The sequence below is a fragment of the Ranitomeya variabilis genome, chromosome 4 (genome assembly GCF_051348905.1).
Source record: "Ranitomeya variabilis isolate aRanVar5 chromosome 4, aRanVar5.hap1, whole genome shotgun sequence".
NCBI classification, from domain to species: domain Eukaryota; kingdom Metazoa; phylum Chordata; class Amphibia; order Anura; family Dendrobatidae; genus Ranitomeya; species Ranitomeya variabilis.
This window is the reverse complement of record NC_135235.1, coordinates 387,378,298-387,450,386: the sequence shown is the minus strand read 5'-3', so window position 1 is coordinate 387,450,386 and position 72,089 is coordinate 387,378,298. Positions and strand designations below refer to the sequence as shown.

The 72,089-nt window shown below is 47.2% G+C and overlaps 1 protein-coding gene and 1 long non-coding RNA gene across 5 annotated transcripts; one reads left to right on the top strand and one right to left on the bottom strand.

The window, feature by feature from the left end:
- Nucleotides 1–21,315: 21,315 nt before the first annotated feature.
- On the bottom strand, nt 21,316–46,875 carry LOC143764849 (uncharacterized). Of its 4 annotated transcripts, none has more exons than XM_077250877.1 (6): nt 46,641–46,875; nt 43,791–43,929; nt 41,475–41,576; nt 41,201–41,383; nt 31,628–31,730; nt 21,316–22,566 (listed from the first exon to the last, which is right to left on the bottom strand). In XM_077250877.1, the coding sequence occupies exons 3-6, from the start codon at nt 41,550–41,552 to the stop codon at nt 21,554–21,556; spliced, it is 1,377 nt and encodes a 458-aa protein (XP_077106992.1). In that variant the 5' UTR covers nt 41,553–41,576; nt 43,791–43,929; nt 46,641–46,875; the 3' UTR covers nt 21,316–21,553. The 4 variants fall into 4 exon arrangements, with proteins under 4 accessions (XP_077106992.1, XP_077106991.1, XP_077106989.1 ...); XM_077250876.1 differs by having other exon boundaries at nt 46,547–46,861; XM_077250874.1 differs by having other exon boundaries at nt 46,519–46,656.
- A 15-nt stretch (nt 46,876–46,890) lies between these two features.
- Nucleotides 46,891–55,282, top strand: LOC143764853 (uncharacterized). Its single transcript, XR_013213284.1, has 2 exons — nt 46,891–47,021; nt 54,065–55,282. It is a non-coding gene; the product is annotated as an uncharacterized LOC143764853 (long non-coding RNA).
- Nucleotides 55,283–72,089: the final 16,807 nt, after the last annotated feature.

The window sequence follows — 72,089 nt, the reverse complement described above, 5'->3', positions numbered from 1 at the left end:
TATGTGGTAATAACTCTGGAACGCTTCTACATATCCCAGTGATTTTGACAATGTTTTTTCGTGACACATTATACTTTATGATAATGGTAAATTTCGGTCGATATGCTTTGTGTTTATAAGGCCGGGATCACACATACGTGAGATACGGCAGAGTCTCGCAGGTGAAAACCCAGCTCTGGCGCCGGCACTCCGGAGCGGAGTGTGCAGCCGCACAGCAATACATGGAGCTGCACGCTCCGCTCCAGAGTGCCGGCGTCAGAGCTGGGTTTTCACCTGCGAGACTCCGCCGTATCTCGCGTATGTGTGATCCCGGCCTAAAAAATATCAGAAATTTGAGAAAAATGTGAAAAAAAAATTGGCAATTTTCAAACTTTGAATGATTAATCCAGATCCCTTTAATCCAGATAGTCACAACACACAAAAACATTAATAAACATTTCCCACATGTCTGCTTTACATCAGCATCATTTATAAAATGTTCTTTTATTTTGTTAGCATTTTAGGAGGTTTAAAAATGTAGCAGTCATTTTAATAGCCAGTAAAGGCTATATATACAGCTGTGGGCTGAGATTCCCCCAGTCACTGGCTTTCCCTCTCTGGCACATCGGGCTTGGTATTATCTATAGATCTATTATCTATTTGTGTGTGTAAACCTTATTCTTCAATGGAGTATGTAAAGGAAAAGGTTGAACGAGAAATGACATCACAATTCTTTTTTTGGTAAAAAAAACAGCATGCATCTTATAATCTGAATCTTTAAAAAAAAAAAAAAATTATACAGTACAGACCAAAAGTTTGGACACACCTCATTTAAAGATTTTTCTGTATTTTCATGACTCTGAAAATTGTACATTCACACATTCACACTGAATGCATCAAAACTATGAATTAACACATGTGGAATTATATACTTAACAAAAAAGTGTGAAACATATGAAAATATGTCTTATATTCTAGGTTCTTCAAAGTAGCCACCTTTTGCTTTGATGACTGCTTTGTACACTCTTGGCATTCTCTTGACGAGCTTCAAGAGGTAGTCACTGGAAATGATCTTCCAACAATCTTAAAGGAGTTCCCAGAGATTCTTAGCACTTGTTGTCCCTTTTGCCTTCACTCTGCGGTCCAGCTCACCCCAAACCATCTTGTTGGGTTCAGGTCTGGTGACTGTGGAGGTCAGGTCATCTGGCGTAGCACCCCATCACTCTCCTTGGTCAAATAGCCCTTACACAGTCTGGAGGTGTGTTTGGGGTCATTGTCCTGTTGAAAAATAAATGATGGTCCATCTAAACGCAAACCGGATGGAATAGCATGCCGCTGCAAGATGCTGTGGTAGGCATGCTGGTTCAGTATGCCTTCAATTTTGAATAAATCCCCAAGAGTGTCACCAGCAAAGCACCTCCACACCATCACACCTCCTCCTCCATGCTTCACGGTGGGAACCAGGCATGTAGAGTCCATCCGTTCACCTTTTCTTCATCACACAAAGACACGGTGGTTGGAACCAAAGATCTCAAATTTGGACTCAGATGAAAGCACAGATTTCCACTGGTCTAATGTCCATTCCTTGTGTTCTTTAGCCCAAACAAGTCTCTTCTGCGTCACTCCATCCTCAACTCAAAAAGGTCCCACAAGTTCATCTGTGATGATACCAGCCCATACCAGTACCCCCACCTCCACCTTGCTGGCGTCTGAGTCGGAGTGGAGCTCTCTGCCCTTTACTGATCCAGCCTCTGGCCCATCAAGTGTCACTCTCATTTCATCAGTTCATAAAACCTTTGAAAAGTCAGTCTTAAGATATTTCTTGGCCCAGTCTTGACATTTTATCTTACAGTTATATGAAAAAGTTTGGGCACCCCTATTAATCTTAAGCTTAATGTTTTATAAAAATAGGTTTTTTTCGCAACAGCTATTTCAGTTTCATATGTCTAATAACTGTTGGACACAGTAATGTTTCTGCCTTGAAATGAGGTTTATTGTACTAACAGAAAATGTGCAATCTGCATTCAAACAAAATTTGACAGGTGCATAAGTATGGGCACCTCACCAGAAAAGTGACATTTCTATTTAGTAGATCCTCCTTTTGCAAAAATAACAGCCTCTAGTCACTTCCTGTAGCTTTTAATGAGTTCCTGGATGAAGGTATTTTTGACCATTCCTCTTTACAAAACAATTCCAGTTCAGTTAAGTTTGATGGTCGCCGAGCATGGACAGCCCTCTTCAAATGATCCCACAGATGTTCAATGATATTCAGGTCTGGGGACTGGGATGGCCATTCCAGAACCGTGTAATTGTTCCTCTGCATGAATGCCTGAGTAGATTTGGAGCGGTGTTTTGGATCATTGTCTTGCTGAAAGATCCATCACCTGCGTAAGTTCAACTTTGTCACTGATTCATGAACATTATTGTCAAGAATCTGCTGATACTGAGAGGAATCCATGCGTCCCTCAACTTTAACAAGATTCCCGGTGCCGGCATTGGCCACACAGCCCCAAAGCATGATGGAACCTCCACCAAATTTTACTGTGGGTAGCAAGTGTTTTTCTTGGAATGCTGTGTTTTTTGGCCGCCATGCATAACGCCTTTTTGTATGACCAAACAACTCAATCTTGGTTTCATCAGTCCACAGGACCTTCTTCCAAAAAGAAATTGGCTTCTCCAAATGTGCTTTTGCATACCTCAGCCGACTCTGTTTGTGGCGTGCTTGCAGAAACGGCTTCTTTCGCATCACTCTCCCATACAGCTTCTCCTTGTGCAAAGTGCGTTGTATAGTTGACCGATGCACAGTGACACCATCTGCAGCAAGTTGATGCTGCAGGTCTCTGGAGGTGGTCTGAGGATTGTCCTTGACTGATCTCACCATTCTTCTTCTCTGCCTTTCTGATGTTTTTCTTGGCCTGCCACTTCTGGCCTTAACAAGAACTATACCTGTGTTCTTCCATTTCCTTACTATGTTCCTCACAGTGGAAATTGACAGGTTAAATCTCTGAGACAGCTTTTTGTATCCTTCCCCTGAACAACTATGTTGAATAATCTTTGTTTTCAGATCATTTGACAGTTGTTTTGAGGAGCCCATGATGCCACTCTTCAGAGGAGATTCAAACAGGAGAACAACTTGCAAGTGGCCACTTTAAGTAGCTTTTCTCATGATTGCATACACCTGGCTATATGAAGTTCAAAGCTCAATGAGGTTACAAAACCAAAAAAAGTGCTTTAGTAAGTCAGTAAAAAGTAGGTAGGAGTATTTAAAACAAGAAAATGTTAAGGGTGCCCATACTTACGCACCTGTCAAAATTTTGTTTGAATGCAGATTGCACATTTTCTGTTAGTACAATAAACCTCATTTCAAGGCAGAAACATTACTGTGTCCAACAGTTATTAGATATATGAAACTGAAATAGCTGTTGCAAAAAAAACAATTTTTATAAAACATTAAGCTTAAGATTAATAGGGGTGCCCAAACTTTTTCATATAACTGTATGTTTCTTGTTCAAAGGTGGTCATTTTTCAGCCTTCCTTACTTTGGCCATGTCCCTGAGTATTGCACACCTTGTGCTTTTTGTTACTCCAGTAACGGAGCTCTGAAAGGCAAAACTGTGGCAAATGGCATCTTCACGCTTGAATTTCCTCAATTCATGGGCAGTTATTTTGCGCCTTTTTTTGGCCAACACGCTTCTTGCGACCCTGTTGGCTATTTGCCATGAAACGCCTGATTGTTCGGTGATCACGCTTCAAAAGTTTGGCAATTTCAAGACTGCTGCAGCCCTCTGCAAGACATCTCACAATTTTGGACTATTCAGAGCCCATCAAATCTCTCTTCTGACCCATTTTGCCAAAGGAAAGGAAGTTGCCTAATAATTAAGCACACCTTATATAGGGTTTTGATGTCATTAGGGTACTGTCACACAGTACCATTTTGATCGCTACGACGGTACGATTCGCGACGTTCTAGCGATATCGTTACGATATCGCAGTGTCTGACACGCAGCAGCGATCAGGGATCCTGCTGAGAATCATACGTCGTAGCAGATCGTTTGGAACTTTCTTTCGTCGCTTGATCACCCGCTGACATCGCTGGATCGTTGTGTGTGACACCGATCCAGCGATGTGTTCGCTTGTAACCAGGGTAAACATCGGGTTACTAAGCGCAGGGCCGCGCTTAGTAACCCGATGTTTACCGTGGTTACCAGCGTAAAAGTAAAAAAAACAAACAGTACATACTCACATTCCGGTGTCTGTCCTCTGGCGTCTCAGCTTCTCTGCAGTGTGAGCGCCGGCCAGCCGGAAAGCGAGCACAGCGGTGACGTCTGACGTCACCACTGTGCTTTCCGGCTATGGCGCTTACACAGTGCAGAGAAGCAGAACGCCGGGGGACAGACACCGGAATGTAAGTATGTACTGTTTGGTTTTTTTTTTACGTTTACGCTGGTAACCAGGGTAAACATCGGGTTACTAAGCGCGGCCCTGCGCTTAGTAACCCGATGTTTACCCTGGTTACCCGGGGACTTCGGCATCGCTCCAGCGCCGTGATTGCAAAGTGTGACCGCAGTCTACGACGCTGGAGCGATAATCATACGATCGCTGCGACGTCACGGATCGTGCCGTCGTAGCGATTAAAATGGTACTGTGTGACGGTACCCTTAGACAACACCCCTCCTCATTACAGAGATGCACATCACCTGATTTACATAATTGGTAGTTGGCTCTCAAGCCTGAACAGCTTGGGGTAGGACAACATTTATAAAAAGTATCATGTGATCAAAATACAACTTGCCTAATAATTCTGCACAGTGTAACACCAGCTGGAAAATTATTTTAACCCCTTAATCCCATATGACGTACTATCCCGTCGAGGTGGGGTGGGCCTTAATTCCCACAGACGGGATAGTACGTCATATGCGATCGGCCACGCTCACGGAGGAGCTCGGCCGATCGCGGCCGGGTGTCAGATGACTATTGCAGCTGACATCCGGCACTATGTGCCAGGAGCGGTCACGGACCGCCCCCGGCACATTAACCCCCGGCACACTGCGATCAAACATGATCGCAGTGTTCCGGCGGTATAGGGAAGGATCGCGCTGGGAGGGGGCTCCCTGCGGGCTTCCCTGAGAACCTCGGAGCAACGCGATGTCATCGCGTTGCTCCGAGCGTCTCTTACCTCCTCTCCCTGCAGTCCTCGGATCCAAAATGGCCACGGGGCTGCATCCGGGTCCTGCAGGGAGGTGGCTTACCAAGCGCATGCTCAGAGCAGCTGGTAAGCCAGGAGCGCTGTAAGTCAGATCGCCGATCTGACAGAGTGCTGTGCAAACTGTCAGATCAGCGATCTGTGATGTTACCCCCTGGGACAAAGTAAAAAAATAAAATAAAATTCCTAAATAAAGAAAAAAAAAATATTATTCCCATAAATACATTTCTTTATCTACATAAAAAAAACAAAAAAACAATAAAAGTACACATATTTAGTATCGCCGCGTCTGTAACGACCCAACCTATAAAACTGTCCCACTAGTTAACCCCTTCAGTGAACACCGTAAAAAAATGTAAAAAAAAAACAAGGCAGAAAACAACGCTTTATTATCATACCGCCGAACAAAAAGACATATAAATAACCATGGTACCGCTGAAAACGTCATCTTGTCCCGCAAAAAACGAGCCGCCATACAGCATCATCAGCAAAAAAATAAAAAAGTTAGTTTTCAGAATAAAGCTATGCCAAAAAATTTATTTTTTCTATAAAATAGTTTTTATCGTATAAAAGCGCCAAAACATAAAAAAATATATAAATGAGGTATCGCTGTAATCGTACTGACCCGAAGAATAAAACTGTTTTCTCCATTTTACCAAACACGGAACGGTATAAATGCCCCCCCCCCCCCCCCTTCCCAAAAGAAATTCATGAATAGCTGGTTTTTGGTCATTCTGCCTCACAAAAATCAGAATAAAAAGCGATCAAAAAATGTCACGTGCCCGAAAATGTTACCAATAAAAACATCAACTTGTCCCGCAAAAACAAGACCTCACATGACTCTGTGGACCAAAATATGGAAAAATTAAAGGTCTCAAAATGGGAGACGCAAAAACTTTTTTGCTATAAAAAAGTGTCTTTTAGGCTACGTTCACATTAGCGTTCGGCGCCGCAGCGTCGCCGCATGCGTCATGCGCCCCTATATTTAACATGGGGGCGCATGGACATGCGTTGTGCTGCGTTTTGCGACGCATGCGTTTTTTTGGCCGCAAGCGTTGGGCGCAGAGAACGCAGCAAGTTGCATTTTTTTTGCGTCCAACTTTCGGCAAAAAATGACGCCTGCGTCGCAAAACGCAGCGTTTTAGCGTGCGTTTTGTTGCGTTTTTGTTTGCGTTGTGCGTTGCGTCGCCGACGCTGCGGCGCACAATGCAAATGTGAACGTAGCCTTCGTGTGTGACAGCTGCCAATCATAAAAATCCGCTATAAAAAAAACACTATAAAAGTAAATCAAACCCCCCTTCATCACCCCATTAGTTATGGAAAAATTATTAAATTAAAAAAAATGTATTTATTTCCATTTTCCCATTAGGATTAGGGCTAGGGTTGGGGTTAGGGTTGGGGCTAAAGTTAGGGTTGGGGCTAAAGTTAGGGTTAGGGTTTGGATTACATTTACGGTTGGGATTAGAGTTAGGGGTGTGTCAGGGTTAAGGGTGTCGTTAGGGTAACCGTTGGGATTAGGGTTAGGAGTGTGTTTGGATGTTTGGATTAGGGTTTCAGTTAGAATTGGGGAGTTTCCACTGTATAGGCACATCAGGGGCTCTCCAAACGCGACATGGCGTCCGGATCTCAATTCCAGCCAATTCTGCGTTGAAAAAAGTAAAACAGTGCTCCTTCCCTTCCGAGCTCTCCCGTGCGCCCAAACAGGGGTTTACCCCAACATATGGGGTATCAGCGTACTTGGGACAAATTGGACAACAACTTTTGGGGTCCAAGTTCTCTTGTTATCCTTGGGAAAATAAAAATTTGGGGTCTAAAAATCATTTTTGTGGGAAAAAAATATTTTTTATTTTCACGGTTCTGCGTTATAAACTGTAGTGAAACACTTGGGGGTTCAAAGTTCTCAACACATCAAGATAAGTTCCTTGAGGGGACTAGTTTCCAATATGGGGTCACTTGTGGGGGATTTCTACTGTTTAGGTGCATCAGGGGCTCTGCAAATGCAGCGCGATGCCTGCAGACCAATCCATCTAAGTCTGTATTCCAAATGGCGCTCCTTCCCTTCCAAGCTCTGCCATGCACCCAAACGGTGGTTCCCCCCACATATGGGGTATCAGCTGTTGTGAATTCTGCTTACCGGTGGTGGTAGGTGGTAATGCAGTTGTCCCTGAGTTGCAGTCCTGGTCAGGTGTTTCTGCTGATTGCAGTTCTGACTGGGGTATTTAGGTGTGCAGGATTCATTAGTCCTTGCCAGTTGTCAATTGTTGTTGGGAGGTGTTGGACCTCTGCCTGGCTCCTCCTGCCTTTCTGCCAAATCAGCAAAGATAAGTGTCTGGGTTTTTTTCTGTGGCACACATGCTGTGTGCTTCATGATTCAGTGCTACTCGTTTGTGTTTTCTTGTCCAGCTTAGATTGTGTCAGTATTTTCTCAGTCTTGTTGGATTCTCTGGGGTTGCAGATATTCATTCCACGTCTTTAGTTAGATTGTGGAATTTTTTGTATTATCTGCTGTGGATATTTTTTGAAGGGTTTTAATACTGACCGCCTAGTATTCTGTCCTATCCTTTCCCATTTAGCTAGAGTGGCCTCTTTTGCTAAATCTTGTTTTCTGCCTGCGTGTGTCTTTTCTTCTCCTACTCACAGTCAATATTCGTGGGGGCTGCCTATCCTTTGGGGTTCTGCTCTGAGGCAAGGTAGTATTCCTATTTCCATCTATAGGGGTATTTAGTCCTCCGGCTGTGTCGAGGTGTCTAGGGTTTGTTAGGCACACCCCACGGCTACTTGTAGTTGCGGTGTTAGTTCAGGATCTGCGGTCAGTATAGTTTCCACTTACTCCAGAGAAAGTTTCATGCGGCTCCAAGGTCACCGGATCATAACAATCAGAGTACTCAGGACAAATTGAACAACTTTTCGGGTCCAATTTATCCTGTTACCCTTGTGAAAATACAAAACTGGGGGCTAAAAAATCTATTTTGTGAAAAAAAAAATTTTTTATTTTCACGGCTCTGCGTTATAAACTGTAGTGAAACACTTGGGGGTTCAAAGCTCTCAAAAGACATCTAGATACGTTTCTTAGGGGGTCTACTTTCCAAAATGGTGTCACTTGTGGGGGGGTTTTAATGTTTAGGCACATCAGGGGCTTTCCAAATGCGACATGGTGTCCCATCTCAATTTCAGTCAATTTTGCATTGAAAAGTCAAACGGCGCTTCTTCCCTTCCGAGCTCTGCCATGCGTCCAAACAGAGGTTTACACCCACATATCGGGTATCAGCGTACTCAGGACAAATTGGACCCCAAAAGTTGTTGTGCAATTTCTGTAAAATTTCTGTTTTTGTAAAAATCGGCCTGGTCATTAACGTGCAAACCACCCTCGGGGCTTAAGGGGTTAAAATCCGAAATGTTGGCCTACTGAAATGTATGTTCAGTTAATGCACTCAATACTTTGTAGGGGCTCCTTTTGCATCAATTACTGCATCAATGCAGCGTGGCATGGAGGAGATCAGTCAGTGGCACTGCTGAGGTGTTAAGGAAGCCCAGGTTGCTTTGATAGCAGCCTTCAGGTCATCTGCATTGTTGGGTCTGGTGTCTCATATTCCTCTTGACAATACCCCATAGATTCTCTATGGGTTTAAAGGTCTGGCGAGTTTGCTGGCCAATCAAGCACAGTGACTGTTTTTAAACCCGGTATTGGTACTTTTGGCAGTGTGGACTGGTACTAAGTCCTGCTGGAGAATAAAATTTCCATCTCCAAAAAGCTTGTCGGCAGAGGGAAGCATGAAGTGCTCTAAAATTTACTGGTAGACTGCTGTGCTGACTTCGGTCTTGATAAAACACAGCAGATAACATGGATCCCAAACCATCACTGATTGTGGAAACTTCACACTTGGATTGTGTGCCTCTCCACTCTTCCTCCAGACTCTGGGACCTTAATTTCCAAATGAAATGCAAAACGGACTCATCTGAAAACAACACCTTGGACCACTGAGCAACAGTCCAGTTCTTTTTCTCCTTGGCCAAGGCAAGATACTTCTGGCGTTGTCTATTGGCTTGACACAAGGAATGTGACACTTGTAGCCCATGTCCTGGATAAGTCTGTGTGTGGTGGCTCTTGAAACAATGACTCCCGGAGCAGTCCACTCCTTGTGATTCTCCTCCAAATTTTGAATGGCCTTTTAGCAATTCTTTCAAGGCTGTGGTTATCCCAGTTGCTTGTGCACCTTCTAACCAGTTTTTCCTTCCACTCAACTTTCCATTAATATGCTTGGCTACAGCACTCTGTGAGCATCCAGCTTCTTTAGCAATGACCTTTTGTGGCTTACCCTCCTTGTGGAATGTGTCAATGACTGCTGTGGAGAAACAGGGTCAGTGGGTGCTCTCGTCCGCTGGCCTGGCTGTCTTTAGCAGCAAAACTCATGGACCAGTGCTCGTATCACTGAACGCCCGCCCTATCTCCTGGTGGGCAATACACTACACAGACAACAAAGGGTTAAGTAAAAACAGTGTGGCAATACTTTATTGAACCACAACACACAATAGCAAACAGAACAATCTCAGCAATTACCCAACATAGTGCACATGACAGGGTCTTACTCTTCCATTGTCTCGGCGGGATAATGGTAGATGTTATATCAGAGCGCCCAGGGTCACTATTCCACCTGTGATATACACACAAAGAAGAGATATCGACGAGCGTAGGAAGATGACAGAACAGTCCATAGAGTCCGTACAAGGTCAAAAGCCAGTTGACATGATGTCAGAGCCAAACGAAGAGGAAAGCTGCAACACTTCCGTTTTGTGACGAAGAAACCTTAGTCCTTTATTTCCAATATAAATTCATGGACAAGATAAACAGGGCAGGGACAGTGCAAGTAAAAAGGACACTTGCACTGTCCCTGCCCTGTTTACCTTGTCCATGAATTTATATTGGAAATAAAGGACTAAGGTTTCTTCGTCACAAAACGGAAGTGTTGCTGCTTTCCTCTTCGTTTGGCTTTATCTACATGTTTCTTTCTGGCAAGCACCCCTCCAAGTGACTTTACTCCCATAATTTGCCAATGATTCAGAGTGTATCCCTCTATACCAGTAACTTTTTTTCTTCTATTTGGACTGCTATGATGTTAGAGCTCCCAGGGTCGCTATTCCACCTGTGATACACACACACACACACACACACACACACACACACACACACACACACACACACACACACACACACACAGAGAAGAGGTAACGACAAGCGTAGGGAGATGACCAAGAACTGTCCAGAGTCCATACAAGGTCCAAAGCCAGTTGACACGAGAGTCACCACTTGGCTTATCTGACCATCTCCATGGAACCAGGTGACCAGCGGGTCCCAAGCCTGGCTTTCTCCAAACATATCCATGGTTCAGAGGTGGTCACTGGATCAGATCTGGGTCCTTCCAACCGGAGCCGAAAACCCCTAGGTTGTTTCCTATAGAATCATAGATCAGTGTCCCTCGTGATAGTGCCATGATGAATTGGCTGCTGTCCTTTCTCTTGTCTGTTGGGTGGTTTGCAGAATGTCCGACTGGTAGCTCATGTTACTTCAGTCTCCCAGGATGTGATCTCTGAATCTTTTTATACCCAAAGCATGTAAGCTATTTTTAGAATTACCCAGGGTCCTTCAGTCCAACATCAAGATAAGGTAAACAATGGTGATGGGATCAAGGTAGCACTTTTAGCATATCAGCACACATCAATAAACAAAGCTTAACACACCCTATGTACAGTCACTATTACTGACTTAGGCCATGTTCACATGCTGCGGGTTCCTCTGCGGGTTAATCCCGCAGCGGAATTGAAAATCTGCAGGGCAAAACCGCTGTGGTTATCCCTGCAGATTTATCGCGGTTTGTTCCGCGGTTTCTGCTGCGGGATTACTGCTGTACTATTGATGCTGCATATGCAGCAATATGCAGCATCAATAGTAATGTAAAAAATAATAAAAATTGGCTATACTCACCCTCTGACGTCGCGATCTCCCCGGCGCTGCAAGCGGCTGTGCCGACAAGGACCTTCGTGACGTCACGGTCATGTGACCGCGGCGTCATCACGGTCATGTGACCGCGACGTCACCACAGGTCCTGTTCGGCACAGCAACTGAGACCGGACGGCCGCGGGCAGCGCTGAGAGGTGAGTATAGCTTCATTTTTTATTTTAATTCTTTTTTTTACACCCAAATATGGTTCCCAGGGCCTGGAGGAGAGTCTCCTCTCCTCCACCCCGGGTACCACCCGCACATTATCCGCTTACTTCCCGCAACGTGGGCACAGCCCCATGCGGGAAGTAAGCGGTTCAATGCATTCCTATGGGTGCAGAATCGCTGCGATTCTGCACAAAGAAGTGACATGCTGCGGGTTGTAAACCGCTGCGTTTCTGCGCGGTTTTTCCCGCAGCATGTGCACTGCGGTTTGCGGTTTCCATAGGGTTTACATGTTAATGTAAACGCTATGGAAACTGCTGCGGACCCGCAGCATCAAAATCGCGGCGGTTCCGCGGTAAAAACCGCAGCGTGTGAACATGGCCTTAAGGTACCTTCACACTAAACGACTTTGCAACGAGAACGACGATCCGTGACGTTGCAGCGTCCTGGATAGCGATATCGTTGTTTGACACGCAGCAGCGATCTGGATCCCACTGTGATATCGCTGGTCGTTGCTGAAGGTCCAGAACTTTATTTGGTCGTCAGATCGGCGTGTATTGTCGTGTTTGACAGCAAAAGCAACGATGCCAGCAATGTTTTACAATGGTAACCAGGGTAAATATCGGGTTACTAAGCGCAGGGCCGCGCTTAGTAACCCGATATTTACCCTGGTTACCATTGTAAAAGTTAAAAAAAAAACACTACATACTCACCCTCTGATGTCTGTCACGTCCCCCGGCGTCCGCGCTGCTGCTCAGAGCTTCCTGCACTGAATGTGTCAGTGCCGGCCGTAAAGCAAAGCACAGCGGTGACGTCACCGCTGTGCTTTAGGGCCGGCGCTTACACAGTGCAGGGAAGCTGAAGGCGAGGGACGCGACAGACACGGCAATGTAAGTATGTAGTGCTTGGGTTTTTTTACATTTACACTGGTAACCAGGGTAAACATCGGGTTACTAAGCGCGGCCCTGCGCTTAGTAACCTGATTTTTACCCTGGTTACCCGGGGACTTCGGCATCGTTGGTCGCTGGAGAGCTGTCTGTGTGACAGCTCTCCAGCGACCACACAGCGACGCTGCAGCGATCGGCATCGTTGTCTATCGCTGCAGCGTCGCTTAATGTGACGGTACCTTTACACAGTATGTTAGATAGTATATCAGTTGGCAAGTCTGTCTTCTTGACCCACCAGACAAACACTTAAATTCACAAGCCAATATACAGATAAAAAGCCAGTTCTTTTGGTTTTGCAAAAATATGGTTGTCTGGGAAAGTAAGATACAGTCTGGTTTCTTCACAACTGCCTTCTGGAAATCTGTCAAATCAGCAGTCTTCCCCTTGATTGGAGAGCCAACGAAAACACAACTAAGGGAACTTTTTAAATGCTTAGGAAGCCTTTGCAGGCGAGTTTTGTTAATTATTCTAATTTACTGAGATAATGACTTTTGGGTTTTCGTTGGCTGTAAGCCATAATCGTCAACATTAACAGAAATAAACACTTGAAATAGATCAATCTGTTTGTAATGACTTTATACGAGTTTCACTTTTTGTATTGAAGAACTGAAATAAATATTTGATGATATTCTAATTTAAAGAGAAGCTCCTGTATATATGGAGACAGCAAACTATTCTAGGAAAATCTGGAAAGAAAATAGCGCTCTGTCCCTCCCGAGTCTCGTGGTATGGCCAAGCAGTACTGTACAGGTTATAGATAGGGTATTTCTACATTCAGTATAAATTGTGGGACACATTTTCTTGCTATTTTTACCCATTTCCTAGTGTGAAAATGTAAAATCTGGGGCGAAAACAATATTTTGGTGGTAAAATGTGATTATTTTTTTTCTTCACAGCTCAATGGTATAAAATTATGTGACCCTCCTGTGGCGTCAATATGATCTCCGCACACATATGAATATATGAATTCAGAGGTGTAGTTTGTAAAATGGGGGGGGGGGGTTTATGCTGTTCTGGCACCTCAGGGGCTCTGCCAACGTGATTTGGCACCCTGAAATCAGTGCACCAAAATCTTAACTCCAATATGGACCTTCTTCCCTTCAGAGTTTTGCACTGTGCTTCAAAAGTAGTTTTTGACCACACATAAGGGGATTGACATACTCAGGAGAAATTGTGTATCAAATATTGGGGTCCATTTTCTCCTATTACCTTGTGAAAATAAAAACAATTGAGAATTATTTTCACAGCTCTACGTTCTCTGAGGGGGTCTGGGTTCCAAAATCTTTTCACTTGTTGGGGGTTTCCATTGCTTAGACACATAGGGGCTCTCCAAACGCGACTTATGGTCCGCTAATTACTCTTGCAAACGTTGTATTCATGCAAATGGCGCTCCTTCCGAGCCCTGTCGTGCACCCAAAAAGTAGTTTCTCCTCACATATGGGGTATTGATGAACTCAGGAGAAATTGCACACCAAACTGTTTGATGCAATTTCCTGTTACCTTTGTAAAAATGGTTTTGTAAATGTTGTGTTGTTGAAAAAATGAGAAATCACTGGTGAAATTTTAACACAACTACCTAATAAAACAAAATTATGTTTCAAAAATTGTGCTGATGTAAAGTAGACATGTGGGAAATGTTATTAACTATTTTGTGTGACAAAGCAGCACGTTAAGAGCATAAAAATAAATTGAAAATTGCAAAATAGTTGCCAGATTTCTTTTTTATCCCCCCACAAATAAACACATGTCACATTGAATAACGTTTCCCAGTATTATGAAGTACAATGTCACAAAATTTGGCCTGGTCAGGAAAGTGAAAACAGGCTTGAGGCCTGAATGGAGAATCGTCTTTACCCCACAAAGCAAGATTTTGCATGGAGTTTCAGACCAAGACCAAGGAAGATTGACAATCATCTTGTGTTACTTCCGTTTTACTAACAATTGTGCTAACAGTTGTGGCCTTCTCACCAAGCTGCTTGCCTATTGTCCAGGATGCTGTGCCCTCAGGGATACCCACCACTGTGGAATTCATTAGAGATTTTTCAAGCAGAGGCACTTTATAAGCACAGACACTTTATTCTTTACATTGCAACAACTTCAGTGTCTTCATGTTGGTGCCCCCTAATAGCAAGTCCGCTGACAATTTCTCCTAATGAAGAGAAAAAAAAAAAAAACACGTCGGAAGGGAACATTTTTTTGGGATAATAGTTCCACTTGGTTACTGCCCTTGTCCTTGTTAGGGCAGGAGCAACTGCAGAAGGCACGAAAGGGCAGAGTGAGGGATGCTTTTACCCATTTGGACGTGACCCGGAGAACAGTCTGCACTTCAGTTGGGTGAGATCCATAATGTTTCTTCCTTTTTTATTCACCTTATTGGACTGTGACACTTTACCTATTTAGCCCTAGCATCACTAGTCAGATACGTTAGCTAGCATTCTTACTAAAGGATGGGAATGCTTTTTTGTGCTTTCTTGCATCTTGACAGTAGGTGTTAGGTTTGGATTTGGGCTCTTGTTGCACTGCTGAATTTTTAAGTTATGATTTAATTAAAAGTTAATTTTTTAACAGTATCTTATACAAAGGAGAAATACCAACACAACATGACCGGACCACATAGCATAGCTCCCAACCGTCCCTCATTCTGCGGGATTGCCCCGGATTTGATGCTTTGTCCTGCTGTCCAGCGCAGGACGTGCTGATCCCGCATACAACACAGGAGAAGCTGCCGTCACGCCCCCTTGCGTTAGGCCACGCCCCTTCCCCATGTTCCTGAGTCTTACTCTTAGGGCTTCCTGCCTGTGGCATGAAGGAGGCGCTGCCAGCGCTGGGCACGGGGTCATGATCTGCAGGAGGAGGAAGACGAGGAGCTCTGCTGGATGTTGTGCAGGACGAGCAGGCACACCGACCCTCCTGCCCCTGTGTGCGGTGCCAGGTAGGTGCCAGCAGGATAATGAGCTGGAGTGGGCGTGCTCAGTAGCCATGTGCTGCAGCAGGCTGCTTGTTGCTCTGCTTGTAAGGAAACTAGTTCTCACCGTGCAGAGAAATGTGTCCAGATTTACTGATCTGCACCTAATGAGGCTTTGTGCTGTCGCTGCCCCTCCATCACTGCCAGGGAAGCAACACATGCCCTGGTGAGGGCACCCGCAGGTGAGCGCCATGCAGCACTGGCACAGGGCTCACACAGCCCCTTCTCTGGTGAGAAGCATGTGCCCTGGTGATGTGCTGCCTGTTATGTGTGGGGTCAGGAGGTGTTTACAGTGTGAATGTAGCAGAGCCGTGTGTGTATGAAGTGTATGGAGCGGAGCCGTGTGTGTACGAGGTGTACGGAGCGGAGCCGTGTACGAGGTGTACGGAGCGGAGCTGAATGTGTGCGGAGCTGAGTGGGTACGAGTTGTACGGAGTGGAGCCGTGTCTGTACGAGATGTACGGAGCGGAGCTGAATGCGTACGGAGCGAAGCTGAGTGTGTACGAGTTGTACGGAGCGGAGCCATGTGTGTACGAGGTGTACGGAGCGGAGCCGTGTGTGTACGAGGTGTATGGAGCGGAGCCATGTGTGTACGAGGTGTACGGAGCGGAGCTGAATGTGTACAGAGCGGAGCCGTGTGTGTACGAGGTGTACAGAGCGGAGCCGTGTGTGTACGAGGTGTATGGAGCGGAGCCGTGTGTGTACGAGGTGTATGGAGCGGAGCCGTGTGTGTACGAGGTGTATGGAGCGGAGCCGTGTGTGTACGAGGTGTATGGAGCGGAGCCGTGTGTACGAGGTGTACGGAGCGGAGCCGTGTGTGTGTACGAGGTGTACGGAGCGGAGCTGAATGTGTACGGAGCGGAGCGTGTACGAGTTGTACGGAGCGGAGCCGTGTGTATGAGGTGTACGGAGCGGAGCCGTGTGTATGAGGTGTACGGAGCGGAGTCATGTGTATGAGGTGTACGGAGTGGAGTCGTGTGTGTATGAGGTGTACGGAGCGGAGCTGAATGTGTACGAGGTGTACAGAGCAGAGCTGAATGTGTACGAGGTGTACAGAGCAGAGCTGAACGTGTACAAGGTGTACGGAGCGGAGCTGAGTGTATGAGGTGAGCGGAGCCGTGTGTATGAGGTGAGCGGAGCCGTGTGTATGAGGTGTACAGAGCGGAGCCGTGTGTATGAGGTGTACGGAGCGGAGTCGTGTGTATGGAGCGGAGCTAAATGTGTACGAGGTGTATGGAGTAGAGCGTGTGTGTACGGAGCGCAGCCGCGTAGGAGTAGCTATGTGTGGCCATTATACGGTGCGAAGTGTCATGTGTGGCCATTATACAGTATGGAGCATCATGTGCGGTCATTATACAGTATGGAGCATCATGTGCAGTCATTATACAGTATGGCCAAATCCAAATTGAAGAAAAGGACAGCGCCACACCGGATAGTGAAAAGCAGCTCACATATTTATTCTGCCTCCTGCGGCAACAAGCTTGACAAAGGTCTTTGGACCGAAACGTTGCCGCAGGAGGCAGAATAAATATGTGAGCTGCTTTTCACTATCCGGTGTGGCGCTGTCCTTTTCTTCAATTTGGATTTGGTTGTGCTGTCTGGGATGGACCCCCTGGTGAGGACGTGCGCCCCGATGTCCATAGAGAGAATAATTATAGGGTGCGGCTTTACTGCTTTACTGCTTTTTTTTAAGTTATACAGTATGGAGCATCATGTGCAGTCATTATACAGTATGGAGCATCATGTGGGGCCATTATACAGTATGGAGCACTGTGTGGCCATTATACAGTATGGAGCATCATGTGGGGCTATTATACAGTATGGAGCACTGTGTGGCCATAGTTTTTTGTTTATAATTATTCTTTATGAAAGTGTGATCAGCAGTGCTAAATGGGTGTGATTGGGACGTGGATATGGGTGTGGCTAGTTATGAATGGGTGTGGTCAGAGGCGTGGCCTAAAATTTTATCCCTCTTTCCCGTCTTCAAAAGTTGGGAGGTATGCACATAGTGACCGAATACTACAATACTTTTCATTAATATAAAAGACAATACCAACAACCCTGTTATTACGACCAATAACATCATACACAAGAGCTCTTTATATAGTATACAGTGTATAGTGTATGTACAGGTAATACAGTCAGAACCGGCTCCAGGTTTTCCTGGGTCCTGGGCGAAAGTCTCATTGGGTCTGTTTAACACATACCACAATGCATGATGCACAGATACAACAGAGAAATATAGTTATATAGTACAATGCCAAATATATAGTAATTTAGTGCAATACCAAAGATTTCACTTACTTCTTACATTACGTGAGTGATATCAATAGCTCAGAAACCGGAGAATCCTTGCAGCGTGCTCTGGGGGATTCAAAAGTTTTAATTTTAACCCCTTACCAACCTCCGCCGTACTATTACTGCGGAGGTCGGATCCCCTGCTTTGATGGGGGCTCCGGCGCAGAGCCCGCTTCAAAGCCGGGACACGTCAGCTGTTTTGAACAGCTGACATGTGCCCGCAATAGCGGCGGGTGAAATCTCGATTCACCCGGCGCTATTAACTAGCTAAATGCCGCTGTCAAATGCTGACAGTGGCATTTAACTGGCCGCGCGGCCGGAAATGAGCGCATCGCCGACCCCCGTCCCATGATCGGAGGTCAGCGATGCGTAGGCATAGCAACCAGAGGTCTCTTTGAGACGAGACCTCTATGGTTGCTGATGCCGGATTGCTGTGAGCACCACCCTGTGGTCGGCGCTGATAGCAAACCTACAATTCAGCTACATAGTAGCAATCTGATGATCGCTGCTATGTAGCTGAGCCGATCAGGCTATGCCAGCTTTTAGCCTCTCATGGAGGCTATGGAAGCATGGCAAAAGTAAAAAAAATAAAAAAAAGTTTAAAAAAAAATATGAAAAAAATAATATGTAAGTTTAAATCACCCCCCTTTCGCCCCATTCAAAATAAAAAAAAAAAAATAAAAAAATAAAAAATCAAACCTACACATATTTGGTATCGCCGCATTCACAATCGCCCGATCAATAAAAAAAGGATTAACGATCGCTAATCAGGCTAGTGAGAAAAAAAATTTGAAACCCCAGAATTACGTTTTTTTTGGTCGCCGCGACATTGCATTAAAATCAAAAGAATGTATTGCATTAAAATGTAATAAAGGGCGATCAAAAGAACGTATCTGCACAAAAGAGGTATCACTAAAAACGCCAGCTTGGCACGCAAAAAAATAAGCCCTCACCTGACCCCAGATCATGAAAAATGGAGACCCTACGGGTATTGGAAAATTGCGCAATTTTTTTTTTTTTTAGCAAAGTTTGGAATTTTTTTTTCATCACTTAGAAAAAACGTAACCTAGACATGTTTGGTGTCTATGAACTCGTAATGACCTGGAGAATCAAAATGGCAGGTCAGTTTTAGCATTTAGTGAACCTAGCAAAAAAGCCAAACAAAAAACCAGTGTGGGATTGCACTTTTTTTTGCAATTCCACCGCACTTGAAATTTTTTTCCTGTTTTCTAATACACGACATGCTAAAACCAATGATGTCGTTGAAAAGTGCAACTTGTCCCGCAAAAAACAAGCCTTCACATGGCCATATTGACAGAAAAATAGAAAAGTTATGGCTCTGGGAAGGAGAGGAGCGAAAAACGAGAACGCAAAAACGGAAAAGGGCATGGTCGTGAAGGGGTTAAAATGGGCAGTATACTCCTCCATACAGAAAATGGGCTCCATATAATGCTCCATATTATGGGCACCACATAGTGCTCCATACAGTCTTATGGGCATCACATAGTGCTCCATACAGTCTTATGGGCACCACATAGTGCTCCATACAGTCCTCCATACAGTATAATGGAACCTGTATAATACTCCATACAGAATGGGCCCCATATAATGTTCCATACAGTATAATAGACTCCATATAATGCTCCATACATAATAATGGGCCCCATATATTGCTCCATACAGAATAACGGGGCCCATTTAATGCTCCATACAATAAAAAAAAAAAAAAAGCATAAAGGGCGCGCTGTAGTGATGCCATTGCAACCTCTACCCTGAGACATCACAGAATCAGAAGATGCGGAAAAGACCGGAGCTGCAGAAGATCATGGAGAGGCAAGTATAGCATACAGTTTGAAGTACGACAGCGAGTGGACTCCCCCCCTTGCTCAGGGCCCCGGCACTTGCCCTGGTGGTGACGCCGGCCCTGAATACAGTGATCATCAGTAACATTATACACAGGAGATCTGTATATACCATGTATAGTGTGCTTATACATGCAATGCAATGACTCACCAGTGATGTCACGACTCTGTTGCCAGGTATTCCAGGATCAGAGGTTCCTTCCATGTCCCTAACGCTAGGGGCGCCCTAGCTTGCCCTGTTCCCCTGATTACTTCTGATGGAGATGCTGGAGCCACGTACCTTGCCTTAGCTCCTGAATCTGCCCTCAGTCTGTACCCTTTCCCCACCCAGGGAAAAGTGGAGTAGTAGTGTACTGTAATATACCAACCAGACTAACAAGGTAATAAGAACAGGGGTAACAAAATAAACAAACATACAAAATATACTCCCACATGTAACAGGAATGCATCAGGGAGTGGGGGATGGGGGTTAAACCAAAGTAGGAGAAGAAAGGGAATTATCACACATTCAAAACCTGACAACAGTCACAGATAAACCTGTTATGATCTGGTGACCTTGGAGCCGCATGAAACTTTCTCTGGAGTCGGTGGAACCTGTACTGACCGCAAATCCTGAACTAACACCGCAACTAGAAGTAGCCGTGGGGTGTGCCTAACACCCTAGACACCTCGACACAGCCGGAGGACTAAATACCCCTATAGATGGAAATAGGAATGCTACCTTGCCTCAGAGCAGACCCCCAAAGGATAGGCAGCCCCCCACGAATAATGACTGTGAGTAGGAGAAGAATAGACACACGCAGGTAGAAAACAGGATTTAGCAAAAGAGGCCACTCTAGCTAAATAGGAAAGGATAGGACAGAATACTAGGCGGTCAGTATTAAAACCCTTCCAAAAATATCCACAGCAGATAATACAAAAAGTTCCACAATCTAACTAAAGACATGGAATGTATATCTGCCACTCCAGAGAATCCAACAAGACTGAGAAAGTACTGACACAATCTAAGCTGGACAAGAAAACACAAAGAATAGCACTGAATTGTGAAGCACATAGCATGTGTGCCACAGGAAAAAAAACCCAGACACTTATCTTTGCTGATTTGGCAGAAAGGCAGGAGGAACCAAGCAGAGGTCCAACACCTCCCAACAACAATTGACAACTGGCAAGGACTAATGAATCCTGCACGCTTAAATACCCCAGTCAGAACTGCAATCAGCAGATACACCTGACCAGGACTGCAACTCAGGGGCAACTGCATTACCACCTACAACCACCGGAGGGAGCCCAAAAGCAGAATTCACAACATAAACCCTCCAAGTCTTCTGCTATAATAACCAACAGATTCCAGCCATGCAGCATAAGCTATCTCTGACAGTAAGTGCTAGCCAGGACCCAGATTATATAGGAGATAGGAGTGGCTAACAGAGCACAGCTGAGTCTCTAATCTCTCCAGGAACACTCAACTGAACAGATTAACCCCTGCACTACTAAAATAAATTTACACCGTTTAATAAGATGGTGAAGTGCTTCTAATCAGTGCAGGAGTAGGAGAAATCAGATGCTGCGGTCTTTTGGCTCTTCTCAATACCAAATAGGGACTGTAAATCTCTTTGGCTTTCTGACACAGATCAGGGTCAAACATATCATTGGTGTAGCCACACAAAGCCAGAAGAAGTAATGGGGCCACTTGCACCTCCAAAACAGGTGGAATTGTGCATTATGATAAGCTATTGGACTATAAAGGGCCCTTATACTATTTTTGCACAGCGGTCTTTTTTTGGTCTGTGTCAGTCAGTGCTACAGATAACAGGACTAATACAAATCTGCTCAGCAGCAAAGTATCACACAAAAGGACTCTTTCCTAGGTTCTATCCTCACTGATGTAACCAAGAACAGAATTTCCTTCACAGTATTATTTATTTAACTATTTAACACCTAGAAGGTAACCAATAAAAAAATATATAAGTATTTTAAGTTAACGTTCACAAGTCCGACACGATTACTTACAATAAATATAAAACAAAACAGCTGGAGGAATTGAAATTATCCCATCAGACCTCATGCAACAATCAGAGGTTTGGAGTCTTTTGGTTGTGACTACTCCAGTATAATTTCTAGAAGGGGCCATAAAGCTTCTTATTGGTGCAATTGTGAGTGTATTTTCTGATGACGCACAATGTCAGACTTAAGCTTGAAGCATTTCCCACAGTAACAACATGTGAATGGTTTTTCACCTGTGTGGATAGTCAGATGTTTGAAAAGGATGGACCGCTGGGTAAAACTCTTCCCACACTCTGCACACGAGAATGGCTTCTCCCCTGTGTGTATTCTCTGATGGTCAAGAAGGCTGGCCTTCTGCGTAAAGCATTTTCCACAGTCTGAACATGAAAATGGTTTTTCACCCTTATGAATCCTCTGATGGGCGACGAGGTTTGGTTTATGCGTAAAACACGAGCCACACTCTGAGCAGATGAATGGCTTCTCGCCCGTGTGTATTCTCTGATGCTTCACCAGATCTGGTTTCCGTATAAAACATTTTCCACAGTCAGAGCATGTAAAAGGTTTCTCTCCAGTGTGGATTCTCTGGTGTTTACTCATATCAGACTTCCGAGTGAAGCATTTCCCACAATCAGGGCAAGGAAACGGTTTTTCCCTGGTGTGAAATTTCTCGTGAGCAACCAATGTGGATTTCTGGGTAAAACGTTTACCACATTCCAGACAGGCATATGGCTTCTCGTTGGTGTGAATCCGCTGATGGACAATTAAATCAGATTTTTGTGTAAAGCATTTTCCACAGTCGTAACATGGAAATGGTTTCTCCCCTGTGTGGATTCTCTCGTGTCTGAGGAGCGTGGCTTTCTGGCCGAAGGTTTTCCCACATGTGTAACATGGAAACTGCTTCTCGGCTACACTGAGATTCTGCTGAGATGCCATCTTTGTGTTCTGAGGGAGAGACGGAAATAGGTCATCTATGTGAGGTCTGCTGTGGACAATAATAGAGTCATCTAGTAAGTTTTCTCTACTATTATCAAGGGTTTCTGTAATAGGATTGTCTTCAGCAGAATCTTGTGAACCATCATTATCTTCCAAATCATCATCAGAAGATAAATTAAAATGTCTTTCTGACAGGGTCCATCGATTATGTTCTCCTAGGAGAAACAAAACATGAAAACTATGAGATGTATACAACCATAACCAGGTACTTTCTTAAATACTGGATGTCTTTAAAAGTAATGTTAGAGAATATACTAAATAATGGCTTTATCATACACTTAGTTTGGTAATTTTTTGGAGTAGTTACTCTTTTTTATTTTCATCTATTATAATCGATTTGCATAACCCCAGACCAGCAGCAAAGTCATTATTCTGTGACCACTAGATGAGAGCCCTGCGAATAGCCTCCAACCTAATGGCATCCTCTATTTATTAGCCAGCTGGCACTATGTCATCATGTCACACACATGACGCTGTGTGAGCCAACAAGCAAATTGCTGTAAAGTAAGAAGTGATTAGCAGGGATCCTCTCCAGGCACAATATTGATGTGGAGAACCTATGAAGGAAAAAAAATAATAATAATTAAAAAAAAAAAAAAAAAAAAGATCCTCCAGATGGCAAAATGTGATATACTCCAATTTATTGACACAAAAAAAAAAAAAAAAAAAAAAAAAAGATGAAAACAACTTAAAATGCAGAGATGCTTACAAACCATACAAGAAAAGACTAACACTGAGCAAGCGTAAAATAACAATTTCTGTATGTTCTGTGTCAGATATTGCACACTGAAAGGGGAATAGGCTGCAAAAATACAAAAGAAATATAGAAACAAATCAATGTATGAACAGAGTTATGTTGATACTAGATGGCAGCCCGATTCTAAAGAATCGGGAGTCTAAAATCCATATATACTTTATTTATTCAAATGTAAGAATAATACAATTAATAAATAATAGTAAGAAAGAACAAAAAATGGCTGCACTCACCAGCTCTTGACAATTCTTGACAGTACGGCACATTTCTGATTGGTCGCTCGCGGCAGGCGGCAACCAATCAGAAAAGTGCCGCGCACCACGAAGGCATATATCTTTGTCCACCCTGAGCGGGTGTAGGACGCTGGTGACGTCACTTATCTCCGGACATTATCTCCGGACAAAGCCACGGAAGTTGGCACAAATTGCCGGAAGTAGTATTCTAGGCAATTATATATTAGATTTTAATGTTATCAGTGTTTACCTTTGAACGTTTATATTGTATTGTCCTGTCACCAGCCATGTGTACGATTATCGGCCGAAAGCCTCTCTGGAACCAATAATCACCCCATGTAAAGGTATCTTTATAAGTTAAAGATTCAGAATACTATGACTTTTATCATATCCTGAACAGTCAAGTTTTTTATGAACCGTTAAGGTTTTCTGGTTGAAGTAAAAAAAACTCTGAGTGTTTACAGTTTGAAACCATAAAATGTTGAAAAATTATGTCATTCTTGAGTATATCACTCAATGGTGCTCATAAACGTGTCAAATTTGATCTATAATATACTTTAATATATGTTACTTTAATCTTTAATATACTTAAGAACAGGGCCCCAGACATCACACAGGGGGTCTGAAACACCGCACAGTGGTCCAAAATATCGCTGTGCTCTGCCTGGGGCCCCATATGCTGCCTGGGGCCCCTGTGCTCTGCCTGGGGCCCCATATGCTGCCTGGGGCCCCTGTGCTCTGCTTGGGGCCCCTGTGCTCTGCCTGGGGCCCCATGTTCTGCCTGGGGCCCATGTGCTCTGCCTGGGGCCACTGTGCTCTGCCTGGGGCCCCATATGCTGCCTGGGGCCCCTGTGCTCTGCCTGGGGCCCCATATGCTGCCTGGGTCCCCTGTGCTCTGCCTGGGGCCCCATAGGCTGCCTGGGGCCCCTGTGCTCTACCTGGGACCACTGTGCTCTGCCTGGGGCCCCATATGCTGCCTGGGGCCCCTGTGCTCTGCCTGGGGCCCCTGTGCTCTGCCTGGGGCCCCTGTGCTCTGCCTGGGGCCCCATAGGCTGCCTGGGGCCCCTGTGCTCTGCCTGGGACCACTGTGCTCTGCCTGGGGCCCCATATGCTGCCTGGGGCCCCTGTGCTCTGCCTGGGGCCCCATATGCTGCCTGGGGCCCCTGTGCTCTGCCTGGGGCCCCATATGCTGCCTGGGGCCCCTGTGCTCTGCCTGGGGCCCCTGTGCTCTGCCTGGGGCCCCATGTTCTGCCTGGGGCCACTGTGCTCTGCCTGGGGCCCCATGTTCTGCCTGGGGCCACTGTGCTCTGCCTGGGGCCCCATAAGCTGCCTGGGGCCCCTGTGCTCTGCCTGGGACCACTGTGCTCTGCCTGGGGCCCCATATGCTGCCTGGGGCCACTGTGCTCTGCCTGGGGCCCCATATGCTGCCTGGGGCCACTGTGCTCTGCCTGGGGCCCCATATGCTGCCTGGGGCCCCTGTGCTCTGCCTGGGGCCCCATATGCTGCCTGGGGCCCCTGTGCTCTGCCTGGGGCCCCTGTGCTCTGCCTGGGGCCCCATGTTCTGCCTGGGGCCCCTGTGCTCTGCCTGGGGCCACTGTGCTCTGCCTGGGGCCCCATATGCTGCCTGGGGCCCCTGTGCTCTGCCTGGGGCCCCATATGCTGCCTGGGGCCCCTGTGCTCTGCCTGGGGCCCCTGTGCTCTGCCTGGGGCCCCATATGCTGCCTGGGGCCACTGTGCTCTGCCTGGGGCCCCTGTGCTCTGCCTGGGGCCCCATGTTCTGCCTGGGGCCCCTGTGCTCTGCCTGGGGCCCCTGTGCTCTGCCTGGGGCCACTGTGCTCTGCCTGGGGCCCCATATGCTGCCTGGGGCCCCTGTGCTCTGCCTGGGGCCCCATATGCTGCCTGGGGCCCCTGTGCTCTGCCTGGGGCCACTGTGCTCTGCCTGGGGCCCCATAGGCTGCCTGGGGCCCCTGTGCTCTGCCTGGGACCACTGTGCTCTGCCTGGGGCCCCATATGCTGCCTGGGGCCCCTGTGCTCTGCCTGGGGCCACTGTGCTCTGCCTGGGGCCCCATATGCTGCCTGGGGCCCCTGTGCTCTGCCTGGGTGTAGGACACTGGTGACGTCACTTATCTCCGGACATTAGCTCCGGACATTAGCTCCGGACATTAGCTCCGGACATTAGCTCCGGACAAAGCCACGGAAGTTGGCACAAATTGCAGGAAGTAGTATTCTAGGCAATTATATATTAGATAAAGAAATCCCAATCGGTAAAGTGCAGACGAGCAGCCGTATAACCAGACACAGAAGAATAATGCTGGAAGGTGCTGGGGTTCATCGCGTGTAGCTTTCTGGAACCTGGGTAGCTAGATATAAACACCTGTCATAGAGCCTGTACTATAGAGCCCGGATTTGGCTACAGATCTTTTCTTGCTGCAATTTAAGACCAGATCATCTGTTTACCAGCATATATTGTGAGGATATCTCTCTGTGGGACATTTACTTTAGATCATAGCATCTTAAGTATTATCTAGATGGAGGCCTGATGGGGTGGTAACGTCACGATGAGGGCAGGCTTTGCAGCATTGAGAATCTCCCCCCCCCCCATGTGCTCACCCACCTATCCACTCTCTCTTTCCCCATGTGCTGACTTCTCCCGTCTGTGTTCTCTTCTTTTACCCATCTACCCCATGTGCTATCCCCCGTGTCTGCTGTCTCTCTCCTTCCAGTGTTGTGTTCTCCCCTCATGTGCTGTCCTGTTTGAGCTGTCTCCTCCTGTGCTGTCTCTCTCACCCCTGTGTGCTCTCTCCCCCCCTTCTGTCTTCTCCTCTCATGTCATCTCTTCTTTGACCTGTGAACCCCATGTGCTCTCCCCCTTGTGTGCTCTCTTTTTCTCCACCACTGTGCTGTCTTCTTCCCTCATGTGTTCTCTTGTTTGAGCTTTCTCCCTACTAGGAGTCATTTTCCTATGTGCACTCACCCCTCCCCCTGTGTCATTGGCGTACGTTTTAGGAGGAGCCATGTTGGCGTTGATATTTGCTTTTTAAAGGGGTTTTCCCACTAACAAAAGTTCAGTTTAAAAATTGTCTGTGTCTGACCGTGTACAGAACATACCACAGCTCCTGGGCAGGGGAGGAAGCAAAAGACAACACTGACATTACAGCAGGAGATCGCAGAGGATACATTTTGTGAGGTAAAATATTGTTTAAAAACAGTCAGTGAAATATTTTACCTCACAAAATGAATCCACTGTGTTTCTCTGCTGTAATGTCAGTATTATCTTTTGCTTCCTCCCTTGCCCAGGAGATGTGGTATGCTCCGTACACGGTCAGACACAGTCATTTTTTAAAATTAACTTTCGTTCTTGGGAAAACCCCTTTAATGTGACCGGCTTCCTCTGCCTGTAGACACGTCGCGCATCTGCCGTTGGGATCAGCCAAATGATTCACTGCGCCTGCGCGGAATTAGTGCAGGTGCAGTAAATCAGACCGCCTCCATCTTTGCGCAGAGATAGTGGCGATCACATTAAAACTGCGCATGCGCTCCTCCTGTACAAAGATGGCGGCGGTCTATGAATCATTCAGCTGATCCCGCTGGTGTTCCGCTGGTGGTACCGCGCAAGAGGCTGGTACCACCAGCAGTTTCCATATTGAGACACCCATCACTTGGGGGTCCCAATATGGTGGTTGGTGAACTTCCGCCGCTTGGAATTCTGGGATCTGGACGGAACAGGATGCGAAGACATTACAAGGTAAGTATATATTAATATAACTACCCATCTCTGCAGGAGACACCAGAGATGAACCCCAGCACCTTCCAGCATTATTCTTCTGTGTCTGGGTATACGGCTGCTTGTCTGCACTTTACCGATTGGGGTTTCTTTATATCAACATAACTCTGTTTATACATTTATTTGTTTCTATATTTCATCTGTATTTTTACAGCCTATTCAGTGTGCAATCTCTGACACAGAACATACAGAAATTATGTTCTTTTACGCTTGTTCGGTGTTAGTCTTTTCTTGTATGGTTTGTAAGCATAGATTAATTTTTAATCATTTACTGTATCAATAAAATTGAGTATTTATATTACATTTTGCCTTCTGGAGGACCTCTTTACTTCATAGGTTTCTCTGCAATCACGGTCCTCCGTGTTACTATTCAGGGAATAGGCTCTTACAATATTGATGTGGACAGCATGAGTTATGGAGCTCTGTAATACACGGGAGATGAGGCATCACCACAGCAGCCTGGACACAATCTCCAAATCAGCCCTGGACATGGGGACAGAAAGTGTCTGTGTGTATTACTTGTGGCACAGCCATGAAGAATTCACTAAGGAGGTTATAAAAGGAAAACCCCTTTAGCAGCCGCTCTTTTGTGCTGCTGATGGCACTATACATAAAGAGAAAGGCCCTTTTAACACAATATGACGTACATGTCCGTCATGAGCACATCACTTTGGGCCCCATGACGGATAAATACGTAATGTTCATCACACGGTGACTGCAGACTTTTCACTTAAGAGCAGGCAACCCCTTTAACATCACACATGCTGTTATATATAGTGATCGTGGCACATGAGGAGTTTGGCAAAGAAAGCGTTATATCTGTCAGCCATGCAGCGCAATTGTGGGGTTGCCAATGGGCTATTCAAAATTAAGGTTTGTTTTGTACATTCCACCACCTGAAAAGTGTAATAAAAATAAGATTAAAAAAAAAAAAAATCATAAAATGGAAGCAATAAAAACTACATCAAGTCGAGCAAAAAATAAATGGAATAACAAAACATATGGCTCTCAGAATATGGCAAGCCCCCCAAAAATTGTTTTATATAAGAAGTGTATTTATTGTAAAAAAAAGTCAAACAACATTAATTTGGGACTACAGTAATTGTGCTGACCCACAGAATAAAATTTACATTTTATTTGTTCAGCATATTATGAATAGTGTAAAATGTAAAAGATAAAAAAAATGAATTGCTGATTTTTTTTTTTTTTTTTTTTTATATACCACCCTATAAGGAGTTAATCTAATAAGTTAGGTACCCCAAAATGGTGTCACTGACAAATACAACTTGTCCTGATATAGATATATATATATATATATATATATACACTGCTCAAAAAAATAAAGGGAACACTAAAATCCCACATCCTAGATATCACTGAATTAAATATTCTAGTTGCAGATCTTTATTCATTACATAGTGGAATGTGTTGAGAACAATAAAACAAAAATGATCAATGTAAATCAAAATGACTATCCCATGGAGGTCTGGATTTGGAATGATACTCAAAATCAAAGTGGAAAATCAAATTACAGGCTGATCCAACTTCAGTGGAAATGCCTCAAGACAAGGAAATGATGCTCAGTAGTGTGTGTTGCCTCCATGTGCCTGTATGACCTCCCTACAACGCCTGGGCATGCTCCTGATGAGGCGGCGGATGGTCTCCTGAGGGATATCCTCCCAGACCTGGACTAAAGCATCCGCCAACTCCTGGACAGTCTGTGGTGCAATGTGACGTTGGTGGATGGTGCGAGACATGATGTCCCAGATGTGTTCAATCAGATTCAGGTCTGGGGAACGGGCAGGCCAGTCCATAGCTTCAATGCCTTCATCTTGCAGGAACTGCTGACACACTCCAGCCACATGAGGTCTGACATTGTCCTGCATAAGGAGGAACCCAGGGTCAACCGCACCAGCATATGGTCTCACAAGGGGTCTGAGGATCTCATCTCAGTACCTAATGGCAGTCAGGCTACCTCTGGCGAGCACATGGAGGGCTGTGTGGCCCTCCAAAGAAATGTCACCCCACACCATTACTGACCCACTGCTGAACCGGTCATTCTGAAGGATGTTGCAGGCAGCAGATCACTCTCCACGGTGTCTCCAGAATCTGTCACGTCTGTCAAACGTGAACCTGCTTTCATCTGTGAAGACCACAGGGCGCCAGTGGCGAATTTTACAATCCTGGTGTTCTGTGGCAAATGCCAAGCGTCCTGCACGGTGTTGGGCTGTGACCACAACCCCCATCTGTGGACGTTGGGCACTCAGACCATCCTCATGGAGTCGGTTTCTAACCGTTTGTGCAGACACATGCACATTTGTGGCCTGCTGGAGGTCATTTTTCAGGGCTCTGGCAGTGCTTCTCCTGTTCTTCCTTGCACAAAGGCTGAGGTAGCGGTCCTGCTGCTGGGTTGTTGCCCTCCTACGGCCCCCTCCACGTCTCCTGGTGTACTGGCCTGTCTCTTGATAGCACCTCCAGCCTCTGAACACTATGCTGACAGACACAGCAAACCTTCTTGCTCGCATTGATGTGCCATCCTGGATGAGCTGCACTACCTGAGCCTCTTGTGTGGGTTGAGTCCTTAAAATGCTACCATGAGTGTGAAAGCACAACCAACATTCAAAAGTGACCAAAACATCAGCCAGAAAGCATTGGTACTGAGATGTGATTTGTGGTCCCCACCTGCAGAACCACTCCCTTATTGAGTGTGTCTTGATAATTGCAAATAATTTCCATCTGTTGTCTATTCCATTTGCACAACAGCATGTGAAATTGATTGTCAAACAGGGTTGCTTCCTAAGTGGACAGTTTGATTTCACAGAGGTTTGATTGATAGAGATAGATAGATAGATAGATACATACATACAAGTTTGCCCACTGACAAAGACATGAGCAGTCTATAATTTTAAGGGTAGGTTACTTTCTGTGGACAGAGAGTCCTGTCCACAGACTCAATTGATCAGTCAGACTCTAACCTCTACAACATGGGCAAGACCAAAGGGCTTTCCAAGGCTGGCAGGGACAAGATCATAGACCTGCACAAAGCTGGAATGGGCTACAAAACCATAAGTAAGACGTTGGGTGAGAAGGACAACTATTGGTGCAAGAGTAAGAAAATGGAAGAAATACAAAATGACTGTTAATCGACATCGATCTGGGGCACTGTGACAGGGTCATTGGCAGTGAACAAGAGGGGATATGTCATTGCGCATGTTGGTGTCAGTGGTATGAAACCAGAATATTTTTTCCTCCAGCACACTAAGTGTTGAGGGGGGGTTAAAGAAAGCTGGATACATAGACTGGTTTTATGTGAGCACTCAGAGAGGGCGGGAGAGTGCTCACCATTAGTGATGAGCGAGTATACTCGTTGCTCGGGTTTTCCGCTTTGGTGGTCTCCAAGTACTTGTTAGTGCTCGGAGATTTCGTTTTCGTTGCCGCAGCTGCATGATTAACGGCTGCTAGACAGGCTGAATACATGTGAGGATTGCCTGTTTGTTAGGGAATTCCCACATGTATTCAGCCTGTCTAGCAGCTATAAATCATGCAGATGAGGCCACAAAAACTAAATCTCCAAGCACTAACAAATACTCGGGAGATCACCCGAGCGTGCTTTGGAAAACCCGAGCAATGAGTACACTCGCTCATCACTACTCACCATATCTCTTCCTGCAGCTGACACCGGCATGGATACTAGCAGGACCTGCGGTGATGTCACAATCATGTGATCATCACATGGTCATGGTTAAATATCTGGACATGCGAGACAGTCTGAGTGGTGTCTTGGGAGAGGAGGTACTTCCATGGAGCTCCAAGGAGGAGCGGAGGACATTGCCAGGTGTCTGCAGGTTGAAACCTGCAGAGAAAAAGGACTCTGTTATACTTTATTTGTTTTGTTTTCCGTTAAACCAGAAAGTCTTGTTTACCAGAGGGATCAAATACTTATTTCTCACTGCTAAATGCAAATAAATGTATATAATTTATACAGTGCGATTTTCTGGATTTTATTTTTGATATTCTATTTCTCAATAATAAAATTAACCTTAGAATTATTTATTTCCCCCACTGAATATATTGAAGCTTTTGAAAGGAGAATGAAAAAAATAAATAAATAAAAGCTTTGTTCTAAAGGGCGAGTCCTTAAAGGGGTTGTCCGGTCTAAGATGACAAGTCTACAGTCACAAAGAGTGACAGAAAACTGGTCATTGTAGACCATACAACCCCTTTAACATGTTTAAACAGAATCTGTGACCAGGATTTTGCCACCTAATCGGAGAGCAGCATAATGTAGGGGGAAGAGACCCCGACTCCAGGACATCTTGAATATTGCACATCAATGAAAACAACAAGGCATGCTCAAGGACCTCTGCACTATAACCTCTTCTGCACTACAGAGCCAAATAATGCTGGCGTGCCTCTTAACATGATTCCTTCTCATATTCACCAACCTGCAGCAATGTCTTTAGGGATTTCCTCCTCTTTGCACTGCAGTTCAACCCTCACATATGTCTCTTCTTCACTGTCAGTGTTCTCCTCTCCTAAGATCTGATCCTTAACAGAAGAGAAATGAAAGATTATTGGACAGTGGCGCAATATTGCTCAAGTGAAGGTGACCAAAGCAGCTCTGCCATCAGACTAGGCGGCTCTAGGAAGGGCAGCATGGTGTGTGGACAGGTCTGCTCTGCTTAAAGCTAAAACTGCATAATTACATTGTATTTGGCTAAAAGGAGCAATCAATGAACACAACAGACAGTGTGCTGGTTTATTTATCACTCACTGTTCCTGGGCTTCCCTCAATGCCCCATTATCTCAGGAATATGTTGTATAGGTTTATGATGTCAGATGACAATAAGTTATTACACATCACAGGATAACTTAATGATCGGTGGAGGGTCTAACTGCAGGGATCCACACCAATCGGCAGAACCGGCACTTTCATACCTGTTAGAATGGAGCCAACTTGAATGCTGCTCCATTCAGTGACCAGAGCAGCGGTCCGGCATGTGCACTGCTGATCCATTAATTTCCTATACTGCTCCCAGCAGCCCCATAGAGAATGACCAGGGCAGCGGTCCGGCATGCGCACTACTGATCCATTCCTTTCCTATACTGCTCCCAGCAGCCCAGTAGCGTAGCTACCGAGGGCAGAGGGGGCCATCTCCCCAGGCCCGGTGCTCTGAGGGAGCCCACCCAGAGCTACACTACTGGGCTGCTGGGAGCAGTATAGGAAATTAATGGATCAGCGCACCGATGCAGTTACATTCTGCGGCAGAGTAGGGAGAATCAATCTCCCTGCTCTGCCGCTATGGGGCCCCTGAGCAGGCGGGGGGGCCCGGTGCCAGCAGTGGGCCCCCCGCCGGCATCGCATGGTGAGCTGTATCGGCAAGTAGCCGATACAGCTCACCGCATTGATGAGGGAAGGAGCGCTGCGCTACTTCCCCATCATCCCCCTGTCAGCGTCTGACGCCACTTGCAGACGCCGACACTGACAGTGGGCGCGGTGACGTCACCGCCCTGCGCCCGCTGTCAGGACAAGAGCGGGAGCAGGGAGCGCCGCTGGAACAAGGAGGAAGAGAGATGAGTATTGTGTTTTTTGGGTTTTTTTTTTTTAATGGGGGCTGCCTAATACACTACAGGATCTGACTATGGGGGGGCTGCTGCCTAAAACACTACAGGATCTGACTATGGGGGGCGGGCTGCTGCCTAATACACTATAGGATCTGCCTATGAGGGGGGGCTGCTGCCTAATACACTATAGGATCTGCCTATGGGGGGCTGCTGCCTAATACACTACAGGATCTGCCTATGGGGGGTGCTGCTGCCTAATACACTACAGGATCTGACTATGGGGGGCTGCTGCCTAATACACTACAGGATCTGCCTATGGGGGGCTGCTGCCTAATACACTACAGGATCTGCCTATGGGGGGGCTGCTGCCTAATACACTACAGGATCTGCCTATGGGGGGGGCTGCTGCCTAATACACTACAGGATCTGCCTATGGGGGGGGCTGCTGCCTAATACTACAGGGTCTGCCTATAGGGGTACTGTCTTGTACTATATTGAGGACTATCTGGCACATTATACTATATGGAGGTTATCTATGGGACCATCATACAGTGTGGGGATTACAGTGAAGGGGCCATCATACAGTATTGGAGCCATCAAACAGTTTGGAGTCTACTAAGGGGTCAGTATACTATGTGGGTGGTACTATACAGTGAGGGAGCATCATGCTTTGTATAGGGGAGCTGTACGGGGGAGACTCGGTATATTATTAAATGTAAAGTGGGCACTTATTGTTATAGGGGAACTTGGGTTACTGTGACTATCAAAGGGGCACACAGGGCAATATTACTTTCTAGGGAGAAAAATATGGGCAGTGTTTTCTAGGGCACTTGCACCTGGCATTACCATATTATAGAGGGGGTGCTTTAGAATTGACACAGCAGGTGCAGTAATAGCGACACATGGCAGCAGCGGCTCAGTATTGGGGTATCAGGGGCAGTAATAAAGAAAACATATGGCAGCAGCGGCTCAGTATTGGGGTATCAGCAGGATGAGGAGTTTGTGCAGGTTGGGAATAGATGATGATGGAGCTGGAATGTGAGAAGTCAAATGTGTCGTTGTTGTATTCTCTGCAGGCGAGTCGTTGCTGTAAGAAGTTGTCGTCATGTCGGTCTGGGTCAGATGGAAAAGACGGGAAAAGTGACGACTCCATCATAAAGAACGTCAGCGGTAAGTCATTATCTGTAACTGTGCTGTGATCTCTTATATGTTCTGTAGGACTGTATTTACCACTGACCGTATGGTGATAATATCTATGTTGGTTCTCCTCCACTCCTCGGGCGCGTCACCGAATTGTAATCAAGGATACCTGGTTAGGGACCAACTCAGAAGCTTCGCCCCCCCCCCCCCCCCGAACAAAAACCCTAGCTACGCCTCTGCAGCAGCCCCATAGAGAATGACCAGAGCAGTGGTCCAGCATGAGCACTGCTGATCCATTTATTTCCTATAGGGCTTTTATATTGTTAAAAAAAATTTTTTTTTTTTTTTTTTTTTTCACTTTACTCTTGCTTCAACAGTCTCCATGGGAGACTAGAAGCTGCGATCATCCGATCGCTTGTGCTACATAGAGCTCACTTGCTACGAGGGCCGACCACTCTTGGCGCCGATGGGTGTGGTTTGCGACGCGCTTCCGGCGAGTGTGTTAAATGCTGGTGTTAGAGATTGATAGCGGCATTTAACAAGTTAACAGCTGAGGGTGGATCGCGATTCCACCCGCGAATGTTAGGGGGCATGTTAACTGATCAGATCAGCTGTCATGTGCCGGAAAAGGTGCGGGTTCATCGCCGATGCCCGCATCAAACAGGGGGAGGCACCCGATGACGGGGTTAATGATATGATCGTGCTCCGGGGTGGGCATGGGGGGGGGGGGGGGGGGGGGGGGGCGACATTTTGTGAAAGACCAGAGCCCCTGCAGTTCCATGGTTTCCCATGTCGTGGGGGCGGCACATGCACAGATGGAGATCTCTTCACCAAAATCTTAAGAGATGAGATATCAGAGCTGAGATCTCATCTCCTGAGATCTTGATGCAGAGATCTCCATCTGCGCATGCGCCGCCCTCGGCAGCCATTTTCCCGGAGTCCACGCATGGAAAACCATGGAACTGAAAGGGCTCTGGCCAAAATGTCGGCAGAGCCCCCCGCAGCTCTGGACACCACCCGCAGTGGTGCGCCGCACATCCGAACACTCCCTGCGGCCTGCAGCAATGCTCCACTCTTTCCTCCTCCAGCCGCGACCCTGGGACCCTGCTCCACAGCGGCTGGTAAGGTATATCCGCATTATAAAATGCACCCCCATTTTCCCCACAAAATTTTGGGGAAAGTAAAAGTACGTATTATCTGAAAAATACGGTAATTCTTTTATTTCATTAAAAAAAAAGCCTCCTCCAAGAAGGTGCCACCTGCACAGTAGCAGTTATTGGCGATCTGATAGATGCAACTTCACAGGCGGCGCCATCTTGGAGAAGGCTTTTGTTTTTTTTTTGTTTTTTTTGTTTTTTAATGAATTCATTTATAGCATGAAATAAAATAATTAAATGCACAGAGTACCACATGAAAACCCCCTGCCCACAGGCTGCCCCAATGCAGGAGAATCTCATTAACTGAAAATAAAGATTAAACAACCACACAAGATGGATTTCATCAACCAAGGTATCATTGTAATCAGTATAACAGTTCCAACCTGACACTGTCTGTAGGTTACTCAGCACAATCCTGCTGACAGGGTCACTTTAAGTGGCAAAAAAATAAAAATAACTTTGCTTGTGTTACCATTTTCTGAGACCAGTAACGTTTTCAAATTTTGGGTTGATGGGACAGTAGGGCTTATTTTTGTGCTCCTAGCTGCAATTTTTATGGATACCATTTTGCGGTAGGTACGATATTTGGAATGTCTCTTATTCTGGCATTTAATTATTTTTTTTTACTCATTACGCAGTTTCTAGATTGGGTTAATTAATTGTATATTTTGATAAGACTTTTCCTAATGTAACAATAGCATATTTGTGTATTTTTTTTTTTTTATTTGTAATGAGGCAAAAGGGAGAGGATTTGAATTTTTTTTTTATTAAAAACATTTTTTTTAAACTTTTCGTTGTATTTGTTAGTCTCCTTACGAAGGAGGGGGGGCACCAGTAGGCGCATGGAATGATGCCCCTCCTGCCAACATGCTGTAAATGCCACTGTCAGAGATTGACTTCAGTCTAGGTGGAATGTCCATAAAGGGGTTGTCTGGAATTAATCTATTGACTATGGGAATGCAGACTTGGGAATCCTCACAACGCGCAGTGTGCAGTCACAGAGTAGACTGGACAACCCCTTGAATAGTAACATTTTTTAATTAATCTCTAAGCTTTATACAGTCCGAGGGCTGGGTGATGGGGAGTTGATTATCGCCTCATGGGCCAGTCTTTACATGGGTACTTTGAAGAATTACACAGCTAGAACAACTTTTTCCTTTACAACATTTTAATGATTTATTGAATACACTGTGTTCCAAATTATTATGCACAAAGAGTTTAGGAGTGATAAGGTTAGAATTTTTTTGTTTGTCATTTAAACTCATTGATGGTGATGTGTGTCAGGGCTCTTTATATCACTGAAAGCAATTGCAGATACCTGTGCAAATTAGTTTGGCAGGTGTGTCCAAATAAAGGCAAGACTACTTAAGAAGGCTGTTCCACATTATTAAGCAGCCTACATTTTTTGCCAAAATGGGAAAGAAAAAGGATGTGTCGGCTGCTGAGAAGCAACAAATTGTGGAGTATTTAGGTCAAGGCATGACTACAATCAACAATGCCAAGACACTTCATCGTGATCATCGCACAATCAAGAAGTATGTAGCTGATTCCCAGCACACACGTGTGCGTGCTGATAAGGAAAAATTGAGGACTCTTTCCAACAGGCAATTGCGTAAGGTTAAAAGAGCAGCTGCAAAAATGCCTTGTCAAAGCAGCAGACAAGTTTTTGAAGCTGCTGGTGCCTCTAACTTCCCCAGAACAACAAGATGCAGGGTCCTTCAGAGGTGCGTAAGCCATCCTGTCGACCACCTCTATCCACTGCACACAAGCAGAAACGGCTCCAGTGGGCCAAACGATACATGAAGACTGACTTCCAAACTGTTTTGTTCACCGATGAGTGCCGTGCAACGCTCAATGGTCCAGATGGATGGAGTGGAGGATGGCTGGTTGATGGACACCCCATGAAAACACGGCTAAGGCGCCAACAAGGAGGAGGTGGAGTAATGTTTTGGGCTGGAATCATGGGGAGAGAGATTGTCGGCCCCTTTATGATCCCTGAAGGGGTAAAGATGAACTCCATAATCTATGTGGAGTTTCTAAAACAACACTTCCTGCCATGGTTCAAGAGGAAGAACCGTGCTTTCCGCAGCAAGATCATTTTCATGCATGATAATGCACCGTCTCATGCTGCAAAAAACACATCTGCCTCTCTGGCTGCTATGGGCATAAAAGAGGACAAACTTATGGTGTGGCCACCATCTTCCCCTGACCTCAACCCCATTGAGAACCTCTGGAGCATCATCAAAAGGAGTGTCTATGATGGCGGGAGGCAGTTCACATCTAAGCAACAGCTCTGGGAGGGTATTCTGTCCACATGCAAAACAACTGAAGCAGAAACCATCCAAAAACTGCCAAATTCAATGGACGAGAGAGTTCAGAAGCTTATTTCGAACAAGGGGTCCTATGTGCAAATGTAACATCACCTAGAATAAAGTTTTCACTTGAAAACTGTTTAATTTCATTTTGTAATAAGCTGATAATGCTTATAACTTCACAATTGACCAATTTTTTTTTTTTCAAAATAAAAAGTTAAACTCTGCTGTGCATAATAATTTGGAACATGCATTTTGAGTGTTTATTTTTATTTTTTTAAATATACTGTTTTCAAAGGCAGTTTGTTCCAAAACATTGCAATTATACTAGAATAGTAGATGACTGGAAAATAACAATGACTGCAATTCAGATAGGTAATTTAGAGAAAATATGAGGAAATATTAGTTGCATAATAATTTGGAACACAGTGTAATGCCGATCTGGTCTTCTTACAGAAGGGCAGTGACTGACTCTAGTGTATTAAGGATTTAGGCCTAACTTTCACACATTTCACCCCTCGTAAGGCTGAAGTTTTGGACCTCCTAAATTCTTTTGATAATAATGAACAGCTACAATCTTGCGCTTGTTTATTTATTTCTTAAGTAAATGATAACAGGTGATTGGATAGGGGGATATCAAAATCTATTGTGGCTTAAAGGGGTTTTATACTTTAAGAAAAGTGTACATCAAACACTATTCTATACATAACATAGCAAATAGATCAGGTACTAGTCCCTCCTAGTCTTACAGTGGCTTGTGAAAGTATTCACCCCTTGGCTTTTTACCTATTTTGTTACATTACAACTTGAGTCTGATGCATCAGTACTAAATAGTCTATGGTGGTAAAGTGAGAAAAATATAGATATAAATTACATTTATGGGATCAAAATAACTACAAATTGGCATGTGCATATGTATTCACCCCCTCTGTGATGAAGCCCGTAAAAATTTCTGGTGACAGCAATTACCTTCATAAGTCACACGCTTAGTGAAAGGAAGTCTCCCTGCACCCACAATACTCAGTGCATACCTGAGCACCCTAGGCAAACTCGAGTAATGAGAATTTGCGATGAGAACTTGCGATCATCACTAACCATAGATTCTCAGTGGGATCAAGATCTGCAGAGTTTCCTGGTCTCCCTCGGCAGCTCTAAGGAGAAGTGACAAGCCGGTGCTTGACAATGACTAACAGCGGCGAGTGGGACAGCATACTGTGCTTACATCAGCATTGAGGACCACTCTCAGTAAAACAAGCATGTCACTTGAGGAGACAGACAGAATACTAATTCTCCAAACAATATGTAGTAGGCAGCCCAGCACTCTCCAGGTTTCCCGGTCACTACAGACTCCCATTTACATGCTCTAAGGCCTCTTTCACACTTCCGTCTTTCTTTTTCCCTCACAATGTGTTGTTTTGTGAAAAAAAAAAAACGGATCCAGCAAATGTTTCTGCTGGATCCGTTTTTTGCTCATAGACTTGTATTAGCGATGGATTGTGACAGATGGCCTTCCGTTTCATCCGTCGTGCACTCGATCCGTTGTAAAATTGCTGTCCGTCGGGCGGGGACAACGCACGGAGGAACGTTTTTTTCTGTACGTCGGAAAATCGCTCAGCGACTGTCAAAAGAAGGAATCCAGCTACTGATGCAGTCTTTTCAAACTGAGCATGCGCGGAAGAATTTCCACTCAGGGAAATTCTCTCTTGCTTTTTACTAACAAGTAAAAAGATATAATAAGATATATAGTAACAAGATATAATGTTAAAAATAATTTAAAAAAATTAAAAATCGTGATATTCTTACCTTCCGGCGTCCCCCAGCAGCAGTCCCGATGCTCCCTGCAGCTCCCGTTCCCAGTAATGCATTGCGAAATGACCCGATGACGTAGCGGTCTTGCGAGACCGCTGTCATCACAGGTCGTTGTCTTGCAAGGCATCACTGGGAACGGGAGCTGCCGGGAGCATCGGGAAGGCTGCGGGGGAAGCTGGAAGGAAAGAATATCACGATTTTTTATTAATTATTTTTAACATGGGTTGTGTGGTGAATGCGTTTTCGCAGCAGAAAAACGCGGCTTAGACGCATACACAACATGTGCACACAGCCAATTCTGGCAACAACTACCTTGACAAGTCCGTAAAAAAAAACAGACCCAGTGCACCTGTTTTTTTACAATCTGCGCAGGATCCGTCTTTTCATTTTGACGGATTGTGACCGATTGTGAAAAATGGAAGTGTGAAAGAGGCCTAACAAGTTCACTCTCCTGTAGAGTGTCAATTCTGGGGACAAAAAGTGTCAGGAGAGTCACCTAGGGGCACATTTAGAGGGACAAGAATACACTTGGGTACTGTCCTTGTCAGGACAGGAGACCACACCTGGGGCACGACAGGGAGTTTATTAGTACCTGTATCCATATTATCTTGTTACCCAAAATCCTTGGACGGCTCTTCTTTGACCATATAGGTGAGACCGAACCAATTTTACACTAGCACCATTGGATATTGGGCACTTTTTTTCCCATATTGATTGATGTGTCTTGTCACTATTATACATGTTTTATTTTATTGTTGTACTTTTATTTTATCCTCCCCTTCTTACAAGAGCCTCGATTTATATAGACATATAGAAGAAGATGGTAAAAAAAATTCTAAGGGAGAAGAAATGGTGAAAAAAAATATGCTGTTCCATCATTGTGTTTTGGATTTTGTTTTACTGTGTTCATTGTGCGGGAAAAAAAAAAAAAAGATTCTCAAGGCCAATAAGACTACAGCAATACCAAGTCTGTATCTTTTCTTCTATTCATGTAATGAGTAAAAATTCAGAATTTTGGGACGTGTTTTTTTTGGGGGGGGTGGGTGGTGTTGCCATTTTCCGAAACCCATAACATTTTTACTTTTCCGTGTGATGGAGATGTGCGAGGGCTTTTTTTTTTTTTTTTTTTTTTTTTTTTACGTAGTGAGGTAACATTTTTAACCAGTTGATACAACGTTTTAATTGCTGTTTGTTGACGTTGTTTTTAGTTTTGTTCTCTTCTCTAGAGAGGAGAGGTTACCAAAAGAAACACATTTCTGTTTTGATTTTCTTCCTCAGTAGAGCTTTCAGCAATTGGCTTAATATATTTTACATATTGACAGGCTTGGACTTTTCTGGATGCAGCAATACCAAATGTGTTTTGTTTTCCCTTCCTTTATTTTTAAATGGAAGAAAATGGGTGCTAAAAAAAAAAAAAAGTTTACTATATTTTCTACATGATTTTTAAGTCTTCATAGGGGACTTGAACCTACAATAGTTTGATTGCTTGCACCGCATACTGCAATAGTACTACTAAGATTGCAGTAACAGCCCCCCAAACTGCCACAATAGCCCATTCGGTCCCCGCAATTACACTGCAGGGGGCAGATTGGATCTGGTGCATGCAAGTACACGAGTGCAATCCATTTGAAGGCTGCTGTCAGAAATCTAATGGTTAAGATGTCCTATTACTTGAGTAAAAGAAAATCTATTCCTAATCAACAGTTACGTGGATCTAAGATTTCTTGCACAAAATCTGCTTGATGACAAATCCATTCACTTACCATTAGAGGTTGTTCTAAATAAATATCCCACAAATACTCTCTCCTGAAACAAACTACTCGGATCAAGCCGATGTTTGTAGGAACGTGGACCCAAAACGTAGCCTAAGGGTCCCGACATATGGTAACATCTCCAGCTACCATAGACTTCTGCTAAGTGATCTCCAATTTTTGAATCAATAGCCCTAAATCTAAATCAGACAATGTGAGCAATAAAACAAAAAAATAAGTCATCCCAATACCTCCATGACCCTGCTACCATTCTCAGTAGTTACCTCTACAGTAAGCAGCCGAATGATCTTGTTGGCGAGTTCCAGGACCTTCTGTTCATTGTCATGTACTAGAGAGGTATATGGAATAACTGTGGTGCATCGCAGGGTCCGTCTCATCCCACTCATCAACTGACATCCACTGGTGGATTCCACATCTTTACTGGACTTTTTCACTACTGTGTAGTCCTGATTTTGGAAAATATTAGATACATGTAAATGGAAACAGTATACAAATTCTGTGACGTCTGTCTCAGTAATAGAACTAAGAAATTCATACCTCTCCAGTCAGCAAATAGATGATGTCCAGGGTGATATTTAAAATCTTCTTGGTCATGTACATTTTTTCCTTCTCCATCAGGCAAGGTAACTTCTGTTGGCTCTAAATACACAAAGATCATGTAAGAAGCATTTGGCATCCTTCATATGGGGCTCAGACGCAAACAAACTGACCGTTCGTCAGAGGCTCAGGAATGAGGTGGGTTTGGCACTCCCGGACTAATACTACTACTTAGCTGGCCAACTCTGCTTTCTACAACACTGGAAACAAGATAACCATTCCCTAATTCTGAACACCACCTTGCTCACGGTTTGAGTCTATAGGGTCTATGGAGGGGGGGGGGGTCTTGGACGCCCCAGAGCAATACTCACGCTCCGTCTCGCCAATTCACAGACTTACGGTTCAAGTGTGGACAGCTACCAAAAAGATTTTTCAATTCTAGGACACTGTAATCAATTCCCCCTTATGGCATAACAGTGTTACATTCCCAAGATGCTCTGTTTTGGTTGAAATTAGGGGTCAAGATACTGGCACAGGTATATATCCAGGGTGTTCTCATTTCCTTCAATATCAACAGCTCTATCAGGTCCCCGCACACACTTTCTTTAGGCATCTGCAATTAAGGCATGCCTTAAAAACCCAGTTCCCAGACAATGATACTTCCCTCATATCCTCATCCCCCCCCCCCCCCGATAGGCATTCTAAGGAGCCAGGGACGTTTTTTTTTTTTTAATTTATACCCAGTTACTAAGCAGAAGATGCTCCTCATCGCCATTGTTGGTTGAGGCTAAATGGAGGACAGTAAATACCCTTCCTTTCAGAGGAAGATTGGAGCAAGGCCTTGACCTCACCACAATGTTTCACCAGCAATAACAAGCTAGTCCAGATGTATATAGTCCATCAATGCCGTCTGACACATAGCAGGTTATATAAAATGGGTAGATCCACCACTGCAGATTGCCATAGGTGTGAGGAGGAGGCAGCAGATTTTATACACCTGATGTGGTATTGCCCTCCTATTGCAGACTTTTGGGAGGAGGTCATAGGTACCCACATCGAGATCATACAACCCGCTGTAGCACTCTGCTCTATGGTGTGTTTATTAGGAATCCTTGATTAGGAGACCTGGTCGCACTCTTCTAAGGCTACTTTCACACATGCCTCGGTACGGGCCCGTCACAATGCGTCGGGCCGACGTACAGACGGAACCTGTGAAATTTACGGCAAGACGTGGGCAGCGGATGTAGTTTTACAACGCATCCGCTGCCCATTCTGTAGTTCCGGAGAGGAGGGGGCAGAGCTTTGGCCGCGCATGCACGGTCGAAAATGGCGGACACGAGGCACAAAAAAACGTTACATGGAACGTTTTTTTTTTGTGCCGACGGTCCACCAAAACACGACACATCCGTCGCACGCGACGTGTGGCAATCCGTCACAATGCGTCGCTAATGCAAGTGTATGGAGAAAAAACTCCAAAACGACGCATTGCGACTTGCGTCACACGACGCAATTGTGAAAGTAGCCTTAGTGAAACATTGCTTTTGGCTATCCCATGAGATGGAAGGATAGAAGACCCAAGCAGATTTCACACTGGGCCAATATGGTAAATGCTGCAGCTTCCCATGACGGGGTGGTATATGAAAACAGACATTGTCCTCAGTAATTTGATAAGGTACAGAAGCCTTGGTGTGATTCTGTTTTGACTCAGGCAATGAGTATTCTCTCATGATAAAGTATGTGAGATTTGGTGCCTGACATTGGTGTCTTATGGTTTTGGTTAAGATATTAGAGCCATGGTACGTTAAGGGCAAGGTTAACTCTGCCACACAGCATTAGCGAGCAATGAGAAATGTGGTTTGTTCTATGAAGTAATCTGGTTATATTGTAGAATCTTCAATAAAACGAGAAACAAACAATAAGGATCAAGTAATATTATAAGGCTTATTCTCAGAAAATTCAATGCTGGAGATTTAGAACATATAATTTTAAAAGAAAAAGGAAATCTTTTTTATTCTTGGACAAAAAAATAAAATGTAGAGCAGCCAGTTATATCCCTGCCGCTATGATGTCCCGTCTGCATATCGCTGAACAATTGGCGGGCGACTGTGTAGACAGGATGTCATCGCTGCAGCCAAGAACGGGACTTGGCGGGGATAGAACTGCTAAAGGGGTCGTCTCCTATTTTAACCCCTTCACGACATGCGCCGTACAAGTACAGTGCATGTCGTGTCTCCCCCATTTATGCGGGCCCCGGCATGGAGCCCACATCTTTCCCAGCACGTCAGGTTTACATGACCTGTATGCACACATATATACCTGCTTTATACGGTGGTCCTCTGACAGGTGTATTGGGGGCTGTGCAGGCTTCCAGTTGGTGGCCTCCAGATGACAGGGCAGCCACTTCTCCCTCTTTTACCAGCGCTCCAGAGTGAATTTGTATCATGTTCTGATTTTCCTAAAATTCAAAACACAGTGTTTTTTTTTGCTAAAATCAAAACGTACCCCAATTGTAAGAGCATCTGTCCGTCAAAAAGACTCAGCCCTCCTATTCAGTAAGAACTGTGCCTAGCATTAGAGCAGCAGTGTAGAATAGGCAGTGCCAGGCGGGCAGTCACAGCGCCACTCTAGAAGCGTTACTTGCTTGGTTTGTTTGGCCCGTTGTTCACAAGAATAGAACGAATGGAGACATGTCCTACAGTGCTGCAGATAAAGCTTGCCAATGCAAGTCAACAGCCCCATAAAAACCTAGAGCACATGGGTGTCATCTGCGCGCAGCATGCTGAAAAACAAAACATGAACAGTTTTTCACGTCTGAGTAAAAAAAACAAAAAAAAAAACAAATGTGAAACAGGCCTAATATGAAGCAAGATGGATTACTGTACTTTAAATTGATCTATCCTGGAGCAAATGACAGGAGCCTGAAATCTGGAGGCCGTGTAATTAGCTCCTTAATCTATGATGCACATTTTAGTCATAGGTCAATAAGGAATGTATGGAGCGGGCTCAAGAGCTGAGCCTGCTTCATCAGCGGCAGGTACCGGCTGGGTTTCATAGCCCACATCTGCCTGTCACTACAGAGAACTGAGGGAGCTTTGATCGCAGTAGTTTAACCACTTAAATGCTGCTGTCAACCTGTGACAGCAGCATTTAAAAGGCTTCCAATTTCCACTCCCAACCCGTGACGTACTCGACGGGAATCAATGGATTGTTTTGGCCTGCTGAAGGTCTTCATAAGTGCCACCTCGGTCCTCCAAAGAAGCTAAGGGGGCAACTACCACCTGCAGAGCAGCTTCTCTCAAAGACCAAACTGTTGGACTGCAAGGGGCCCATATTCTGTTCCTGCCCAATGGTCCTTTGTGGTAGCCGCACACGTACATACTCAGTAGTGACCAGCGGTGTGGAGTCGGAGTCAGGGAAATTGAGGAGTCGGAATCAGTAGTTTGGCTTACCGACCCCACAGCCTTGGTAAAAACAGTAGCTCGGCAGGCTAAAAACAGCACAGATGGAAAAGCAGAAAAGTTACAGGCCTCTAAAAGGACAAGTGGTATTTTTCTCACCACTAAAATAACAAGGAAAAAAAACACATTCAAGTTTGGCATCACCATAAACAATGACCTCAGTAACCGCAAAACCTGAATACCAAAATTAAGTTTTGGATTTTTTTCCCCTCACAATTGGAATTTATTTAAAAAAAAACCTCAAAGTTATGGCTCTTGGAACATGGGGAGGAAAATAAACAAGCAAAAAAAACCAAAAACATAAGTGGTCTGGTTGGTAGTCACGGCCGCTTCAGCACTTTTTTCTGGCATGAGTTTTGAAGAAGTCTCCATGTGAGTGATGTGCAGGTCAGTCCTGGCCCCCGACTAGTGCGCTCAGTCTGCTCCCTCTACAGAGGTGATCCTAATATAAAGGTGGCCCTATATCACACACCCCATTCACTACAGAGGAGAACCCAGCATCACACACAGTCACCCCCACTCAGACCGTCACCCCCCATATCACAGGGAGACCGTCCCCCCACACAGATCGTCACCCCCATAACACCGGGAGATCGTCCCCCCACACAGATAGTCACCCCCCCCATAACACGGGGAGACCGTCCCCCCACACAGATCGTCACCCCCCCATAACACCGGGAGACCGTCCCCCCACACAGATCGTCACCCCCCCATAACACCGGGAGACCGTCCCCCCACACAGATCGTCACCCCCCATAACACCGGGAGACCGTCCCCCCACACAGATCGTCACCCCCCATAACACCGGGAGACCGTCCCCCCACACAGATCGTCACCCCCCCATAACACCGGGAGACCGTCCCCCCACACAGATCGTCACCCCCCCATAACACCGGGAGACCGTCCCCCCACACAGATCGTCACCCCCCCATAACACCGGGAGACCGTCCCCCCACACAGATCGTCACCCCCCCATAACACCGGGAGACCGTCCCCCCACACAGATCGTCACCCCCCATAACACCGGGAGACCGTCCCCCCACACAGATCGTCACCCCCCATAACACCGGGAGACCGTCCCCCCACACAGATCGTCACCCCCCATAACACCGGGAGACCGTCCCCCCACACAGATCGTCACCCCCCCATAACACCGGGAGACCGTCCCCCCACACAGATCGTCACCCCCCCCCCCCATAACACAGGGAGACCGTCCCCCCACACAGATCGTCACCCCCCCCCCATAACACAGGGAGACCGTCCGCCCACACAGATCGTCACCCCCATAACACCGGGAGACCGTCCGCCCACACAGATCGTCACCCCCATAACACCGGGAGACCGTCCGCCCACACAGATCGTCACCCCCATAACACCGGGAGACCGTCCGCCCACACAGACCGTCACCCCCATAGCACCGGGAGACCGTCCGCCCACACAGACCGTCACCCCCATAACACCGGGAGACCATCCCCCCCACACAGACCGTCACCCCCATAGCACCGGGAGACCGTCCCCCCCACACAGACCGTCACCCCCATAACACACATCACGCACCAGGCTCCCGGTAACTACGCCAGTCACACCTGACAGCAGTATCCTAGTCCGCCTCACATTCGGTGATATCCCGGTGTGTCTCCGCCATCTTTAAGAAGACCACCAGCGATATCACAGTAGTGCTGGAAATCGTGCCCGTCCACTAGAGCACCTGGATCAGGTTGTACATCCGCACTGCCGGAATCGAGAATGGATGACTGCAGCAGCCCACTACACGGGTCCTCGCTAGCAGCTGGAAGAAAATGGCGGATGGATGATTGTTATTTCTCCTGGAATAAGGGGTGGTCTCTGCCGCCACTGGGGAACATGCAGCTAGATGGCTTTATATAAGAAACATATAGGACAAGCTCTTTGCGTGCCCTCCATACAATGCCAGTGACGGCACCGTGTCATGGTACGGTAAATGCTAGAGTGTATGGGCTCCTTCCAGGTGTGACGTCATTTCCGGGGGCGTGTCCTATCGAGAGGGGGCGTGTTCTCCAAGGCGGCAAAGGAAAGCACTGCAGCATGACAGCTTGTGGACGCCATGGAGGTCAGTGGTTTCAGGGTGAAAAATGCTACTTGCCGCTCGCTATTCGCTATTGGGGGGAGGCCCTGTGGTGGTCGACCTACTTGTCTGTGTTGGGAGTGACCCGTGGTGGGATTTTGGGGGGCTCCGCTGCTGCTTGCTATTGTGGGTGACCCCTGTGGTGGGATTTTGGGGGGCTCCGCTGCTGCTGGCTATTGTGGGGGACCGCTGTGGTAGGATTTTGGGGTGCTCCGCTGCTGCTGGCTATTGTGGGGGGCCTCCGCTGCTGCTGGCTATTGTGGGGGACCCCTGTAGTAGGATTTTGGAGGGCTCCGCTGCTGCTGGCTATTGTGGGGGACCCCTATGGTGGGATTTTGGGGGGCTCCGCTGCTGCTGGCTATTGTGGGGGACCCCTGTGGTGGGGTTTTGGTGGGCTCCGCTGCTGCTGGCTATTGTGGGGGACCCCTGTGGTGGGATTTTGGTGGGCTCCGCTGCTGCTGGCTATTGTGGGGGGCCGCTGTGGTAGGATTTTGGTGGGCTCCGCTGCTGCTGGCTATTGTGGGGGATCCCTGCGGTGGGATTTTGGGGGGCTCCACTGCTGCTGGCTATTGTGGGGGACCGCTGCGGTGTGGTTTTGGGGGGCTCCGCTGCTGCTGGCTATTGTGGGGGACCGCTGCGGTTTTGGGGGGCTCCGCTGCTGCTGGCTATTGTGGGGGACCGCTGCGGTTTTGGGGGGCTCCGCTGCTGCTGGCTATTGTGGGGGACCCCTATGGTGGGATTTTGGGGGGCTCCGCTGCTGCTGGCTATTGTGGGGGACCGCTGTGGTGTGGTTTTGGGGGGCTCCGCTGCTGCTGGCTATTGTGGGGGACCCCTGTGGTGGGGTTTTGGTGGGCTCCGCTGCTGCTGGCTATTGTGGGGGACCGCTGTGGTAGGATTTTGGGGGGCTCCGCTGCTGCTGGCTATTGTGGGGGATCCCTGCGGTGGGATTTTGGGGGGCTCCGCTGCTGCTGGCTATTGTGGGGGGCCTCCGCTGCTGCTGGCTATTGTGGGGGACCCCTGCAGTAGGATTTTGGGGGGCTCTGCTGCTGCTGGCTATTGTGGGGGACCCCTGTGGTGGGGTTTTGGTGGGCTCCGCTGCTGCTGGCTATTGTGGGGGATCCCTGTGGTGGGATTTTGGTGGGCTCCGCTGCTGCTGGCTATTGTGGGGGATCCCTGCGGTGGGATTTTGGGGGGCTCCGCTGCTGCTGGCTATTGTGGGTGACCCCTGTGGTGGGGTTTTGGTGGGCTCCGCTGCTGCTGGCTATTGTGGGGGACCGCTGTGGTAGGATTTTGGGGTGCTCCGCTGCTGCTGGCTATTGTGGGGGGCCTCCGCTGCTGCTGGCTATTGTGGGGGACCCCTGTAGTAGGATTTTGGAGGGCTCCGCTGCTGCTGGCTATTGTGGGGGACCCCTATGGTGGGATTTTGGGGGGCTCCGCTGCTGCTGGCTATTGTGGGGGACCCCTGTGGTGGGGTTTTGGTGGGCTCCGCTGCTGCTGGCTATTGTGGGGGACCCCTGTGGTGGGATTTTGGTGGGCTCCGCTGCTGCTGGCTATTGTGGGGGGCCGCTGTGGTAGGATTTTGGTGGGCTCCGCTGCTGCTGGCTATTGTGGGGGATCCCTGCGGTGGGATTTTGGGGGGCTCCACTGCTGCTGGCTATTGTGGGGGACCGCTGCGGTGTGGTTTTGGGGGGCTCCGCTGCTGCTGGCTATTGTGGGGGACCGCTGCGGTTTTGGGGGGCTCCGCTGCTGCTGGCTATTGTGGGGGACCGCTGCGGTTTTGGGGGGCTCCGCTGCTGCTGGCTATTGTGGGGGACCCCTATGGTGGGATTTTGGGGGGCTCCGCTGCTGCTGGCTATTGTGGGGGACCGCTGTGGTGTGGTTTTGGGGGGCTCCGCTGCTGCTGGCTATTGTGGGGGACCCCTGTGGTGGGGTTTTGGTAGGCTCCGCTGCTGCTGGCTATTGTGGGGGACCCCTGTGGTGGGATTTTGGTGGGCTCCGCTGCTGCTGGCTATTGTGGGGGACCGCTGTGGTAGGATTTTGGGGGGCTCCGCTGCTGCTGGCTATTGTGGGGGATCCCTGCGGTGGGATTTTGGGGGGCTCCGCTGCTGCTGGCTATTGTGGGGGGCCTCCGCTGCTGCTGGCTATTGTGGGGGACCCCTGCAGTAGGATTTTGGGGGGCTCTGCTGCTGCTGGCTATTGTGGGGGATCCCTGCGGTGGGATTTTGGGGGGCTCCGCTGCTGCTGGCTATTGTGGGTGACCCCTGTGGTGGGGTTTTGGTGGGCTCCGCTGCTGCTGGCTATTGTGGGGGATCCCTGCGGTGGGATTTTGGGGGGCTCCGCTGCTGCTGGCTATTGTGGGGGGCCTCCGCTGCTGCTGGCTATTGTGGGGGACCCCTGTAGTAGGATTTTGGAGGGCTCCGCTGCTGCTGGCTATTGTGGGGGACCCCTATGGTGGGATTTTGGGGGGCTCCGCTGCTGCTGGCTATTGTGGGGGACCCCTGTGGTGGGGTTTTGGTGGGCTCCGCTGCTGCTGGCTATTGTGGGGGACCCCTGTGGTGGGATTTTGGTGGGCTCCGCTGCTGCTGGCTATTGTGGGGGGCCGCTGTGGTAGGATTTTGGGGGGCTCTGCTGCTGCTGGCTATTGTGGGGGATCCCTGCGGTGGGATTTTGGGGGGCTCCACTGCTGCTGGCTATTGTGGGGGACCGCTGCGGTGTGGTTTTGGGGGGCTCCGCTGCTGCTGGCTATTGTGGGGGACCGCTGCGGTTTTGGTGGGCTCCGCTGCTGCTGGCTATTGTGGGGGATCCCTGTGGTGGGATTTTGGTGGGCTCCGCTGCTGCTGGCTATTGTGGGGGATCCCTGCGGTGGGATTTTGGGGGGCTCCGCTGCTGCTGGCTATTGTGGGGGACCCCTGCAGTAGGATTTTGGGGGGCTCTGCTGCTGCTGGCTATTGTGGGGGATCCCTGCGGTGGGATTTTGGGTGCTCCGCTGCTGCTGGCTATTGTGGGGGGCCTCCGCTGCTGCTGGCTATTGTGGGGGACCCCTGCAGTAGGATTTGGGGGGGCTCTGCTGCTGCTGGCTATTGTGGGGGACCGCTGTGGTAGGATTTTGGGGGGCTCTGCTGCTGCTGGCTATTGTGGGGGACCCCTGTGGTGGGGTTTTGGTGGGCTCCGCTGCTGCTGGCTATTGTGGGGGACCCCTGTGGTGGGATTTTGGTGGGCTCCGCTGCTGCTGGCTATTGTGGGGGACCGCTGTGGTAGGATTTTGGGGGGCTCCGCTGCTGCTGGCTATTGTGGGGGATCCCTGCGGTGGGATTTTGGGGTGCTCTGCTGCTGCTGGCTATTGTGGGGGCCTCCGCTGCTGCTGGCTATTGTGGGGGACCCCTGTAGTAGGATTTTGGTGGGCTCCGCTGCTGCTGGCTATTGTGGGGGACCCCTATGGTGGGATTTTGGGGGGCTCCGCTGCTGCTGGCTATTGTGGGGGACCGCTGTGGTGTGGTTTTGGGGGGCTCCGCTGCTGCTGGCTATTGTGGGGGACCCCTGTGGTGGGGTTTTGGTAGGCTCCGCTGCTGCTGGCTATTGTGGGGGACCCCTGTGGTGGGATTTTGGTGGGCTCCGCTGCTGCTGGCTATTGTGGGGGACCGCTGTGGTAGGATTTTGGGGGGCTCCGCTGCTGCTGGCTATTGTGGGGGATCCCTGCGGTGGGATTTTGGGGGGCTCCGCTGCTGCTGGCTATTGTGGGGGGCCTCCGCTGCTGCTGGCTATTGTGGGGGACCCCTGCAGTAGGATTTTGGGGGGCTCTGCTGCTGCTGGCTATTGTGGGGGACCCCTGCGGTGGGATTTTGGGGGGCTCCGCTGCTGCTGGCTATTGTGGGGGACCGCTGCAGTGTGGTTTTGGGGGGCTCCGCTGCTGCTGGCTATTGTGGGGGACCCCTGTGGTGGGGTTTTGGTGGGCTCCGCTGCTGCTGGCTATTGTGGGGGACCCCTGTGGTGGGATTTTGGTGGGCTCCGCTGCTGCTGGCTATTGTGGGGGACTGCTGCGGTGTGGTTTTGGGGGGCTCCGCTGCTGCTGGCTATTGTGGGGGACCCCTGTGGTGGGGTTTTGGTGGGCTCCGCTGCTGCTGGCTATTGTGGGGGACCCCTGTGGTGGGATTTTGGTGGGCTCCACTGCTGCTGGCTATTGTGGGGGACCGCTGTGGTAGGATTTTGGGGGGCTCCGCTGCTGCTGGCTATTGTGGGGGATCCCTGCGGTGGGATTTTGGGGGGCTCCGCTGCTGCTGGCTATTGTGGGGGGGCTCTGCTGCTGCTGGCTATTGTGGGGGGCCTCCGCTGCTGCTGGCTATTGTGGGGGACCCCTGCGGTAGGATTTTGGGGGGCTCTGCTGCTGCTGGCTATTGTGGGGGACCCCTGTGGTGGGATTTTGGTGGGCTCCGCTGCTGCTGGCTATTGTGGGGGACCCCTGCGGTGGGATTTTGGGGGGGCTCCGCTGCTGCTGGCTATTGTGGGGGACCGCTGCTGTGTGGTTTTGGGGGGCTCCGCTGCTGCTGGCTATTGTGGGGGACCCCTGTGGTGGGGTTTTGGTGGGCTCCGCTGCTGCTGGCTATTGTGGGGGACCCCTGCGGTGGGATTTTGGGAGGCTCCGCTGCTGCTGGCTATTGTGGGGGACCCCTGCGGTGGGATTTTGGGAGGCTCCGCTGCTGCTGGCTATTGTGGGGGACCCCTGCGGTGGGATTTTGGGAGGCTCCGCTGCTGCTGGCTATTGTGGGGGACCCCTGCGGTGGGATTTTGGGAGGCTCCGCTGCTGCTGGCTATTGTGGGGGACCCCTGCGGTGGGATTTTGGGAGGTTCCGCTGCTGCTGGCTATTGTGGGATCTTGTGGGGGGGGGGGGGGGGACTTCTGCTGGCTGTTGTGGTGGACTTCTGTGGTAGGCGACCTGCTTGTGTGAGGGGGGCTGCAGGCTATTGGGGGACCCCTGACCTGCTTGTGGGGGGGCGACCTGCTGCATGCTATCGGGGGTGACCCATTTTAGTGGGGGGTGACCTGCTTGTGGGGGGGGGACCTGCTGCTGGCAATTGGGGGGACCCCTGTGGTGGGATTTAGGGGTGACCTGCTTATGGGGTGACTTGTTTGGGGTGGGAGACCTGCTGCTGGCTATTGGGGTGACCCCTATGGTGGGACCCCTGTGGTGTGATTTGGGGGCGACCTGCGTGCGGGGGACCCCTTTTAGTGAGGGTGACCTGCTTATGGTTGGGTTTGGGGAGGCGACCTGCTTGTTGCGGGACCCCTTTTAGTGGGGGCGACCTGCTTGTGGAGGGGTGACCTGCTGATGGCTATTGATGGGCCCCTGTGGTGGGGTTTGGGGGTGACCTGCTGGCTATTGAGGGGGACCCCTGTGGTGGGGTTTGGAGGTGACGTGCTGTTTACGGGGTGGACCCCTTTTAGTGGGGGCGACCTGCTGCTGGCTATTGGGGAGACCCTGGTGGTGGGGTTTGAGGGCGACATGCTTGTGGTCGGGTTTTGGGAGGGCGTGACCTGCTGTCTATTGGGGGGGACCCTTGTGGTGGATGTGGGGGGAGACCTGCTGCAAGCTATTGGGGGACCCCTGTGGTGGGATGTGGGGGTGACCTGCTTGTGGTGGGATGTGGGGAGGCAACCTGCATGTGAGGGGTGACCTGCTGCAGGCTATTTGGGGGACCCCTGTGGTGAGATTTGAGGGCGACCTGCTTGTGGGGAGGCGACCTGCTTGTGGGGAGGCGACCTGCTTGTCGTTGAATGTGGGGAGGCGACCTGCTTGTCGTTGAATGTGGGGAGGCGACCTGCTTGTCGTTGAATGTGGGGAGGCGACCTGCTTGTCGTTGAATGTGGGGAGGCGACCTGCTTGTCGTTGAATGTGGGGAGGCGACCTGCTTGTCGTTGAATGTGGGGAGGCGACCTGCTTGTCGTTGAATGTGGGGAGGCGACCTGCTTGTCGTTGAATGTGGGGAGGCGACCTGCTTGTCGTTGAATGTGGGGAGGCGACCTGCTTGTCGTTGAATGTGGGGAGGCGACCTGCTGCTGGCTATTGGGGGGATCCCGTGGTGGGATTTGGGGATGACCTGCTGCTTACAGATGGAACCCTTTTATTGGGGGGTGACCTGCTGCTTACTGGGGGATCCCTTTTATTGGGGGGCGACCTGCTTATGGGTTGGATTTGGGGGGGGGGGCTGAAGAGGGTTTAAGCTGGGTGGGGGGTGGACATCGAAGGGGGTGTGTGCTGGGTGGGGGGGGGTCCACGTCCGATGGGTGTTGGACGTCCGATGGGGGTTTGTGGAGGTTGGACGTCCGAAGGGGGTGTGTGCTGGGTGGGGGGGTCCACGTCCGATGGGGGATTGTGCTGGGTGGGGGGGGGGTCCACGTGTGATGGGGGTTTGTGCGGGGTGGGGGGTCTGCATCTGGGGGTTTCTGCTGGGTGGGGGGTTCCGCGTCCGGTGGGGGTTGTACGTCCGATGGGGGTTTGTGGGGGTTGGACGTCCGATGAGAGTTTAAGCTGGGGTGGCGTTCGATTGGAGGGGGTGTCTGATGGGATTTATGGTTGGGGCAGGGGGCGTCATATTTGGATTTACGCTTGAGGGGAGGGAATGTCTGGTGGGCTTTGGATTTATCCTGTGGGGTCCGCTGGTTAATATGAGGTGGATGTTTCTGACTGGGGGAGCGAGGTTATGCTGTGTGGCCCGCTGGTTAATGTGAGGTGGAGGTTTCTGACTGGGGGAGCGAGGTTATGCTGTGTGGCCATCTGGTTGATGTGGGGGGGGGGCTAATGCTTCATTTGGGGTACACAAAAAAAATATGAGTGTATGCTGCTTATGCTATGCAAAAAAAAAATTTAGGTATTTCCCTGTAGAGTAGGCCACACCACCAACTGGCACGAAGCTAATCCTTTTTAGCTTAATGTCAGTAGGAGGCAGACATGGGTCTGGACCACCCAGCCCAGTTCTGACTTAGGTTTTGGGGGTTTTTTTATTAACGATTTTCCTTTTTCTTTTTTTTTCAGATACGGCTTTTGAGGGCGACAGTGGAATTGTCACTCTAATCTCCCACCTAGAATTGTCACTACCGTATCATCTGTGGTCTACGAGGCAAGGCCCTAACACATCAAGAGTGTTTGTGGTTCCCCAGAGGACGGTCCATGCCACGAATCCCCCTACCCTCTGGCCCCCCCAGAGCCAGATAGAGTAGGGAGGGAAGATGAATCCGTTATGTGCCAGCCGCCGAAAGGTCTGCGTCCAGGTTATTCCATGCCCATCTTCATCATCGGTCTGTGAAGAATGATGTGTGATCTTCAGGACACATATATCCTACCAGGCAGTGAGGAGGCTACTTTAAAAAAAAAAAAAAAAATGGAAAGGACAGGACAAGTATGTCCTAGTTTGCCCCTGAGCAATATGGACGTCTCCTGGGGAAACCTTCCTATTCATGCAGCCTCCATGTTTTCCAGAGGCTCCTGTGACCCTGCTCTTAAAATATCCAGGCTTCGGTCTAGGCCTTCTCTGGTGGCCGGTCCACACCGCCAGTGCCCTGAACAATCATGCACGCCAACTTTCTAGTGTGTCCTACTCTGCACCTATCAGTTTAAGAGTACTTCGCTTCTGCAACAGAGGACTAAAGTCTGCCTCCCAAGAGATCTGCTGTTCAATTTTGGTCGTTTTGGATATGTTCTGTCCAAAAAACCGACGGGACAACTCTCCGACCCGCCAGGAAAAGACGAGACCTTCCTTTAGGCCAACCCCCTCCTGGCATCCATGAACCCACCAGCACTGGTCTGCTAGGCCTGGATCTAGCAGACTCCCTTCGACATGATGGGGCGTTCCCACCTTGGATGTTTCTCAGGGTCGGCTGCCGTGTCCTTCACAATTCAAGGCCGGTATTATGATCTCTGGTCTGGGACACCGAAACCTCAGACATCGGAGGCAGGCCTGGGGGGAACAGAGCCACATACCAAACCGACAGTCCAGCCCGCATGCACCAACAGCATACTACAGTTTTACAATACTTTAGAAATGCATAAAATGAAACAAGCAAAGGCATAAAGTTATTCAATGCAAAAAAATGCAGTTTTATAAAATTGGAAATGTTTCTATATCTAATGGTAAAATGATATTTATCCAGTATTTCTATAAGTAAAAGTCTGAGATTTCTGTGGGAAATGGTCATTTGTTCCTCTTAAACCAGTTCTGAATGTAAATAAAACATTGCTCTGATGAAGTCTCCACATTGTATTTTAGCCTTTCATTTCATGTGTAGGGCAGGACAAGCCCATGATGTATCTGTGTAACACATGGAAGGTGCTATAATAACAGCCTTAGGCTGGTTTCACACCAGCGTTCGGCAGGGCTGCGGATGGCAGCCTTCTTCCTCCGTTAAGGCTACTTTCACACTAACGTCGCTTGCTGTACGTCTCAATGCGTCGTTTTGGAGAAAAAATGCATCCTGCAAAGTTGCCTGCATGATGCGTTTTTTCTCCATAGACTTTCATTAGCAACACATTGGGACGGATTGCCACACGTCGCATCCGCTATGCGACAGATGCGTCGTGTTTTGGCGGACCGTCGGCACAAAAAAAGTTCCATGTAACTTTTTTTTTGTGCGTCGAGTCCGCCATTTTCGACCGCGCATGCGTGGCCGAAACTCCGCCCCCTCCTCCCCGGAACTCACAATGGGCCACGGATGCGTTGTAAACCTGCCTCCGCTGCCCACGTTGTTCTACATAAAACACACTGTCCGTCGGGCCGACGGTTTGCGACGGCCCGTACCGACGGACTAGTGTGAAAGTAGCCTAAGCCCTGCTCACTGCCACAACTCTTCATTCAGTTCCGCCTACGTCTGCATACCCTATCTTTAATATTGGGTACGCAGGCCAAGCGGATGCCTCCGCATGCGTTGTTTTAACGCTGCGCCGACTGCAATAAAATGCAACATGTTGCGTTCGACGCAGCTCAGCGCATCTTCAAAATGAGGCATGCCTGCGTACCCAATGTTAAAGATAGGGGACGCATGCAGACTTAGGCGGAGCTGAAGGAAGAGGCGCAGCAGTGGGCGGGGCTTAATGGAGGAAGAAGGCTGCCGAACGCTGGTGTGAAACCTGCCTGAGACAGGTAAGCCACCTTTGAAACAGTGTTCACATGTACAAGCTCTTAGCCCCTTTGTGGCGGGGCCAATTTTTTTAAATCTGACCAGTGTCACTTTATATAGTAATAACTCTGGAATGCTTCAACATCCCATTGATTTTGAGATTAATTTTTTTTTCGTGTTATATTAGACTTTATGATAATGGTAAACTTGAGTTGATATGTTTTGCTTTATTTTGTAAAAAATCAGAAATTTTACAAATTTTAAAAATATAAATTTTTAATGATTTTCCCTTTAAGGCCGGAGTCACACTAGAGAGGAATACGGATGAGTGCTATGCGAGAAAAAAATCGCATAGCACTCGAACCAATGTTAATCTCCCATCACTTTTTTTTCACGGCCGTATATGTGCGAGTGAAATTGCAGTATGCTGTGATTTGCACCGTATATCAGCCGAGACTCGCCAATGAAAGTCTATTTGTGCAAGAAAAACTCGCACCACACGGGCCATCAGTGTGACTTGCGAGAAATACGCAACGGTGTCCTTTGAAAGGCCCGACAATTCAGGTGCAGTGTACAGTAAAATCACACTGACAGGTTACAATAGAATAGACATATACACACAGTATAGGTGTATATAAAATCTAAAGAGATACACTACAGACCAAGTTTGGACACACCTTCTCATTTAAAGATTTTTCTGTATTTTCATGACTATGAAAATTGTACATTCACACTGAAGGCACCAAAACTATGAATTAACACATGTGGAATTATATACTTAATTTCAGTTGTTTCACACTTTTTTGTTATGTCTTATATTCTAGGTTCTTCAAAGTAGCCACCTTTTTCTTTGATGACTGCTTTTCACACTCTTGGCATTCTCTTGATGAGCTGCAAGAGGTAGTCACTGGGAAAGATTTTCACTTCACAGGTGTGCCCTGTCAGGTTTAATAAGTGGGATTTCTTGCCTTATAAATGGGTTTGGGACCATCAGTTGTGTTGTGCAGAAGTCTGGTGGATACACAGCTGATAGTCCTACTGAATAGACTGTTAGCTGCTTTTTTCCTGCCAGAATACAAATTCTAAGTAAAGAAAAACGAGTGGCCATCATTACTTTAAGAAATGAAGGTCAGTCAGTCAGTCCGAAAAATTGGGAAAACTGAAAGTGTCCCCAAGTGCAGTGGCAAAAACCACCAAGCGCTACTAAGAAACTGGCTCACATGAGGACCGCCCCGGGAAAGGAATACCAAGAGTCACCTCTGCTTCTGAGGATAAGTTTATCCGAGTCACCAGCTTCAGAAATCGCAGGTTAACAGCAGCTCAGATTAGAGACCAGGTCAATGCCACACAGAGTTCTAGCAGCAGACACATCTCTACAACAACTGTTAGGGCTTGTTTCCATTTTCGAGAAACATCCGTATCTCGCATGTGGAAACCAAGCTGTGGCGCCGGCACTTTGGAGCGGAGCGTGCAGCTCCATGTGTTCCTATGCGGCCGCACGCTCCGCTCTGGAGTGCCGGTGCTACAGCTTGGTTTCCACATGCGAGATACGGACGTGTTTCTCGCAAATGGAAACAAGCCCTTAAGAGGAGACTTTGTGCAGCAGGCCTTCATGGTAAAATAGCTGCTAGGAAACCACTGCTAAGGACAAGCAACAAGCAGAAGAGACTTGTTTGGGCTAAATAACGCAAGGAATGGACATTAGACCAGTGGAAACCTGTGCTTTGGTCAGATGAGTCCAAATTTTAGATCTTTGGTTCCAACCACCGTGTCTTTGTACACAGAAAATGTGAACGGATGGACTCTAAATGCCTGGTTTCCACCGTGAAGCATGGAGGAGGAGGTGTGATGGTGTGGGGGGCTTTGCTGGTGACACTGTTGGGGATTTATTCAAAATTGAAGGCATACTGAACCAGCATGGCTACCACAGCATCTTGCAGCGACATGCTATACCATCCGGTTTGCTTTTAGTTGGACCATCATTTATTTTTCAACAGGACAATGACCCCAAGCACACCTCCAGGCTGTGTAAGGGCTATTTGACCAAGAAGGAGAGTGATAGGGTGCTACGCCAGATGACCTGGCCTCCACAGTCACCAGACCTGAACCCAATCGAGATGGTTTGGGGTGAGCTGGACCGCAGAGTGAAGGCAAAAAGGGCCAACAAGTGCTAAGCATCTCAGGGAACTCCTTCAAGATTGTTGGAAGACCATTCCCAGTGACTACCTCTTGAAGCTCATCAAGAGACTGCCAAGAGTGCAAAGTAGTCGTCAAAGCAAAAGGTGGCTACTTTGAAAAACCTAGAATATAAGACATATTTTCAGTTGCCTTACACTTTTATTAAGTATATAATTCCACATAGTTTTGATGCCTTCAGTGTGAATGTACAGTTTTCATAGTCATGAAAATACAGAAAAATCTTTAAATGAGGTGTCTAAACATTTGGTCTGTACTGTCTGTGTGTATGTATGTGTGTGTGTATATGTGTATATATATATATATATATATATATATATATATATATATATATATATATAAATATATCACACGGACAGCGGAATAGCTGATAGTTAATTTGTCGGCTTCTGTTAAATCATTGCAGAGGCTGACAGGATAGGAGACATGGTTTACATACAGTAAACCATTGCAGAACAGTTAGACTTATATAGGTCAGTGACTAATACGGTTAGTAGTGTGTGTGTGTAAAATTTGGGGCCTGTATGTATTTAATAATGTTTTCACTGAAAAAAACTGGCGTGGGCTCCCGCACAATTTTCTGTGCCACAGAGGGAAAGCCATTGACTGAGGACAGATATTATAGCCTAGAGAGGGACCATGGTTATTGCCACCCCAGAAAAGGTGCATCTGTAAGATGCGCCAATTCTGGCACTCAGGCTCTGTCTTCTCACTGCCCTGTAGCGGTGGCATATGGGGTAATAAGGGGTTAATGTCACCTTTGATTTGTAAGGTGACATTAGGCCAGCTTAGTAATGGAGAGATGTCTGATAGATGCCTCTCCATTACTAACCTGTGGGCTTGATGTTACTTGACAATAAAAAGGTGACATCAACCGCACAATTATGAACCCCTCTGCTACAGGGCAAGTGGGAAGAGCGAGGCTAAGTGCCAGAATTGGCACATCTATAAGATGCGCCATTTCTGTGACGGCTGAGAGCTGATGGTTTTTAGCCTGTGGGGCTGCCAATATCCATGGCCTCTTCACAGGCTATAAATATCAGCCTACAGCTGTCTGCCTAGCATTTGCTGGTTGGATTTTATGTCAATATTTTGTGTCCCCCTGTAAAATAGCCAGTAAAGGCTAAGCAAACAGCTGTGAGCTGATATTAATAGCCTGGGAACCTTTATGGTTATTGGCTCCTTTCCAGAATAGTAACATCAGCTGTCAGCTTTCCCACTGCTGGTTATGAAAATTATGCGGGAGCCCATGCAGGTTTTATTTTTTGAAAAATAAACCTATTGCATTTCACGCAGGTTTCTTAGTTGTTTTTTTTACAGCATATGTAGGTTAATTATGTTAATGCTCCTACATGGGTGTGTGTGTGTCTTTAGTTAATATTAATGAGGGTATCTCGTGAAGAGTTTGAATAAGGAAATGCATCAAATTCCTTTATTTATTTATTTTTTAATATATCTTTATTTAGCGCTCACGATTTACAGAAACGCATAAAAAAGTACAGAATTTCCACTGCGTTTTCTGCTAAGAGACGCACTAACCATGCAGACATTTCCTCAAGCAAATCTGCAACGTGCGCACATAGCCTTAACCATTATGCGTCCATATTCATTAATGAGCAGAACCACGTGACCGCTGAGCAGAACCACGTGACCGCTGAACACAAGAAGAGCTGCCCGGAGACCATCGGACATGCAGGGACCGTGCCAGGAGCAGGTGAGTATGTGACAGCCGCCGCTTCCCCGCCGACAATGACTCGAGTATAAGCCGAGAGGGTCTCTTTCTGTCCCAAAAAAATTTCGGCTTATACGCGAGTATATACGGTACAGCACTCTAGAAGGGTGTGTATAAGGGCATATAGGTGCTGGTGGTACTATATATGGGGAAAACCTGGTGACAGGTTCCCTTTAAGAAACCTATGGAACTAGGTTAAAATTAGCATTTTTTGGGATGGTGAAAAACTTGTAATTTAAATATTGATGGTGGCTGAACTGCAGGTGGTCTGTGTCGCTTCATAAGTTTAAGGCCGGGGTCACACTAGCGTAGAATACGGATGAGCGCTATGTGAGAAAGCATCGCATGGCACTCGGACCAGTGTTAATCTATGGGGCAGATCACATCTGTGATTATTTTTTCATGCCAAATCAGCATACGAGAACAATCGCAGCATATATACCTGACAGGGGCCCATACAGTCTATATCTACAATAATATATACCTGACAGGGGCCCATACATTCTGATATCATCACTAATATATATACCTGATGGGGCCCATACATTCTGATATCATAACTAATATATACCTGATACCTGACAGGAGCCCATACATTCTGATACCATCACTAATATACACCTGACAGGGGCCCATACATTCTGATACCATCACTAATATATACCTGACAGGGGTCCATACATTCTGATATCATCACTAATATATACCTGACAGGAGCCCATACATTCTGATACCATCACTAATATATATACCTGACAGGAGCCCATACATTCTGATACCATCACTAATATATACCTGACAGGGGTCCATACATTCTGATATCATCACTAATATATACCTGACAGGAGCCCATACATTCTGATGTCATCACTAATATATACCTGACAGGGGTCCATACATTCTGATATCATCACTAATATATACCTGACAGGAGCCCATACATTCTGATATCATCAGTAATATATACCTGACAGGAGCCCATACATTCTGATATCATCAGTAATATATACCTGACAGGAGCCCATACATTCTGATATCATCAGTAATATATACCTGACAGGAGCCCATACATTCTGATATCATCAGTAATATATACCTGACAGGAGAACCATACATTCTGATATCATCAGTAATATATACCTGACAGGAGCCCATACATTCTGATATCATCACTAATATATACCTGACAGGAGCCCATACATTCTGATATCACTAATATATATACCTGACAGGAGCCCATACATTCTGATATCATCACTAATATATATACCTGACAGGGGCCCATACATTCTGATACCATCACTAATATATACCTGACAGGGGTCCATACATTCTGATATCATCACTAATATATACCTGACAGGAGCCCATACATTCTGATATCATCACTAATATATACCTGACAGGAGCCCATACATTCTGATATCATCACTAATATATACCTGACAGGAGCCCATACATTCTAATATCATCACTAATATATACCTGACAGAGGCCCATACATTCTGATATCATCACTAATATATACCTGACAGGGGCCCATACATTCTGATATCATCAGTAATATATACCTGACAGGGGCCCATACATTCTGATATCATCACTAATATATACCTGACAGGAGCCCATACATTCTGATACCATCACTAATATATACCTGACAGGGGCCCATACATTCTGATATCATCACTAATATATACCTGACAGGGGCCCATACATTCTGATATCATCACTAATATATACCTGACAGGGGCCCATACATTCTGATACCATCACTGATATATATACCTGACGGGGCCCATACATTCTGATATCATCACTAATATATACCTGACAGGGGCCCATACATTCTGATATCATCAGTAATATATACCTGACAGGGGCCCATACATTCTGATATCATCACTAATATATACCTGACAGGGGCCCATACATTCTGATATCATCAGTAATATATACCTGACAGGGGCCCATACATTCTGATATCATCAGTAATATATACCTGACAGGGGCCCATACATTCTGATATCACCACTAATATATACCTGACAGGGTCCCATACATTCTGATATCATCACTAATATATACCTGACAGGGGCCCATACATTCTGATACCATCACTGATATATATACCTGACGGGGCCCATACATTCTGATATCATCACTAATATATACCTGACAGGGGCCCATACATTCTGATATCATCACTAATATATACCTGACAGGGGCCCATACATTCTGATATCATCAGTAATATATACCTGACAGGAGCCCACACATTCTGATATCATCACTAATATATACCTGACAGGAGCCCATACATTCTGATACCATCACTAATATATACCTGACAGGGGCCCATACATTCTGATATCATCACTAATATATACCTGACAGGGGCCCATACATTCTGATATCATCACTAATATATACCTGACAGGGGCCCATACATTCTGATACCATCACTGATATATATACCTGACGGGGCCCATACATTCTGATATCATCACTAATATATACCTGATAAGGGCCCATACATTCTGATATCACCACTAATATATACCTGACAGGAGCCCGTACATTCTGATATCATCACTAATATATACCTGACAGGAGCCCACACATTCTGATATCATCACTGATATATATACCTGACGGGGCCCATACATTCTGATATCATCACTAATATATACCTGACAGGAGCCCATACATTCTGATACCATCACTGATATATATACCTGACGGGGCCCATACATTCTGATATCATCACTAATATATACCTGACAGGGGCCCATACATTCTGATATCATCAGTAATATATACCTGACAGGGGCCCATACATTCTGATATCATCAGTAATATATACCTGACAGGGGCCCATACATTCTGATATCATCAGTAATATATACCTGACAGGGGCCCATACATTCTGATATCATCAGTAATATATACCTGACAGGGGCCCATACATTCTGATATCATCACTAATATATACCTGATAAGGGCCCATACATTCTGATATCACCACTAATATATACCTGACAGGAGCCCATACATTCTGATATCATCACTAATATATACCTGACAGGAGCCCACACATTCTGATATCATCACTACTGTAATATATACCTCACAGAGGCCCATACATTCTGATATTATCACTAATATACACCTGACAGGAGCCCACACATTCTGATACCGTCAATGATATATATACCTGATAGGAGCCCATACATTCTGATATCATCACTTATATATACCTGACAGGAGCCCGTACAGTCTATATCTACAGTAATATATACCTGACAGGAGCCCGTACAGTCTATATCTACAATAATATATACCAGGAAGGAGCCCATACACTCTAGCATCTTCAGTAATGAGCCGGCTAGAGTGTATGGGCTGCAGTCAGGGAACCAGGAAGGAGCCCATACAGTCTAGCATCTTCACAGTGAGCCGGCTAGAGTGTATGGGCTGCAGTCAGGACCTGGAAGGAGCCCATACACTCTAGGCTCAACCGTCATGGTACGCAGCACTTCACAATTACAGGGCGGCCAGCAGGGGGAGCACCGTGCACTATACTCTGCACATGTACAGGGCGGCCAGCAGGGGGAGCACCGTGCACTATACTCTGCACATGTACAGGGCGGCCAGCAGGGGGAGCACCGTGCACTATACTCTGCACATGTACAGGGCGGCCAGCAGGGGGAGCACCGTGCACTATACTCTGCACATGTACAGGGCGGCCAGCAGGGGGAGCACCGTGCACTATACTCTGCACATGGACAGGGCGGCCAGCAGGGGGAGCACCGTGCACTATACTCTGCACATGGACAGGGCGGCCAGCAGGGGGAGCACCGTGCACTATACTCTGCACATGTACAGAGCGGCCAGCAGGGGGAGCACCGTGCACTATACTCTGCACATGTACAGAGCGGCCAGCAGGGGGAGCACCGTGCACTATACTCTGCACATGTACAGGGAGGCCAACAGGGGGAGCACCCAGCACTATACTCTACACATGTACAGGGCGGCCAGCAGGGGGAGCACCGTGCACTATACTCTGCACATGTACAGGGCGGCCAGCAGGGGGAGCACCCAGCACTATACTCTACACATGTACAGGGTGGCCAGCAGGGGGAGCACCGTGCACTATACTCTGCACATGTACAGAGCGGCCAGCAGGGGGAGCACCGTGCACTATACTCTGCACATGTACAGGGCGGCCAGCAGGGGGAGCACCCAGCACTATACTCTACACATGTACAGGGCGGCCAGCAGGGGGAGCACCCAGCACTATACTCTACACATGTACAGGGCGGCCAGCAGGGGGAGCACCTTGCACTATACTCTGCACATGCACAGGGCAGCCTGTACGGCCCCCGGAAGAAGCCTACGCGAAACGCGCGTAGGGGCTGGCGTCCTCCACACACACACACCACGGCTATTATGGGTAAGGTGCAGTCATGGACTCTGTGTTTATACTTATCCTGAATGGGTCCCCTAGACGGTATCCAGTGTTTTTTCACTGATCACTAATGCTAATAGTGCCTGTATCAAAAGAGTGAACCTGCATCCTTGAGCTGGATTATATTGGTGGAGTGTGGGGTATCTTTTTACCCGTATCCATGTTAGACCTAGGTTTTAGTATCTGCTGAATATTTACTGATAGTTTAATACAATTGTTGTCATTTAAATAAATATCTACCTTTTATTAACTATAAGTGACAGCTGTTTGACTCCTTTTTTCGCATATTTTAATATTGTATGGGAGTTTGTTCTGTCCGCCTTTGGACATATATGTGGCTCTGTTCTAATTTATTACATGTACAGGGCGGCCAGCAGGGAAAGCGCAGTGCTCTATACTCTGCACAGGTACAGGGCGGCTACCAGGGGGAGCACCCAGCACTATACTCTACACATGTACAGGGCGGCCAGCAGGGGGGAGCACCTTGCACTATATTCTGCACATGCACAGGGCAGCCTGCAGGGGAGCACCCAGCACTATACTATGCACATGTACATAAGGTTAAGACTTCATATTCTTAATGGTCGCGCCAAAGGAGACTCCCTAAGAAGATATACATTAAACGCCAATGTAGGAAGGAGTGTACTAGATATTAGTAGATATAATATTGGGGGCTTCACAATCACTCCACAAGCGCACCTGTCAGCTCACAGCCAACTTCTGTCCATGAAATATACAAAGAAACCATCGGAAGAGAAGCCTCAGCAGAGTCGCCTCTTCAACCTGCCTCCATCCTATAAATGTATATTATACAAAAAAAAGTTGCACTCTATCGTGCCAAAGCATGTCGAATATGAAATACATGAAATATGAATAACAAAATGGCTTTTTGAACATTAGGAAAAATATTTGTGAGACGCTTTGCACAGAATTTGGCCAAATAGTGTGAGCCCATCAAACAATCGTCAAGGTGGTCTCATTAATCTGGAAGAGGCTCCCAACAGACCCAGAATACGGCCGGGGACACACACAACGTATAAAAATACGGTCCGTTTTACACGGACGAGAATCGCACAAATGTTTACAAAACAGTGATCCGTGTGCAGTGCGAGGATGCGATTTCCTCGCATCAAATCCGTGTGTCATCTGTATGGCGATATTTTGTCGCCGGCTTGCAAAACGGACATAGAATGGATCCATAAGCTCAAATATTAGTAAAAACATATATACAGTATATATATATATATATATATATATATATGTCAGTGAGACACATATATATACATATATTTATATTTCATACAGCGCTAGATAGCAGAAAAGCCGGTAATTCAATTGCCGGCTTTTGCTATCTCCTTTCCAAACCAGACAGGATATGAGACATGGTTTACGGACAGTAAACCATTTCATAGCCCTTGTTTTTTTACATATTCCTCACTACTAATGTTAGAAGTGTATGTGTGCAAAATTTGGGGACTCTGGCTGTTAAAATAAAGGGTTAAATCGCGGAAAAAAACTGGCGTGGGCTCCCGCACAATTTTCTCCGCCAGATTGGTAAAGCCAGGGACTGAGGGCAGATATTAATAGCCTAGGGAGGTACCATGGTTATTTGAATCTCCTCTGAAGAGTGGCATCATGGGCTCCTCAAAACAACTGTCAAATGATCTGAAAACAAAGATTATTCAACATAGTTGTTCAGGGGAAGGATACAAAAAGCTGTCTCAGAGATTTAACCTGTCAATTTCCACTGTGAGGAACATAGTAAGGAAATGGAAGAACACAGGTACAGTTCTTGTTAAGGCAAGAAGTGGCAGGCCAAGAAAAACATCAGAAAGGCAGAGAATAAGAATGGTGAGATCAGACTTCCGGGAGGCGGGGCATCTGAATGGCCGCATCTTAACAGAGCTCCTGCATGCAGTGCCAGAATCCATGTCCATCTGGCTTCACATCTCCACAGAAAGGGGAGAGAAGACGCTGAGGAGCTGTGGTCACCATCGGGCAGCAGGAGCAGTGTGCTTGTCCCGGAAGACAGGGCTGGAAGAGCCCGAAAGCAGACAGCAGACATCGTGGGTACAGACGGCCGCCATCTTAGGGGCCTGGAAGACCCGACCATCGGAATGAAATGCTGCACTACCTGGCAGCTGGAAGCAGGTAGGAGTGGAGCCTGACAGTGCCCTCTCTCTGGAGCTGTGTGCCTGCCGAGGACTGTATGGGCTGCAGCAGCTGTGAGCACATTGTCCCCCTCCCCCTCCTACATCGTCCATCACTGTGGTGAGGGAGAGTCTGTTCTGCGGGGATCCCAGACTCACACGGAGAGACAGCAACACCTCCTCCCCCCAGCAAGGACTTAACCTCAAAGGAGGCACAAAGGAGAGAGTCACTTGGAGGTTTGTGCAGGGGCAGTGTGTACGGACAGACGGGGCCTTTCCCCCCTCCTCTCACAGGGGAGCTGCTCGGTGCAGGGCAGTGAAGACTGTGTTAACCCCCTCTGCCTGAAAGTCACCTAACGCATCAGCTATTAGTCTGTGGCGGGAGTGAGATAAGATTATCACACGTACAGGACTCACTATGGAGCAGATTCTCTGGGGTGGGGGCTGTGTGTAGAGGAGTGATTATAAACTTCATCCCTGCGGGAGTTACTGCTAGGGGCGTGCTGCTTACATGGCTGCTGTTTGATCACTGTCTGACAGAGTAAGGGTATGTGCACACGTTGCGGATTTCTTGCAGAAATTTCCTGAAGAAAACCGGAAATTTTCTGCAAGAAATCCGCATTTTTTTTTTTGCGTTTTTTTTCCGTTTTTTTCGCGTTTTTTTAGCATTCTGCAAGCGTAATTAGCTTGCAGAATGCTAAAGTTTTCCAAGCGATCTGTAGCATCGCTTGGAAAACTGACTGACAAGTTGGTCACACTTGTCAAACATACTGTTTGAAATAGAAAAAAATCCAGCTCGACGAGGTGGTGAAAAAGCAAAGTCTTGGTACTTTATTCACTTCATATCAAAAAATAGAGGATAAAACAACAGCACAATATAATTAAAAACACTATCTACGCGTTTCTGGTGACATAGCACCCTTAGTCATGATAGACATACTGTTTGACAAGTGTGACCAACTTTTTACTATAGATGCAGCTTATGCCGCATCTATAGTAAAAGATAGAATGTTTAAAAATAATAAAAAAAATAAAAAAATGCTTATACTCACCCAGACATCTCATCAGCGGCGTCCGTTCCTCTTCCTAGCTGGTCTGTGCGCACAGGACCTTCCGTGACGTCACGGTCACGTGAGCGGTCACATGACCGCTCACGACCAATCACAGGACAGTGACGTCATCGGCAAGGTCCTTCAGCGTACATCAGCTACAGGAACCGAACGGCAGCGTGCAGTGGAGGCGGGAAGACATCGAGGGTGAGTATAGGACTATTTTTTATTTTAATTCTTATTTTTTGACCACTTATATGGTGCCCAGTGCGTGGAGGAGTCTCCTCTCCTCCACCCTGGGTACCAACCGCACACAATCTGCTTACTTCCCGCATCGTGGGCACAGCCCCGTGCGGGAAGTAAGCAGATCAATGGACCCCTAGGTGTGCGGAATCCCCTGCAATTCCGCATTTTAATGAACATGTTGCTTTTTTTTCCGCGATGCGATTTTTTTCGCGGAAAAAAAGGCTACATTTGCACAAAAAATGCGGAATACACTTAAAATAATAGGAGGCATATGTAAGCGTTTTTTTCGCGTTTTTATCACGTTTTTATAGCGAAAAAACGCGAAAAAAACGCGAAAAATACTTAACGTGTGCACATGGCCTAACTGTTAACCCCTGTGGTACTGGTTGCTGCACAACCTTTCTTGCACTGATCAGAGACTGTTACAGGGCTGCATGTGACTCACCAGAAGGAGATGAAAGTGCTTCCGAGCTCAGTAATAATCCACGCAATGGAAGGTTTTGTAACCCTTTGTTAAATGATTTGAAGTTCCGTGAGTAGAGACATGGGGTAGAAGGTCGTACAGTTCTCCGAAGCCGCCACATAAGCCTCATCTTTTTGATATTGCTAATCTAATGGAAAGGTTTCTTACAGTACCTGTGTATAACATGGCACCCAAACCACTAAAAAAGAACACAGACCTTACCAGCAAGGACAAGACAAAAGCAATGGCTGAGCCTGCTCCATCACCTCCTAAACATGCAGGTACAGGCTCGCCCTCAAGTGGGCAATCTGCTAAAGTACACCCTCAGAACAACTTAAGGCAAACCAAAGCCGACACTCTGGCTCTGGATGTTTCACGTATTCTAATGCCCATGTTTGACAAGAAATTCGATGAATTACGGGACTCAATCACAGCAGTGCTGGTGCAGGTCACGACTCTATCGCACACAGTGGGGAACCTGGAGGCTCGCACCCAGACATGTGAAACATCAACCGCAGAGCTCCATCAGATGCTTGCACAGCAACAGGAGGAAATTAAGCAACTGAGGGAGCACAATGATGATCTGGAAAATCGCAGCCGAAGAAATAATCTACGATTTGTGGGTATCCCAGAAACCATCAGAGGAGAGGACCTTACTCTCTTCCTGACCAAGGACTTGCCCGCAGCTCTGGAACTTTCCTTCCCACAATACCCCCCACTGCTTGAAAGGGCTCACCGTATAGGGGACACCATGCCAGCTGACAATAAGAGACCGAGACCTGCAATAGCCAAATTCCTGCACTACGTGTCTAAGGAAGCAATCCTTAGAGCATATCGACAAAAGCGCAATGTCTCAGTCCGAGGTCTCAAGATCTTAATTTTTCAGGACTTTTCAAAACAGGTCTCAGACAAGAGAAAATTATTTACGCCTGTGTGCTCCTATCTGGCGGAACACAACATTAGATTCCAGTTGCAATATCCTGCTAAACTCAGAGTGCTGGAAAATGGGCGTTTTACGGTGTACACAGATCCTGATGAGGCTGGGGTTAGGCTCATTCGCCAAGAGGACACTGGCTAGGAGAAGTTATTGGGTGTTAAACACCTAGCTTGAGATTATTGCAATGTTCTACCCTGTATGCTCACGACTTCAAATTAATGCTTTTATATGTTATAATTGATGTTTTTCTATCATAGGTTTGTTCTTATGCTGTTTTTACCCTTGTGTGGACTCCCCTTCCCCTCCCCACCAGCACACGACTCCGTACGCCTTACCGACTTCCTGGAGGGTCCTGCTCGCTGGGACAGGGACCACAGGATCCAGATGCAGGATTTTCAGCATTTTGAGATGCCCAGGACTGGGGTAAGATGAGTAACATACCACTTAACACACAGCCATACGTTTTTGTATCCTGGAATGTGGCGGGCCTGAATTCCCCGATTAAACGTAAACGGGTCCTTACGCACCTAAAGAGGCTGAAGCCTGATGTGGTCTTCTTGCAGGAGACTCACTGGAGGCAAGGGGATGATAACACTTTGAAAGCACCTTGGATTCAGCATTGCTATTCAGCGCCGTTTGTTTCCAAGTCGCGCGGAGTGGCAATTTTGCTGGGGAATTCTCTGCCTTACACCTTGCTTGATGAATACTCAGACACGGAGGGACGGTTTTTATATCTTGCGATCCAAATTGGAAACACAGTATACACACTATTGAATATCTATGCCCCAAATTATCCCAATACTACTTTCTTTTCAGAGTTATATCAATTTATTCTGACAAAGCGCACAGATAATTTAATTGTGGGCGGCGACTTTAATGCTGTCCTTGCTCCACACCTGGACAGGTCTTCCGCGGCTTCCCATGACAAACGAGCTACTTTAATCATTTTAAAGATTATGCAGCACACTGGGTTGTGCGATCCGTGGCGAGTGCTTCATACCACGGAAAGGGATTACACATTCTACTCGAGAGTCCATGATACCCATTCTAGGATAGATTACTTCCTAGTAGCAGAGACTCTATTTGAAAGGATATCAGAAACCACAATAGAGACTATCATGATATCGGACCACGCACCAATTAGACTGCAACTGGGGATGGAGCCTTCGAGGGGCTCTTCGGCGCCCTGGAGGTTTCCATCCTATTTGGTTAACTCAGAGGATTTCAAACAGTTCCTCCAGGTCCACTGGAACAACTTCTTGGACGATAACATGTCCTCATCTTCGGATACCTCACTGATGTGGCGCACATCTAAGGCCGTCATGAGGGGCCATGTCATTTCATACATGATACACCAAAAAAAGGAAAGGAGAACTAAGTATAATCTTCTTCACACTGACCTGCTAGCCACGCACCAGGCGTACTTCAGAGACCCTACAGACATTAATAAACAGAATTACTTCTCCGCCAAACAACTGCTAGATGCTTTTACTGTCACCCAAGCAACCAGGAATATAGAGTTCACGAAAAATCATTACCATAGATGGGGGGGGGAAGACGGGTAGTTTACTGGCCCGCCTGACTAAGCCGCATACCTCCAAGCGCACAATCCTGCAGATTCAACAACCCAAAAGTAACCGTCTAGTCACCTCGCCACTGGAGATACAACAGGCGTTTATAACATATTATACCACACTTTATAAAGAGAGACCGTATGACGCCCAGGGTGCATGGGACTTAATTTCCTCGGTGGAGCCCACAAAGTTAACAGCAGAGCAGAGAGATTTCTTGTCTGCCCCGATAACCATTGAGGAGGTGCAATCGACGATTAAATCTTTCCACAATAATAAGTCTCCGGGACCTGATGGACTGACCATAGAATATTATAAGCTTTTGCAACCGTATAATACCCCTATTCTAGTGGATATACTCAATGATATTTATCTTAAAGGGGAGGTGGTGGAGGGCTTTCATGAGGCCCACACAATTCTTATACCCAAACCAAATAAAGATCCCCTTGATGTGGGCTCCTTTCGCCCTATTTCACTAATGAATGTTGACTATAAACTTTTAGCTAAGATATTGGCGAATAGAATGCAGGTATTTCTGCCACAGGTATTGACACCCTCACAGTTGGGGTTTACGAGGGGGCGACACTCGACCTTAGGGGTCCGATTGGCGGTAGCGGCTACGGTTATGGCCAAACAACAAAACTATCCCCGGACAATGCTTCTCGGCCTTGACGCGGAGAAAGCGTTTGATTCGATCTCATGGAAATTTTTTAATACAGTATTGCGCTACAGGGGTTTTGGAGAGACTTTTCTGGGATTTCTGCAGAATATTCAACGTGGCGCGGCTACTAGACTTTGGGTGAACAACTTGATGTCTCCTCAGATTAATTTGGAAAGAGGGGCGAGACAGGGATGCCCGATATCGCCCTTATTGTTTAACCTGGCTTTGGACCCTTTCTTACAGTATCTCCATGGCTGGACGGGTCTTGAGGGCATACGATGTGGGGCGACAGAAATTAAGACTGTGGCCTTTGCCGATGACTTATTGATCTTCCTGTCAAACCCGCGGGAGTCTCTGGGCCCGCTCCTTAGAACAATAGAACAGAAGGGGGCGTTGGTGGGTTTCACCATAAATGTTGGTAAATCTGAGGCAATGATGCTCTCTGGGCCTTCTGAACCACGTTGGACACAGGAA

What these genes read in the sequence shown, in the direction of transcription:
- LOC143764849 (XM_077250877.1), bottom strand. Translation starts at nt 41,552, where the DNA reads ATGGAGAAGGAAAAAATGTACATGACCAAGAAGATTTTAAATATCACC. An exon ending in TTCGGCTGCTTACTGTAGAG is followed by an intron (nt 31,731 to 41,200) that starts GTAACTACTGAG and finishes TCTTCTGTTAAG; the next exon opens with GATCAGATCTTAGGAGAGGA. An exon ending in CCCTAAAGACATTGCTGCAG is followed by an intron (nt 22,567 to 31,627) that starts GTTGGTGAATAT and finishes TGTTTCTCCTAG; the next exon opens with GAGAACATAATCGATGGACC.